Source organism: Rosa rugosa, chromosome 4 (genome assembly GCF_958449725.1).
Source record: "Rosa rugosa chromosome 4, drRosRugo1.1, whole genome shotgun sequence".
NCBI classification, from domain to species: Eukaryota; Viridiplantae; Streptophyta; class Magnoliopsida; order Rosales; family Rosaceae; genus Rosa; species Rosa rugosa.
This window is the reverse complement of record NC_084823.1, coordinates 42,712,926-42,782,872: the sequence shown is the minus strand read 5'-3', so window position 1 is coordinate 42,782,872 and position 69,947 is coordinate 42,712,926. Positions and strand designations below refer to the sequence as shown.

General features: G+C 39.7%; 7 protein-coding genes and 1 long non-coding RNA gene across 21 annotated transcripts; 5 read left to right on the top strand and 3 right to left on the bottom strand.

The window, feature by feature from the left end:
• Positions 1–1,783: 1,783 nt before the first annotated feature.
• On the bottom strand, positions 1,784–4,709 carry LOC133741862 (AT-hook motif nuclear-localized protein 26). 3 transcript variants are annotated; one of them, XR_009862189.1, is made up of 3 exons: positions 3,030–4,709; positions 2,431–2,498; positions 1,784–2,337 (listed from the first exon to the last, which is right to left on the bottom strand). XR_009862189.1 is itself a non-coding variant. In XM_062169577.1 (2 exons), exon 2 carries the CDS (start codon positions 4,128–4,130, stop codon positions 3,204–3,206), a length of 927 nt encoding a protein of 308 aa, XP_062025561.1. In that variant the 5' UTR covers positions 4,131–4,173; positions 4,392–4,709; the 3' UTR covers positions 2,674–3,203. The 3 variants fall into 3 exon arrangements, 2 of the variants coding, with proteins under 2 accessions (XP_062025561.1, XP_062025562.1); XM_062169577.1 differs by lacking the exons at positions 1,784–2,337; positions 2,431–2,498 and having other exon boundaries at positions 2,674–4,173; positions 4,392–4,709; XM_062169578.1 differs by lacking the exons at positions 1,784–2,337; positions 2,431–2,498 and having other exon boundaries at positions 2,674–4,169; positions 4,392–4,709.
• A 16,195-nt stretch (positions 4,710–20,904) lies between these two features.
• LOC133744851 (uncharacterized) lies at positions 20,905–24,118 on the top strand. Its single transcript, XM_062172882.1, has 4 exons — positions 20,905–21,173; positions 21,651–22,348; positions 22,469–23,370; positions 24,029–24,118. The coding sequence occupies exons 1-4, from the start codon at positions 20,905–20,907 to the stop codon at positions 24,116–24,118; spliced, it is 1,959 nt and encodes a 652-aa protein (XP_062028866.1).
• A 196-nt stretch (positions 24,119–24,314) lies between these two features.
• LOC133741955 (uncharacterized) lies at positions 24,315–30,874 on the bottom strand. Of its 12 annotated transcripts, none has more exons than XR_009862261.1 (14): positions 30,458–30,874; positions 30,174–30,267; positions 29,954–30,017; positions 29,566–29,638; positions 28,606–28,738; positions 28,367–28,433; positions 28,030–28,182; positions 27,772–27,937; positions 27,548–27,684; positions 27,317–27,459; positions 26,666–26,900; positions 25,556–25,692; positions 25,082–25,129; positions 24,315–24,833 (listed from the first exon to the last, which is right to left on the bottom strand). It is a non-coding gene; the product is annotated as an uncharacterized LOC133741955 (long non-coding RNA). The 12 variants fall into 12 exon arrangements; XR_009862267.1 differs by lacking the exon at positions 28,030–28,182 and having other exon boundaries at positions 24,315–24,510; positions 24,720–24,833; positions 30,458–30,872; XR_009862268.1 differs by lacking the exon at positions 28,030–28,182 and having other exon boundaries at positions 30,458–30,519; positions 30,615–30,871.
• Positions 30,875–34,903: 4,029 nt separating this feature from the next.
• LOC133745762 (protein DETOXIFICATION 56) lies at positions 34,904–36,811 on the top strand. Its single transcript, XM_062173882.1, has one exon. The coding sequence runs from the start codon at positions 35,158–35,160 to the stop codon at positions 36,682–36,684; it is 1,527 nt and encodes a 508-aa protein (XP_062029866.1). The 5' UTR covers positions 34,904–35,157; the 3' UTR covers positions 36,685–36,811.
• Positions 36,812–36,966: 155 nt separating this feature from the next.
• LOC133745763 (ATP-dependent Clp protease ATP-binding subunit CLPT2, chloroplastic) lies at positions 36,967–39,583 on the bottom strand. Its single transcript, XM_062173883.1, has 5 exons — positions 39,314–39,583; positions 39,164–39,202; positions 38,957–39,066; positions 38,333–38,512; positions 36,967–37,313 (listed from the first exon to the last, which is right to left on the bottom strand). Exons 1-5 carry the CDS (start codon positions 39,529–39,531, stop codon positions 37,156–37,158), a joined length of 705 nt encoding a protein of 234 aa, XP_062029867.1. The 5' UTR covers positions 39,532–39,583; the 3' UTR covers positions 36,967–37,155.
• A 1,609-nt stretch (positions 39,584–41,192) lies between these two features.
• Positions 41,193–41,774, top strand: LOC133744850 (DNAJ protein JJJ1 homolog). The gene has a single exon (XM_062172881.1). It carries the CDS (start codon positions 41,193–41,195, stop codon positions 41,772–41,774), a length of 582 nt encoding a protein of 193 aa, XP_062028865.1.
• Positions 41,775–42,217: 443 nt separating this feature from the next.
• On the top strand, positions 42,218–43,408 carry LOC133707188 (uncharacterized). Its single transcript, XM_062132747.1, has 2 exons — positions 42,218–42,379; positions 42,477–43,408. The coding sequence occupies exons 1-2, from the start codon at positions 42,300–42,302 to the stop codon at positions 42,847–42,849; spliced, it is 453 nt and encodes a 150-aa protein (XP_061988731.1). The 5' UTR covers positions 42,218–42,299; the 3' UTR covers positions 42,850–43,408.
• Positions 43,409–45,553: 2,145 nt separating this feature from the next.
• On the top strand, positions 45,554–50,201 carry LOC133742113 (uncharacterized). The gene is made up of 8 exons (XM_062169797.1): positions 45,554–45,991; positions 46,515–48,203; positions 48,274–48,333; positions 48,406–48,701; positions 48,788–48,853; positions 48,930–49,058; positions 49,136–49,294; positions 49,390–50,201. Exons 2-8 carry the CDS (start codon positions 46,553–46,555, stop codon positions 50,032–50,034), a joined length of 3,006 nt encoding a protein of 1,001 aa, XP_062025781.1. The 5' UTR covers positions 45,554–45,991; positions 46,515–46,552; the 3' UTR covers positions 50,035–50,201.
• The last annotated feature ends 19,746 nt before the right edge of the window (positions 50,202–69,947 follow it).

The following is a 69,947-nucleotide window of genomic DNA, read 5'->3' as shown; positions in this document are numbered from 1 at the left end:
ACGTGTTGGAGCAGACTCAGCCAAGAACACCAACTCCCACCCAGAATCCACCTGGCCAGCAATTGATCGACCAAGCCAACACTCGTCGTTGCTTCGAACCCGATCAAAGGGAGTTCTGGACAGTCAGACCTAGGACTAAAGAAAATCCAACACCGTCATCCCACCACTACTCCAAAGCGCCATCACTTCCAACCCAACTCTTGACAGGAGAAACCTCCTAGAAAGCCAATAATGCTCGTCTATGCCACAGGCAGACTTTGTGCTGACTCTAAACTAGGCAGGAACGACCCTCAGGAAGGCCAAAGTGATGATTGGTTCTGCCACATCTTGCAGTGCCTTATTACCCACAAAACAAAACAAAAATAAAGCTAAGCCCTAAAACACTAATAACCGCGGCCCACCAACAAGGGCCCAAAAACACAACCCCGACCCACGCCCAATCCACCGCCCAGAATTCCGGTGCTTCGTTGACCCCTAACGCCGCCGCCAGTCTCGCCCCACCATTGCGCCTGACCTGCATTCATCCGACAATATGGGCCTAGAGCCAAAGCCCTGACCCAAAAGTCACCCAGCCCAATTCGAAGTGGAAGATGGCCGAGTCCACCACGCATCCAGCCCGCCTGCAACTCCCTACCCGTCCCACCTGCAGCATCACCCGTCGTCTCTGCGCCGGCTGATCGAGGTGCATCCCACAAATCTGCCCTGAATCTCTACATGCCGGCTCACCAATCCCATCCCCATCCTCAGATCGGATCTCAGTAACCCAAACCCGATCGGAGACTTCCGATCAGATCTAAGCACCACCGATCCCAATCTCGTCGCCAAACGTACGTCACCACCAGGCGGCCACCCATCTCGCAGCGACGCCACCAGTCCCCCCCCCCCCCCCCCCGCCTGCAACCGAACCACCGCCGCCTCTCCCCTACAGAGCTTCCAACCGTTCTGGCCAGCGAAAGCACCCCCACACCTCCATTACTTCGATCGGGCTTACTCCATAGCAAACTACCAATGGGCACAAGGCCCCCTCTAGCCCGTCTGACGACGACGCCACGAGGGCGTGCCGTCGGACCGGGCATAAACTTTGACGGAAAGACAACTGCCGCCTAGGGTCTAATTATTAAATTGAGAGGTATGAATAGAACCATTCGCTCTAATTTTTAAGTTAAGTAACTGTTTTATTTATTTTATAGGTGAAAAAGAAAAATGAAAAGTTAATACCCCAATTTCGTAGAAGCAAGATCCCATAACTTTCTTACCAAAAAAAAAGAAAAGGACAGACCCGAGGCCATGATTCAAACTGTGGACATTTATTATAGCACATGATTTTTTCTCAAAATCGTATGTTCTTATTTTCTCAACAAATTTTTCACCTTCAAATAATAATTTATAAAAACTTCTCAAATTTATGGAATTCAAAAATCAAGACACAATTTTTTTTTTTTACTATTTTTCAAAGTCAAAAAACAATAAAAAATTAAAAAAAATTGTTTGTGGTTTTGGTGCTCCGTCAATTGGAACACTTTCTGAAATCATGTTCTAAGAATGGTAAGCTTATGGTATAGAAGAATTTGAAGAAAAATCGGCATGTCATTGCATTTCACGGGTGTCTCCATAACACCTTCCAACTTGCCAAACCCTGAAAAGCCTCATTTCTATTTAAACTGTTTTGAAAGTAAAAAAAGCAAGAAAATTCATTTGAAAAACAAAATTTGTTCTAAAATTCTGAAACCCCAAATTGAAATCCTATTGTCGAATTTGTGGTCTATTGGTTCAGTTGAAGTTATTCCCGTTCGTTAATTTTTCTAATAACCTTTCTCGATTGCATATCTAATTCTTCAAAAATCCTAATTTTCCTAGTTGTGTAACATTAATGAACAATTTTAACTAATTTAGTAACTTGATTCGATTTTAAAAAAATAATATTAATAACATTGAAATTTAAGTTGTTTGAGGCTTCAAAACTATATTAACATATTTTGGATCGACCTTATGGGCAAGATATCATAAACTACAAATCAAAGTTCAGTGTAACTAGGAGTGACCCCAACAAAAAGAATGGATTACTCTAGTAAGCTTTTAAAGCTTGGGGATCGAAAAGCAAAGCAAGGTGTAAGAAGGGTAGGGGTAGGAGATCACAGCTAGGAAGGAAGAAAGCTAGGTGCCCAACTCTCATTCTCTGAACCCGAGAAAGGGAGAGAGAGAGGATCCGGCCAAGTCCTGCTTGCTAGTTGTGGGCGTTTAATGGAAGAGTGTTGTTGTTGATGTTGTTTGCCTCGGAAAGGAGCTTCTTCAGAGCAATGCACGTGTAAACCAGTACCCAAATATATTCATGTCTCCCTATCCCAATATATTTCTGATCAAATCTCTCTCTCTAGAACTAAAACTAAAAGAAGGAAAGAAACACACATGGAAACTCTAATACGCCCATACCTCTTTGCTTCCATCTCTCGCACATACTTAGGTTTCAAACCCTCGATGTCCTTCCAAACCTTGGTCAGCTTATAGACAAAGTAATAATTACTCTATCAGTATTCAGTATATATAGTTATTATTATACCATAATATGCTACATATTTATAATAGGTAACAATTAATATCATATGGGATCTGAGAGAATCACATAAATGTAGGTTAACTAGTAGCTAGTTGTGAGAGCTAGCTAGAAACTCAAAATTAGCAGAAAGGAGAAGAAATTGATCAACTCAATCCTCTTGATACAAAATTAAGCACTAAAATGTATAAGAACAAGGGCTTGATCAGCCTTTTTCTTATTCATGGATAGGGAAGACTGGAATGATAAGAAAGAGTCATGTTCCTTCTTCTTGGCTACTGTCCTTTCACTAAATAACAAACACACAAAATGAAACTCTCACCAAGAAGAATAATCCATGAATATACACAGTAGTCTTCAATCAAAGATGTAAAACATATAAATGGTACGTACCTAAATCATCGATCGAATGCTAGCTAAACCAAACTCAAAAAGAAAAAAAAAAAAAAAAAAAAAAGAGAAGGAAACACATTAAAACCTGAAAATGCTCGACAACCCAAATTCTGCTAGCTACATAGCTACTAGCTAGCTACATAGTCTTGTGACATCTTGGTAAGATGCAGGTGTGATGAGGAGTGAATGATCATCTTGAACTGGAAAAGCTTCTTCTTCTTCTTCTTCTTCTTCTTCTCCTTCAAGGACATCAATATGGTTAGAATGGAGGGCGGCCAGTAGCCCAGTATGCCGCTTCAGCCGGCAATTGCATGGAGTTTAGGAGATTGGGAGGTAACCCATGAAAAAGAGGCGCATTCGTATTAGCAGCTTCGGCCAAAAGCTGTTGTTGCTGCTGTTGCTGCTGGTGCTGCTGTTGACCAACCGCGGTTGGAGACCCCATACTCCCTCCCGGCATTGGCATCGCACCCTCGTCCTCCTCCAGTGGAAGCCGCTCGTAGGCGGCGTTGCTAAACGAGGCAGCCATGATCACCACCGGACCCGAAGCCAAAAGAGTCCCAACAACACTCCCTCCTACCACCTGTCCTTGCCCGCCTGCCAGATAAATGGTCAACCCAGTCGCGGCAGGTGGGGCTGGAGGTGGTAGGAAGGACCCAGCTAGTGACAAGATCTCAAATCGGCCGTGTAAAGTCACGACCGAGCCCGGGGACGCTGGTTGCCTGAGGGTCACGTTGGTAACCGTCCCTGTGCCGCTCATAATGCAGACGCCTCTCTGGCGCCTGCGAGCAAAGGTGGCAACACTCTCCACTATATCGCACCCATCGGCGATTTCCATGACATGGGTGCGGAGAGCATTAGCACTATCTCGAGTAATGATGATGGGCGGCTTCGGCTTGTTTTTGGATCCGGCGGGCCTGCCTCTAGGTCTTCTTGTCATTTCCGATCCATCCCCGGAAACAGTGATGTTCAGCTCTTTGCTGCCTTCACCACCATTTCCACTGTCGTTGTTGCTGTCGATATCTCGCTCTCTTTTGGTTCCCTTGTTCAGGCCGCTGCTTCCGGTTTGCTCGTCTTCGGAGTTCTGCTGCTGGTGATGGAACTGGTGGTGCTGGTGCTGATGCTGCTGCTGGTGATGGAGTTGGAAATCTCTAGTGTGGAAAGGAGGGGGAAGAGAATGGGTGTCCATAATTCTATGCTTTTAATTGATTACTCAAATACAAAGAACCTAGCTGTGAGAGAAGTGATCAGAACCCAAGAAATTGAGAATAGAAAATTGAGGGGGAGGTACTACTGCAAGCTAGATATATAGCTCAAAAGGTTGTACAGATTTCAAAAGGAAACGAAAGTGGAAGCAAAAGGGAATAAAGATTAAAACAAAGAGGATGAGTAACTAGTACTTCTGGGACTCTGTCTCTTTTTTTGGGCTTTGCTTTCCTGCTTTCCTCACCTTGCTTACTGCAACTAGCTTCACCAGAAAGATGGAGAGAATGAGCAGATTTCTGGTGTCACCCACCGGATTGGAGCTGAATTGCCATGTTTCTTCACTCTCAATTTGGTTGGCGAAGCTTTTGTGTGTGTTTGTGGGGGTGTTGTTGAAGATTTTGGGGAGAAGAAGAAGAGATGAGGAGCTAGAAAACAGATATGGGGATCATCTTGGTCAGTTGGGGTGTGTAGAAAAGAGGGGGTCAGAGTTGGGTTAGGGTTAGATCGATGGGAAATAGACAGAAAGAGAGAGAGAGGGAGAGGGAGAGGGAGAGAGGATGGATATGGGTTTGGTTTGGGTGTGAGTGTGTGACTACTACTGCGTGCTTATGGGCGGTGGAGTGGTCCCCACCTCTCTCTCTCTCTCTCTCATTAACACGGGTTTGAATTAAAATGGTCTGATTACGATTTGTTATTACTATAGCCTTTTGTAGTCCTTTTAAGTTTTAATTTTACTCGTTTCTCTTTCAATTTCAACGCATTCCAATCTATTACAAAGCTAGAAAAAGAAAAAAGTTATACTTCTGTTACTTCGACATAGCTAAATAACAATAAAGAAAAAGATAAGTACTTGTATGATAAGTAGCAACTGTATATCTGGTGCAAATTAAAGAAAATTTGATTATCAGTTTACTAAAGTGTACGACGTAGCATGCATTATATGAACTTGTTCTTACTAAATTTTGAATATGTAGCTTAAGCTTAATAATATTTGAATAAACTAGAGAGTTGTTTGAGCACGTTATCAATTAGTACGATATTTGAGAGGATATTATGTGTCGAAATGTGATATGTTTCTTCATTTACTATATCAATATTACTTAACCAACTAACCAAACTGAATTTGGTTTTTGTCAATTTGTGTGTTAGAGTTGCATGGGTAGTTAAACCATCGACTACTCAATTCACTAAACGGCTGCAATCCGTAGTGTAAAATCAGCGATGCGTTTCGACGTTATTGCTCTTGCATTTTTAATTCTTGTATTTCCGATGCAATTTTCGCATCTTTTTCATTTCGTACTGTTTATTTCTTTCTTGATGTCTGACGTCGTTTCGTTGTATTATTTCAATTTCAATAAAGGACTGACCTCATTTTACTAAAAAAAAACCGAACCGAATAAAGCTTCATCATAAAATGAAAAGGGGACGAACATTAATTGAAAAGTCGAATAGAGTTGGCCAACTTCAACTGTAGGTAAAACATATAACTAGTCACTTAGATGAAAATAATAATAATAATAATATGGAGCTGGAACATTAAAATTGGGGCGGGCGTGGCTTCAAATTTCCATGGCCCCACATGCAAATTCTATCTTTATCTCTCAAACGTATAAACCTTAATGTTGGGTCTATTGTCCACTTGCTTTTGTAACCTGCCACGTGTCTGCGCCCCCGCTGTTTTTGCGTCCATTTCCTTCAACTTTATTAATGTTCATTTACCAAAATAAGTATAACCATAATGGTTGCCTTTATCAAAATTATTTACCCAGTGATCCTTTAGCTCAAACCCTAGTTTCATAATAAATGAAGTCCATAAAAGAGAGTCGAATTAGAAAATCTCACTTATAATTTATAATGCTTATGTTTTTAAATCAAATGATTGTGGATTAAATGTAAAAATCTTATTTAATTAAATACCTGAAGAATAAAGAGAGAATTCTACCAAAAAGAAAAAGTATAAAGAGAAAATTAGCTTCCTAGCAATAACTAATTAAAATAAGATCAGCGCACAAAAAAAAAAGTTAGTAATAGATCTTATTTCGACTTGAAATGTTACCCTTTTTAGTATTATTGTATGAAATGTTAATTAACTTGAAATAAATTGATGTCAAATTATAGATGTGATATATTTTGATTTGGTCATAGTCCTCTTCAATATGTATTGTATTAATATTAGTGTGTGTACTTCTAAACACTTGGCTTTTACTTCTAATGATCAATATGTATTCTAATATTATCATCAAAAAAAAAAAATGTCAGAAACACTTTTGATATGATGCCTTTAAGTTATCCTCAATTTGGTACTTGATGAGTACCTTTCGTGGTTACCTTTTGGTAAGATCCTAATGATTTTAATTGGACCGGGTGTGTAGTTCCATTTGGATTAGGGTAATATTAACTATATCAAAAGTTTACTAAACTATAAAACAATCAAATCCAAAGAGTTCTTACTTGGATACGTGTTACTCTATAACTTTGAGGTTTGTTGATGAATCTGTTTTATAAGAAAAGAATAATTGATTGAGATGGTTAGTCGTTATAGTCGAACTTCTCTGTAAATGCAAAGGTAAAGGGCACTAGCAGTAGTCTAACTAATGAGGATCGAAGAAGTTGTAAAAGAGTGATGCATAACTCGCACCCGGCCGCATCTAAGAAAAAAGAAATTGCAGACAGGTTTGATTAACAAGATCGATGGGTCCCCAACTTTCATTTTGTGCATTCACAGATGTTTTCATTGGTGTAGAAGAGGAGTTCAGCAAAACACAATCATAGTCATAAAGAAACAAAGCCTAACACTGTAAAAGCAACTTTACAGGCACTTCATCATAACATTTTATTTGTTGAGAAGTGACAGAAGAAAGCTAACTAGAATGACCATGCCCGGACAAACATATGATTAGTCATCGTTAAAGACCTAAACCATACACATTCATAGTCTAATTAGAATTTTATTACAATTTGATTAAGCTATTTACTATTTAGGTTAAGCTATCCATTCTCCATATATTAACATACATATCCGTATAATATTATGAGTCTTAGTGATTATGCAATAGATGTAAGATTTCCATTTAAAAAGACGTATTTTAACAATAAATACAATATCAACATAAAGATGCTGAGAAATCTTATTCGACGCAGCCAATAAATCTTGATTACGAGCTACTAAGAGAGTGAGCAATGGATTGGGGAGAGTCTTGGGACACACTCAATCAAATCATTTGATTAGTGTTTTATTACATGACATAAAATATACATAATTCACTAACATGTTTTCCTTGTAGTTTGTCTAGAGAAGTACGCAATATGTGTGTATAAACAACGTATTAAAAAAAATTCCTGAAGTACATATCTAAGTCCCGCATGATACACTATCTGTTTTGGGAAAAACAGATCCAGAAGTACCAACAAGCATTTGAGAGCTAGCTAGCTACAGTAGCTATAGCTAGAGATTGAGGGAGCACACAAATGATGATGGTGATCGATGAGAGGCATGTATGCATGTGTAAGTGAATAGTTGCACTAAAAAAGGCCAGCAAAGACAAATTAGAGGGAGAGCGACAGGGTGTGTGTGTATGGTAAGGGTTGGCGAGGAGAAGCTAGCAGGCATGGTTTGACCGCATAATAGATATTCCAGCTAACCCTAGCGTGGGAGTGAGAGATAAAGACGCGTGGGTGGCGCTGACAATCTCTCTCTACAGACAACGAAAGCGCCACTGCACGAGCGCCGGAGAGTTTGCTGCAAACAAAACAAACTAACCAATAACCAAACTCGATCTTCTCAAAATTAACTAGCTCTCTCTCTCTCTCTCTCTCTCTCTCTCTGCAGCATGCAGCAGTCGGCACAAACCTAGCTAGCTAGCTCCCAACATACAAATCGAAAAGACTATGTATCTTTCTGCTTTCAATCTGATTCAATTCAATTCTCAGAGCAAGTGCACCCGTAGTCAAGAAAAGGCAAAGTCGAGAAGTCAAGAATTCGACCAGTCAAGTTACTATTTACTGCCACTGGACATAGGTTTACACCCGTTGTTTTTCTTGCCCGGTCAACACTGTTCATTATTATATAATTTTAGGGGGGTCTCGAAAATCGACTTTTTACACATACATAATTTGGGAAAACTTCCTTCATGAAAGTTATAGAGATCGTCGATACGATCTCGTGCATACATGGAACGCAATATTCGGAGTTTGTATGAATTTATTATGAATTTTTGAAATCTGAAAATTTTCTATAAATAAAAAAAAAAAAATTCTATTTTGTTTCAAAGGACGAAAATTTTTCATTTTTCATTTCCCCCCCTCCCGTTCTCTCTCTCGCAGCTGCACCAGACCCGTTGTTTTTCGTCCGACCCGACCCGAATTTTTCTCCGTCCTCCGGCGTCCTCCGGCCAAGGACCCGGCCACCCCCGAGGTCGCCTCACCTCGTCCTGCCGGTCTGTGGCGTCAAACCGCCCAGAATCTTCCCCCAGGCCAAGATCGAAAAAGCCCAGGAGGAGCAAATCGTCTGGCAGCTCTGTGGCGTCAGTCGAGCTGACTTTGCGGAGCCACGCGACGATGCCCAGTCCTCCACTCCCTCCATTTGGCGCGTCGACCATTGCTGAGCTCCTCCTCACGTCAGCCACGATATGGCCTGGCCTAGCTGGCATCTGGGCTTGGCCGGTCATGGAAATAGTCATGGGGATGACTATTTTCTTGGCTGTAGTCAAGAAAGGGTTGGTTTTGCCCGGGCAAAAAACCACCGGTGGAAGGAGCAAAATCCATATCAAGGTCATGTAGTCAGGTTTTTCTTGACTATGCCCGGTCAAGAGCAAACCGGTGGACTTGCTCTCAGTGCAAGTGCTAGGCTTCTAGCTATTGTGATCTGCTCCTTCCTTCCTTCCTTCTTCGATCTGCTCTTTCGCATGCACCCGTTGGACGCAAACCCATGTACCAAAAGATGCTCTTTGTCGGTCTCTCCTCCCCTCTGTGGTCCCCATCCCTTCCCTTAATTCTCTCTGGCTCACGCTCACTTCTTCAACGCTCAACCTCTACCCCCTTTCAAAGTCCAAAACACCATAGAACACCCGTAAACCCTAGAGAGTACATACCCTAATGAATTGAATGACAATCAAAAACAAGAAAACAAGAAAATTGAAATACCCTTCAACACCCTCTGCTCTCCCTCCTCCCGCACCACACAAACTTTTTTTTTTTTTTTGGGCTAAAAGATCGTGGATAGAAGAGGAAAAAGCCTCCCTATCACATCATTTTATTAATCAAAGAAGAAGAGCGAAGGAGGGGGACCAAAACCAAAACCTCTTAAAAAAACAAACAACAGACTAACTAAAATGAAATTGAGGCAGACCTCTAATGTCACTATTACAATACGACACGATAAAAGGTGGAGGATCATCCCACCACACCAAATTAGAACAAGACGTACCATGATTTGCCAATGCATCAGCTATTTTATTTCCTTCCCGAAAAATATGAGAAGCTCGAAAGTTCATCTGAGAGATTTTGTATAAGCAATTCAACCAACGAACTCGAAGAGACCAAGGGACAAGAGAACTCCCGCACCACACAAACTTAATTAAGGGGCCAAACTTTTTTAAATTAGTCGATTAAATGTCCACTTTAGCTTGTTTGCTACTCACATAATCATGAGTAAAAGTACTGATTACATAGAATTAATACTAAAAGGATACTCTCAATTTATACAAGACAATGACAACATATGCAACTGTTGACGATAGGACTAGACATGGCTTAATATATCAAACAACGATGATTTTGGTTAAGTATTTCGGATTATCTCAAGCATTTCATTGGACTTAATCTCTAATTAGATTCATATGATTTAAAAAACAAAAGGGTAATTTTGGTTAATATCCTATTTGAGTCATGTTTTTCTTTAATTTGAATTATTTCAACAACAAAACAGAAACTTAAGAGACTTTAAACTAACAACAAGGAGAGAAAACCTTCGTCTCTAAGTTTTCTCTCTCACCTTGGGAAAACCCTAAGGCCTACGCCGTTTGAATTCTTATTCTCGTCCGGCGGCGCCCGGATGTTGGGGCTGGCTTCCGGCCTCTCCGCCGTCATGGGGTTTGCTGTCGGACGGGAGATCTAATGCCCGTAGGACTCGGTCGGAGGATTTGCTCGGGTTTTGTCAAAAGCTTCGGCTGGGAGGGTGGCGAAGGAGTCGTTCGTGCGTTATGGTCTAGCGGTGATCCTTGCTGCTGGGTTATGGGATCGGCGATGCCATGGATATTGATTGATGGCGGAGAGGTTTCGAGGCCTGGATCCGGTTCGTGTTTATGTGCTGATATGCGTCGCGGCGGCGTGGTTTGGATCGCCTGGATGATGGTGTGGCGGGGCGGATCGAAGCGATGCTGGTTGGAGCTGTGGGTCGGCCAGAATTTGGCCGGACGGTGATGTACGACGAGTGAGGGGAGGAGATGGTGGACTGGACCGTGCCTGATTGATGGGCCTGGAGCAATTATTCTTGGTGGACTACCCTATTGGGCCACAAACTGTTGGGCTGGGGTTCTGCCCTAGTCCATTGTTATTTTGGGCTAGGGTTTAGGCCCTTGGCCCAACCCTATGTTTTTAGCTTTTGTCTAATTACAATAATGTTTCTTGTATTAGGAACCTAGATCTCTAGCGCCTCCGGCGTAGTACCAATGGAGGATCCCCGCTACCTCTACGTATTTGATTGTGCAATGAGTAGGTCTATTTCTATGTACCACTGTGGGTACTACCACTATCTTTTTGTCTGCTTTTGTCCTTAAATGGCAGCGGAAGGATATGTAACAGCCTATTCTGGCATGTGATGAATGATATTATTGCCCCTTGGGCCAATTAAAAAAAAACAACAAAACAAAAACCTATATTTTTATATTCATGACAAACCTATATTCTGGCCTGTGATGAATGATATTATTGCCCCTTGGGCCAATTAAAAAAAAACAACAAAACAAAAACCTATATTTTTATATTCATGACAAACCTATATGTTTGGGTTTTTATAAAGATTAATGAGGTTGTTATCAGGGGACCAATAAAGGATAATACGACAAGGAGATTGGCCGGTTGCTAACTATTTGGGTTAGTTGGTTAATAGGTAATTCATGTCATATTGTCTATGAATCTTTTGCAAATTTAGCGCGTTACAACGTATTTTCCTTCACGAGTTGGTAAACTATTCAGTATCCTTTTGTAGCCGTTTTAAGGTTGCTTTGCTTAGACACTTAACATAATTTGTGCGTCAATGCCTCAATGGTCATCGCATCACATCACATCACATCAATCTAACTAACACTCTAACAGCTTCAAGCTGCTGCCAAATTATCACATAAAATTTCATACATAATTAAAGACATAAAGGAATCTTCTTCGCCTATTTTATCAAGTTGACCATTCAGATTAATTTCAGTATTGATAAATCAATTGGACAAAGGATAAGGATCGAGCTAGGAGGGCAACTAACGGTCATGTATATAGGACGTCATGTGGAGCACATGTGTGATGACAGAAATGGCATGATCAATGGTATGAACATCGTCCCTTGATTTCGACATTCAGAGTTTAGGCAATTATTGAAACCGAATAAGAGTATAAACACGCTGATTAATATAATTAGGAATTCTAACAAAGTCGTCTTATACGCGTATATTGCTGGTGACTACTAATCATTGGTATTTCTGGATTTTTAGGTCTGGACATAAAAATGAAAGAGTATAATGTACACATAAAAATGTATAGAGATGGTTTTAAAAGAAAACAAAATCTGTGTCATGATGTTATGAGAGTGTTAGTTTAAGGGTTTCGATGAAGCCAAGGAAACCCTAAACAGTGTTGCGGTATTGTATGATAACATGGATGAGGAATTCAAATACAGTAGTCCTCCGTTCTGGTCCATAATCACTTTATCAAGAGCAACGCTGAATCTCCATTAAAGAATAAGAAGAAATTAAAGAAGGTTTTAAATCACTAAAGAAGTTTACACAGAGAATCTTGGAAGATTAAGATGGAAACTAGAGATCGCAGCTTTATGAATCTGAAATAGCTCAAATTAGGTGAAAGGTAACTATTAATTGTTTATGCTTATTTTACTCGGTCCGGCTAGTAGATTTGGATGAAAATAAACACAACAGTAATCTCCTCCTTGGTTAGCTAAGAGGACCATCTTCGTTGATCAGTCTTCTGGATTAATTCTACATGCTCCCACAGTGTTATCAACGTACCTTATTCAAATGAAACTTCTGTCTTAGTTTGGAGACTTTGGACATCAGAAGCTTCCTAGCTATCTACGACCATCACATTTACACTCTAAATCAGGCTTAATTAAATTTTTATTTATTGCTAAAAGGTAATTTTCATGTCTTAATGTCAAGGCTTTCATGCATTGTCATTATGTCTCCTTTCGATGTGATATATTTTAAAAGTTTCGCTTTCATGCAACTATTCATGGTTGTCCTAAATAGAAATGTTAAGTTCACGGGATTTAATTAAATTAAGATAACTGAAAAACCATGACGATGAGATTGTTCCTAATTCTACCCTTCTAATATAAAATGACTTTGATCAAATGATCATTTTTTTCTTTCCTTATTCTCTTTGACGTTTGAATGTGATTTTGCTCAAACCTTTTGTGGTTTCCTAAACTATAGACAACAATATCAATGCTAGTATCTATATTAATTTCGGACTCCAGAAGTAAAAAATAGTAGCCTTATCATGTAACATGATGAATGACAGCGCTAATTAATTATAATTCAGTATCTATGTTTTAAGTTCATTTTGTAAAGCCCATTAATCATTTTTTTTTACAATACTTACTATTTAGAAGTCATAAGAAGATTTGTATATTGATTTTTTTTTAAATAAGTTTAACCGTCAATTGATAATATGATATCAATGACACCACAAAATCATAGCACATGACTACATTTTGACACCGATAAAATCTTTTTACAGCATTCAACATTTCACGACGTGTTGTGGCAACTCTTCCAATTACACCAACACATTAGTACAAACTCTATGATTATAATTCGAGATCCGGGTTTACAGAAGTTGTGTTGTGTCATCATTGAACAGTTAGACTAAACGACCAAAGTAAAGTACGAAATTGTTACAATTATGAAATAATAAAGAGTGCAATGTATATGTTAAGTGTATGGAACATATGGTAGTAAAATTTAACTGATTTAAATGATAAGTTCGGATGAAGGTTGAAGTCTTTAAGGCATTGGAACTGTTTTACCATATTACAGAACCAAATCAACGAATAATAACCTCAAAGGCTTATCAAACAAACAATTAGACTGATCGTTTAAAAAAATAAAAATAAATAAATAAACAAACCTAGCTGTAGAGTGAGCCAAACTTAGAAGCTAGCCCTGCGTACTATACCATCTATGCAAGTCTTGATCGAGATGGAATTAAGTTGTGGTCTTCAAGAAAAGCAGGCTCTTACCTTGAGGGAGAAGTAGTGGATGATGGAGATGTTCAATGAGATAGATGTAAAAAAGTTTAATTAACAACCTAATAATAAATTAAACACTGTCGCAGCCTTGATGCTAGTGACCTGATCATATTTTAAGCTAAATCCCAAGTGTTTTTCAATAGACAAAACCAAAACCCATCACCATCTTCCTGCAAAAAAAAAAAAAAAATCATATCTAAGAACCAAGTCCATGAAATTGGTGAGAAATAAAGTATTGATTAAAAACCCAAGTCCCATGTGAAAGGCATCAATGAATGCCTCGAATCTGGCTATACTTGGTTTCTGCATGTTTCTGCTAGCTTTCTCTCTCAGAAAGCTCAGAAAGCAAACCCTAAATTTCCGGTTCGAGCTCGCGCGAGGCTGGCTGAGACCCATCTTCTTATTCTCCAGGGAAGACCAACAGAGCTTCACATGTGAATGCGGATTTGTTTAAGTGCTAAAAGGCGCAGATAGAGATAGAGTTGTTGAAGATGATGATGAACACAACTAATTAATTAATTATCTAATTTTTAATTAGAGAGACTAATTAAGCTTTGCAAACGACAAATTAAGGCAGCCACGTGATGGACGGAAATTTGCTGTAAGGTATCTTTCTGGTCACGCATCGCGTCAACTGCTTAATTCATTGGTTAATTAACATAGTTAAGCATCTGGTCAACATATACAGTACACACACTCCTAATTTCAGGCTAAAACCCTAATTTTAAGCTTAATTATATTTATTAGGTATAGGTATGTAATCTTGCATTGATAAATGGGTAGTGATTGAAATCCAAATTCAACCAATGGCTTATTCATGTATAAATTACGATATCCTTCGAAATCTACATCGAATTCAAGCTTCATATCTTAGTTACAAAGGTTCAATTGAATATGCAAGTTACTATTCTCTTCAGCTATTGGCAGTTGATCGAAACTAGACTTGTTGATTCTCACAAACATTGTTTAACAGGATAGATGTTGAAATCATAAACTAATTAGTAAATTGAATTCTAAGCTAGAAATAGATTGGACAGTTAATTCTTTTCAGTCAATTATCTACAACATCAGATCGATTCAGCGTGCAACGGATAAGTATTTTGGGTTAAAGATTCATTAATGCATGGATAAATTTTTAGTTTTGAGACTCATGTGAAAAGAAAAGAAATTAATGAAAAGGAAGTATCCAAAACAAGAATATTATTTGACGTTTTAACTTTAAAGAGACCGAATCCTCATCAACTTACATATTTGTTTGATAAAGTTTAAAAGTATGCAGAGTTAATTAATTGAATGTTGCTGAAAATTAACATTACTGAAAGAACGTGGAAATGTAAAAGCAAATGCATGCAATGACCTAAGTCTTATTGCATGCTTGAAATTAGTCAAGATTCGCCAATAAACCTTTCAAATACGTCTAATTCTTTTAGAATCTTATTAGGTATATAAATCCTCCTAGAATTCAGTTCCTAAACAGCTAAACTAGGCTGAAATAGGCTATTGCTTTCTACAGAATTCTGATAAAGCCACATTTCATATAGACAAATAAGGGTGCACGATTTTAGAACAAGAAGTAACTTGGAAATTGAACTATTTATATTTTAGTATTTGGAAGTAAACAGCAATATTTAAAAATTCTAAAGCTAAAGTGTGTTTCATTTAACTTGATTGAATAGAGATAGACAGATTTGTCTTCATCAATGTACGGATTGATGATTACTGATCAAATAATGAAAACAAAACTTATTATAGATAATTTTGAGACAATCCTTGTGTATATGGTTCTTAACTCTTTTTTTTTTTTTTTTTTTTTTAAAGGATGGTTCTTAACTCTTAAATTTATATAGTTTATGTTTTGTAACCTAAAAGTGCTTTCCTTTGTTTATTTTTGACTATATATTATTAGCCAGTTGACAATCCAAAAAGATTTACTAGCTTAGCTCGGACACGTATATCAAATCTAGTGTCTAATATAAATATACCTAATGCTATATCTGTATCTTTTTATGATTTCTTCCGGTGTCATCTATGTTGGGATAGTACTGTATTTTTAGCATGGATCATTAAAATTATGCAATGGTTTTTGAATTGGAGTTTTTAAATGGGAAACACAAATAAGAATGTACAGATTTAAGTGGTAAACAATATTATCCATATGTTTATAAAATCAGAACCAATATGATTTTTCAAGTATGTCTTATTTCTTAAGCAACAATTGTTTACAGATTGCTGTTTTGGGAATTAGAAGGATTTAACATATCTAACTGGTCGAACCCACATAAATGTGTAAATAAAATTATATAATCATCTATATATTTGTACGGATAAGTTAATTTAATTTATTTGATTTTCCAACCATGAACTCCATGCCTGTAACTATTTTAATTTACAGGAACCAGTTCACATTGATTAGTTGTAGATATATAGTGCATGATCAAGATCATGAAACAGATTGAAGAGAAAATCAATATATGTATTTAAATAGATCGAAAAATTTACCTAATACCGTCAATCTAGTAAGTATATTTCTTATGTATATGAAAACGACTATTTCAAGAAACTTTTTATAAAAACCATTTTACAATGTGGACTACTGGCAACTGAGATGACATCTATGTAATGCATAATTGCATATCACTTCGTAATGATAATTGACTGATGTAAAATGCTTACATTATGCTTTTAGGGCAAACACTAAGAATTGTGCTTTCAGTGCCCATGCCCAAAAGTACAAAAGCCGGGCCTATACTCGGTTTAACTGTTCTAAGAAGCCCATGAAACTGTTCACTTGCTGTGTTTAATCTACTGATTTTGCACCTTTATAGGTTTATTTGTTCACTTGTATGCGGTTTGGGATCGGTTTGTTCTTCTGAACAGTGTAACTTCAACCAGTTTTGTAGTTTTGTTAGTTGTTTACTTATTGAGAAGTTCATGTTCGTACAATTTGCTCATTAGGGCGTATACTACTAACTTGACTCTGAATTTATGATGACTCCAGTTTAAGCTGAATGCAATTTTGTTCCATGCATTGCATCAAGTTTTCGGTAGAATTGACTTGTTCGAAAGTTGACTATGCGAGCATATCTTTGCATGTTGCTGGTAGCTCGGAAACCGACCTTAGCCTTAACCTGAAAGAAGATTCATGTACTGTTTCTTTGAAGCCCTCTGATCTCCTTGAAATGAGGAGGAGTCAGTTGGCTGAAGGGTCCCTTCTCCATCTATTAATTGATAAAGAGAGAGAAAATACATAAAAGAATGAGAACATGCATTATCTAACTCAGCTGGAAAGAAGATGGGAGAATCACATATATCCACCCAACTGACCCAAGGTAATTTAGACAAGCATAGTACTAAGAAGTAACACAAAAGTTTGAAGAGCTAAATGAAAGCAAAAGGAAGAAGTTAATTAATAGCTAAATCCGGAAATAATTTACCTAAAGGTGATTCAATAAAGTTATTCAAAGTCCAGCATGACATATTTTATGCAAGAATCATTAATTACACACTAATCCAAGTCTAATCCCACTCAAGAGTACGTATCAGGGAGGAACTTAATTTTTTTTTTCTTATCTAACTCAAGCTTGAATCGGGTTAATTATTACAGTTGTGAGCCATTTTCAATCCCGATCGAGTCTTATTTTTGTGATCGACAAAGCTTGTGTTACAAGCTCGCTCATATTTAAGCTTAGGTACGGTCTAGTCCTAATTAAAGAAAATTGGATAATCAAATTTAGGACCTCTGTCAACACTTTATTTGAGCGAAATGTTTTAACACTAGACTAAAGGCTAGTTGGCAGCTTGACAATACTAGCTTAAATGAAAGAAAAATTTTACAATATTAATTAAATTGAATAGTTGGTGGAGCAAATTAACTAAATACTAATAAAATGTATTATAATTGTGTAACTAATGATGGAAGTAAAACGTTGGCCAAGGCCAAGCTATGTGAGCCGAGGTCAAAAAATCACTTGTGCAGTGTCATAATAAAATCCGAGTCGTGTCAATCAAACCGAAACTCGATCATAATTGACTCGTAGTTTATAAGCTGCTCGAGCTTGGACAAATCAAACTTAATATGAACTCAACAGATATCGAGCCAATTTACAACTCTATCTTTCAATTATATAGATGGGCAGAATGCTGTACTGCAACTAATATATAAGATTATAAGGTCTTGTGATTAGTGTTAATTGATGAATTACTTTAGCTGTCATATCGCAACCATTGAGTGGGTAACAAGACCCTACAGACATACACCATTCGGTTCCTACTCCAGTCTCAACAAGATCTGGTGAATATAATTTCATATCTCCAAGAGAATCGTATGTTTGGCCAAAAAAAAAACAGAATATTCATGGATTTCTCCTTTCCGAATCATTAGATCGAGTTGTGTGGTAGAGGCCAAAGTGCAATATCTTTTGTTATTTCGATAATGTATAGCTTCTCAAATTAGATGGTGTTCTTTTTCCGCCTGTAATATATTTTTCAAAGCTTGCTGCGACAAGTGTAAGAACTTGGAAAGATAAAACGAACTCATTGCCACCAAGTGAGAAGCTTAGATATCGATTCGCAGTATCTTGAAGACCAACTGCAGTCTTTGAGCTCCCTACATTTAGTAGAATGAAGGGGAGAGAGATTAGATTTCTAGCCTCAAAAAGACACTACATAACCGATTGTTACCAACAATCGAAATCTTCAGCTGATTAATTTGCGTAAAGGAGACCAATTTATATGAGGTCCGGTTATATTGTTAATCAGCTAAAAATTTGGGGAGACCGATCCAAACACCACTTGGGGAGTATTATTCGTCCCTTGACGTACTGATCTTTCACGTACCCCAACTTTATCACTGTCAGATGATCAGTGCTACTTTGTCAAAAACAGAGTGATGTAATACAAATCATCTAATAATCGTTTAGTCCAAGTGCCTCTCTACGACTCTACCTAGCTAAACCCTAAACCAAATTATTACCCCAAGTCCCTAACCCCCCTTTTTTATTTTTTTTTATTTGTCAGGCATCAATATTTGATTTTGCAATTATAGAGAGCTTTTATTCATACATCTAAATCTGGTATTTAGGTCTCCTCACTTAATAAACCTCCAACATACTTTTAGAAATAACCAATATGTTATCTACACATTCCAAATTTTCCCACAATGCCCATCCCTAATTTTCTCAGTTGATCTTTGAGATATGCACCCGAATGCTCTTCTTCTCGTGATTTCCCTGAGTTACCATCCATGGCCTTACGCTTGTGCAAATGGTATATGAATTTTATAGGGGCGGGCGCGGTGCGGTTCGGTTCGGTTTGAGGCCCAAACCGTTTTTTTCGGTTGGCTTATATATCAAACTGCAACCACATTACAAAAGGACTGAACCGATTATTTCGGTTACACCATTTTTCGGTGCGGTGCGGGTCGGTTTCGGTTTGGAGCGATTTATTAATTTCAACTAGAAAGAGAGGGCCAAAATCAAGCTTATTTTTACCTAACAATTTCAGTAAGACATAAATAAATTTTGAATGCATTTAGTGTCCACACAAATCGGCAAATATCACCCAAATATCAAGCAACTTGCAGAAAGACCATAGCAACTTATTACACACACACACACACACACACACACACATATATATCAATGATCAAGCAAACATAGCAACTTATTACAAACTGAAAACCTAATAAAAAATAGATTTCTTATATATTGAAAACCAACATTTCCATCAATAAAGAAATAATAAATAAATAAAATGTAATTAAAATAAATTCGGTGTGGGTCGGTTTAAATCGGGCGGTTTATGACCCGAAACCGCAACCGAACTGCTTTTATACGGTTCGGTGCGGTGTGATCATAAAACGAAACTGTTTTAGTTCGGTGCGGTTACCGAACCGTTTTTCGGTGCGGTTCGGGTCGGTAACCGCATTTTCGATACAAAATGTCCACCCCTAGAATTTTAGGGTATATGTTAGGTGTTGGGTTATAACTGTGTGCGTTGCAATTTTGGTGTTGTAAAACTCAATGATACGAGTTTAGAGAGTGTTGTTCAGCTTATTTAGATTGTGGCTTATTTGGAGTTTTGGGGTTAGAATTGTGTCTTGGAATTGAGAGAGGCAATTCATACATATATATATATATATAAAGGTACGGATTTCCGGTTTTTACCCAGTTTTTTTATTACACATTTACATCTTAACCGTTCAGTTTTTAGGTCCTAATGTATAGATCATCTCTACAAATTTTCAGCCAAATTGTTGTTCGTTAAGGCATCCAAAACTGTAATTTACACGAACGAACCGAATTTGTCGAACCGGAACCGTTCGTCTTCATTGTTGTAAACAGGGGCGTAACCAGTCACAAGGCTGGTTGGGCTATAGCCCAAGGGAGAATCAAGGACAAAAAGCCCCAAGTATAGGTATTGCAGCCCACTTAAAAAAATAAAAAATTATATATGTATACACATCATATTAAATTATTAATCCTGACTTCCTTTAGTTCCTTTATTCCTTACCAGAGAGTAGTTGACAGCTCCTCTTCTTGAATCTTGACTTCCTCAGTTCCTCTTCCTCAGACCTCAGTTCCTAATCCTCAGCTCCTCTGACCAAGTTCATCAGTTCGTCAGTTCGTAAGTTCCTCTTCCTCAGTTGCTCCAAGGCTCCAACCCGATTAGCTCCAGATCACCCACATAAAGGTAGTTCTAAGTTCTAATTTCATCTCTCCCAAGCCCCATTGATGAGTTTTGCTTGCAATTGACTGTGAGCTTTGAATTTCATAGGCTTCAATTGAAGTAATCGGAAGACCGGAACTTCGTAAGAGATCATTGAATGGCAAAAGCCTGAAATATTTCCAAATCGTGTCATTCCTGTGAGTTCTCTCTTTCTAATTCTTTGCTTAATTGGTTGGAGGTCATGAGGTGGATCAGTGAATGTTTGAAATATGTGATAGGGATGGCGGGCTATTGATAAATGATAATCGGTAATTTGGTATATTAGTTGCTTTGCGGTGGATTAATTGGTTTGCTGTGGCTATTGGATAATTGGAAGCTTGCAATATTAAATATGGATGTTTGAAATATGCAATATTATATGTGGTTGCTTTCAGTTGCTTTAGTTGCTTTCAGTTGCTTAGTTTTTGTTTTTTGTTGTTTTTGTTTTGGTTATAAGTTATAACCTGGTGCTTGAATCTTGATGTTGGTTTTTGGTTTTTGTATATATATATATATATATATATATATATATAATTTTAATAATGATACATATATATTATTATAGGTATTGAATACAATGACGGATCACCGAAAACCCAAGCGGTATAAAAATCTTCTTTCATGGTTTACAAGTGATACTCCATCTAGTGGTAGTGGGAATGAGATTGGGAGTGGGAGTGGGAGCGAGAGTAGAAATGTGACTGAGAATTCTGTGAATGATGTCCTTTTAAACTCTTGTCCATCTAGCCCGGTAGAAGAGTGTGGTAATGATAGAATTGAGACAGAAGTGTGTTTTGATGTTACTTCTCTTGAATGTGATCCTGGAATACGACGTCCAATATGCAAGTATCCTTTGAATGAGCGTGACAATATTTGAAGAGCTTATGTGGTCTTAGGACCATATCAACCCCAATTAAGTAGTTATCCATCTTCTTGGGATGGAGGTCAAGGTCGAAAATTTTGTCACAAATGGTTCAAAGATTGGCATTGGCTTGAGTATTCCATAGAGTTGGATAAAGCATATTGCTTCCCTTGTTTCTTATTTGATAGTTATCCATCCCATCATCCAGCATTCACTGAATATGGGTTTCAAGGTTGGAAGAATGTTACGTCCAAACAATTTGGCATTTTGGGTCATGTGGGAGGTGTTAATTCCCCACATAATACTTGCATGCATAAGTGGGATACACTAAGAAACCCATCTAAGCATATTGAAAGAGTGATTAGCACACAATCATCACAAGAAGTAGCAAATAACCGACTTCGGCTTAATTCTACTATAGAGAGTGTAAGGTTGTTGGCAAACCAATGATGTGCTTTTAGAGGTCATGATGAATCGGCTAATTCATCCAATGGTGGCAATTTCAATGCGGTTTTGCAAGCTTTTGGAAGAGTTAGTTTAGAAGTCCACAAAGTCTTACATAATGCTCATGGGAATGCCAAGTATATTTCTCCAATTATTCAAAGACAAATCCTAAATATTCTTGGTAACAAAGTTAGAACCAAGATTCGTGAGGAAGTGGGAGATGCTAAATTTTGTATCCTTGTTGATGAAGCGGTTGATGTGTCTAATAGAGAACAAATGGCTATCATTCTTCAATTTGTTGATTGTGATGGGTTTATTAGAGAACGATTTTTCAAAGTTATTAGTGTTGCAGACACTTGTTCTCAAACTCTTAAAAATGAGATATCCAAAGTCCTTGCCCAATATGATCTTCAAGTAGAAAATATGCGTGGCCAAGGTTATGATGGTGCTAGCAACATGCGGGGTGAATTTAATGGTTTACAAGCTTTGTTTCGTGAAGAGTGTCCATATGCATATTATGTGCATTGCTTTGCTCATCGCTTACAATTGACTTTAAATGCCGCAGCTAAAGAAGTGCATGATATTTGGCAATTCTTTTCAACTCTAAATGTGATTGTTAATTTTGTTGATTCTTCTGCAAAACGGCATTCAGCATTAAGAGTCATCAGAGAAGAAGAAATTGCAGATTTAGTGGCTGCAGGTACCCTTGAGACAGGTACAGGGGCCAATCAAACTGACACTTTGCAACGAGAAGGAGCTACTCGTTAGGGCTCACATCTTCGCTCTATTTCAAGTTTGATCAAGTTATTTGGAGCTACTCAAAAAACTCTTGCAGATTTGGTTGCAAATGGACCAAATAAATTACAAGGAGAAGCAATGAGTGTAGGTAAGGCTATGAAGAGTATTGATTTTGTGTTTTGCTTGCTTTTGATGCATGATGTCATGAAGATTTTTGACTTTCTTTGTCAGTCATTGCAAAAAAAAGCCATAGACATCTTGAATGCTCTAAATTTTCTTTCAATAACAAAATCAAAACTTCAAGATATGAGAGAAGATGGTTGGGATGATTTGATTATGAGGGTTGAATCATTTTGTTGTGAGCATGATATTGTTATGCCAGATATGTCTGCTCCTTACAAGAAAGGTACAGAGCGGGCTTGTGAACAAAATATTACAAAGGAGCATTTTTATCGGGTCAATATACTTAATGCTGTAATAGACTTTCAGTTGGCAGAGCTGGATAGTAGATTTACAGATAAGTCATTGGAGCTTCTTGTTCTTAGTGCTACATTTGATCCACGTGATAATTTTCAATCATTCAGATTTGAAGATGTTTGCAATCTTGCTTTGAATTTTTATCCTATGGATTTTTCATCATCTGATATGCTTGCTATAGATATGGAGTGTGGATATTTTCTAACAGATATTCAGAGGGATCCAAGATTTGCCAAGACAACTTCTGTGTCTGATTTGTGTCGGCGGTTAGTTGAATCAAGAAAGTCAGCATTCTTTCCTATGATTTATAGATTGATTTGTCTTGTGTTGACTCTGCCAGTTTCTACAGCAACAACAGAGAGAGCATTTTCGGCTATGAACATCATCAAAAATAAACTTAGAAATAAGATGGAAGATGACTTTCTTGATGATTTGATGGTTCTCAACATTGAAAAAGAATTTGCTGATAGTATTGACAATGATTCTGTGATTGCTGAGTTTGAAATGAGTGGGCCTCGGAGGGTACGATTTAGTTAGTTTTTATTATTTTACAACAAGTTTATGCTTGTAACTTTTAATTTAAGGGGTTTTGGTTTTATGTCCCCCCCTATTTTATGTTTTGAATGATAATATTAAAGGCGTGAGGATGAGCCTCCCACTGGGTTCCAAACCTCAAAAGAAAAAAAATTTACGAGCTTGCAAAATTTGTATGCACTTAAATCCAACCCAACCCCTATTCAGATCCTGGATACGCCACTGCTTGTAAATTACAGTTTTGAATGCCTTAACAATCATCAAATTAGCTGAAATTTTGCAGAGATGATCTATACATTAGGACCTAAAAACTGAACGGTTAAGATGTAAATGTGTGATAAAAAAGTGGGTAAAAACCGAAAATCCGTACCTAAGAAAAAGGTACGGATATCCGCACCTGAGAAGCCCTGTATATGTTTATCACAGTTTATGTATATATAGGGAGCTCGGCCAAAAGTATAAGAAACCCTCTAAGAAGGAGATTCACGTCATGCTTACAACGGTCGATGTGGTCTAGGGTTGACTTTGTCCATCCAATTTGACCAAGATCTCCTGCCACAACAAAAATAATTGGAAATTGAGCTGGGTTCTTAATCTGAAACTCAAAACCTTGTCCTCACAAAGTAATCTGTATCATGGTCAACAGGGTTTTGGGTTTCCACGGGAACTAGAGGACTTTGCGAGGCTAAGGCAGGATATACTCGGCTGCGATGAGTATGAAGGTTATCGAGATTAAGAACAAAAATGGTAAAATGAGTTTGGATTCCATTTTCTTTCCTGAATATTGGAGATTCCCCCTCCCCTCTTTTGTGTTCTATTGATAACTAGAAAAGTTGGCCGCGCTTTGCCGCGGAATTTGCTTTTGTTAAGATATAATTTAATAATTATGACTTCATTCTACTGAAATAGCAATGAAGATTGCTTGCATGTAATGTAGGGTTCATTCAAAAATACACACATATTCAAATTACTTGCATTGTTAGAAATTGAGAATCAGACCTTTACAAAGGAAAAGCTCATTCCTTGAGAGATAACTATAAACCCAAAACCACCCGAAGCACGGTAATTATTCTCTCACAATCCGAAGCAGCAACCAGTGGAGGAGCTTATGCCTCACGGGCACAAAAACTGCAAAAAAATGCAAGAATAGTGAGAGATAGCACATGACCTACAACCATCTTCAAGCAGTTCATTTCCTCTACTACTCTTGCTGTGTTGTAAGGAGAGGGTCAGTTTGGAGGTAGCCTTTTGTTGTTGGTGACTGAAATAGTCACAACAGAGTGACACAACTTTCAACCCTTTAACAGATTCCACTGTACAGTGTTCAGTGATCATACCAATATTTCCCAGAGATTAACAATTAAAACAGAAACACTCGTTTCTTGTTATAAACTTCCATGTTGTTCTATTCAACCTCTCTTCTCTGCCTTGGCCGGGTAGGGAGCTCTCCCCTGTATAATTTTTATCCAAAAAGCGACAATCAAAAAACTATTGGAGAATATTCCAGCAATTAACAAATTATTAACAAAAAGAAAAGCCTAAAAACCCATCACCAGTTTTACCAACCTGGTCAATACCGTAAAAGAAGATACATAACAATTAAAATCATTCAAAATTTGACTAAAATAATCACAGCAAGGAGAAGTCGAGAGAATTGAGCATGTAGATCTGGGAAATGAGATTCACTTATAGTACTGACCGATTTGTTGCTGGGATGTTCCTTCTTGTACTTCTCTCTAAACTCCACCTATTCAAAATCGAAATAAAAGTCAGCCAAATAAATTCACACAAAAAAAAAAACAAAAAAAAATTTCACAGATCCAAAAAATTCATGAACATGCTCAAAGGTCACTTTTTCCTCTACTCAATCAAATGAGTCCCACAACCCCAGCTGACATGTAAATAAATAAAGGGAGACAGGACCTTGAACCCATCAAATCTGACTTGAAAAAATTATTGGGGGACTAACAATCAAAATTTAGTAGCTGTAGTTTACCAAAAATAAATAAAAAGACAAAATAAAACAGTGTGAAAGCTACAAAGAATAAAGAGAACTGCATAGACTAACAAAATACCACGAATGAGCAATACATTGTGAAAATACTATATGAACCAAGGTCCAAAAACAATAAAGAGCCTGCATATCTTCATTGAGAATAAAATAGAATTGTACATGAATATCCAATAACAGATTTCGGAACTGGAGAAGCCAACACCAGAATATCTAAGAGCATCAAAGGAGGGTTTTACATGCAACCATTTTTTATAAATCCTTCAATGTAACCCTCTTTGAGTTTCTCTAGTACATACCTGAATAAAAATAAGAGATTCAGATAGTGCAAAATAACTAACAAAGCAGCAGCAGAAGAACAAAGGCATATATGAATATAGTATGAAGAATCGATGCTCAGAGGCATATATGAATAACTAACAAAGAAGCAGCAGAAAAATATGCTCAATTGTTAAAGAAGTTTTAAGCTTTTGCATATATGAATCCAACCGCACCCGATTAATTTCTCTCCAATAGTTTTCTGATTGTCGCTTTGTGGTTGCTTTGTTTAAAGAGGAAATATGAAAAAGTTTTAACATTGTTTAAAAATTTGTATCACAATGTCAACAGAGGCATATAATCCATCTCATCTCATCCCTAAACCCATCAAAACTTAAACTGACAGCATATAGTGTATTTAGAAAGGGGCAACAAAAACCCTCAATTCGAGAGCATAGTTACTTAATGAGGCCATAACAACTACATATTATTAATTAACCTCCCAGACCCTAACATGCCACTGGGAATGATTCCCAATTATAATCATAAGACATAATTGAATGATCACAGTCCAATACAATTCTACTATAGTTGATATTGATTTCCAAAAATCAACTAACCATATATAGCAAAAAGCTATAACTGTAGAAACCAATTCTCAACAACTCTACTACTTGCGTATAAAATCAAATGAAACTCCAGAGCACTACGTTTTTCTTTTTCTTTGAGAATCCATGAAAATTAAAGCATAACCCATAGTGATGACAGGAAAAAATAAATAGAAAATATGCAAGTGGGAAACAAAATTCAGTTAAATGGGAATGGGAAAGGAAAGAGCAGAAAGCAACGGTTACCAGGAACCAAAAACATTAGTTGTTTGTTCAAGATACCCGCAAAATATGGAGAAAAACCCTATCAAATTGGGGATCATAACTGAAAACAAAAACCCTCTCAAATTGGGGATCATAACTGAAAGCAAAGTAAAAAAAAAAAAAAAAGGAAAACCACATATACCTGAGCATCATTCCGGCATCAGTCTTCGAAAAACAACAAAATCATCCCCAGTCTCACTGAAATCAAGCTTCAAATTGAAGGCCTGCTCTAAAGCCCAGTTGATTTTGGCATCCATATTCTCATACGGGTCATCCTCATTCCTTCTAGTTCTAGCACGTTGAAGCTTCAATAGTTGATATCGTGGTGAGCACTGGGGTCTCTATTATTCCTCTCAACTCTTCGCTCTCCTCTCAAACTATGACCCATTTGTAAACACAGAAAAAAAGGATCTCTAGTTATAAATGTTCTAATGTTGCCAAGAATTTCCTATTTGTGAACATTTTAGTTGTAAAAAGGAATCAAAATCATCAACACAACCGAAAAGGAGGTGATATTTGACTGAAGTGATAATTCACACATATCACACATCAAACTAATCATATTTTAACACAATTAAAGAAGCAAAACTAAAACTTCTAAATGAACTCAATGTTGGCAACTTGATGATCAAAGCAAAGCAATGAACTCAATGCTGGCAACTTGATGATCAAAGCAAAGCAAAATTCCAGAATTGAAGACATTACAAATAGACGAAAATGAAGTCGATTAAAGAGATCAAAATTATTGGAAAATTATTGCAAGATCATCATGTCCACCAGCAAATGTGCAAACCTTAAACGCATACTGAAATGTCCTCCAGAGCATTTTTGAGATTTTAGCGCATCCTTCGAATTGCTTCTTATAATTTTGGGTTCCAGTAGCCTACGCCTCTCCACTGGTCTGTACTTCTCTTATTTCCTGCAACAACATAAGGTCTATTTCAAAGTCAGTTGACCACTTAATGATTCTTAATAAGTTTTCCAAAGTTCAAACACAGTAACTAAATATGTGAAACTTTCTTACTGAACTACTCTTTAGCGCCAGCTCCATGCAACTTCTCTTACCCGGATGAGGATATTGAAGTCGGTGGGTCTTTTGACTGAAATTTCTTAATTTCTTCATCTTTTGTTTGCTCCGGTTTACCTATTTTTCCTTCTGATCTGCATGTTGCTTCATTTTTGTTAGTCAAGGGCAGAGATAATCAAAATACATGAAATGAAATTTTCTGTATAGGAGGTTGAGTTTACCTTGGTGAAATAACGCTCAGTCTTCTTAATGAGCAGACAAAAGAGGAGCCTCTATTTTCCAAATGTGTAGTTCTGTGATCATTGCATTTAATTATGAGTGGAGTGCTGCTGTTGTCCTCATAGTTCTTAACTTCTTTGTAGTGATTCCTTCAAACCTTGATAAAACCTGCACATTGGAAAATGGCATATTACGTAAGTATAATGAAAATGAAGATTAACAAACAGTAACAACAAAAGTGGAAGATGACTTATACTAACCTATGTCTCAACCAATCAAATGTTCAAGAATGGAATCTAATTCTTGTGGAACTCTAACAGCTCATTCATGTCTTTTGTTTGGAAAGAACTCCCTTTTCATGTCCGTTAAAGCCTTTGAATATTTCTGAACATCTTCAATTTGTTGAAAGTATGCTGATATGAGGCACATAAATTGAATGGTTTTAAATTTTTTCTTTCTGTTCTACTTAGATTATTATAATTAAAGGATTTATGAAAGTATGCTGATATAAGGCACACAAATTGAATGGTTTTAAATTTTTTCTTTCTGTTCTACTTAGATTATTATAATTAAAGGGTCTATGGAAAACATAAATACCTTTATGTCATATCTGCTAGAGCAGCAGGCATGACTTTTTGAACTGCTGTGCTGCTCCCAGCTCCACCTACAGCAGCACAAAAATGAGCTTTTTTATTTTTAGGTGAGAACTGAAAAGGCCAAGCAAAACAACGATGAAATTCACACATCATAAAGCTAGCTACGGATAGGCGTTCACTAATCAAAAACCCATATATGAAAGCTGTTGGGCAAAAAATCTAATGAACCATGAAACTTACCCCTCCATATACATTAATATCAAGGCCAATCTTGAGAAGATGAGCAACATTATTCTTCAGATACTTCAGCACAGCGTTCCTCTTCTTCTTAATCGTCCCTAGCCTCACCTTTATTCTCTTTATATCAGACTTGCTGCATCAAAAAGACCCAAAATCAGAATCCAGAACAAAACTTAAAAGAAACAGGAAACCATACTCCACATAAACTTGGGCAGAAAGACAAACTGGGTTTAAATTCATCATTAAAAGCCACAGTCACAATATATGCTGATGAATAACAAAAAGAGAAGGGAGTCTTGCATATTGTGTCAATAACATCTATAGCTCAAAAAGGAAAACATAGTTTCTGGCATTTAGAGGTGTTATTAACTTGGTACAATTATAAATAAAGCCACAGTTTTTCAACCAACAACAGATGGTCTTCAATTTTTTTTTTCCTTTCATGTAATGTATACTGTGGTATGCTTAACATGATCAAACAAAAGTCTGAAAGAAAATGCAATGCTTCTTTCATAAGAAGAGAACAGCTTAGGACAACTTGAAGATTCATTCAAAGAGTATTACAATGTTTCCCACCTAATGAGCCACAAAATTTTCTGTAAAAAAATGTAACTGAGAACCAAAAGACACAAAATATTTATAATTTGTGATGATAAAACCACAAAGAATCATGAAAATCAAACCAGGAATGTTAGGGAAAGGGAAACATCTCCTCACGACCAGTCAATGTCCAGCTTAAATAACATTCAAAAAGCAGGAACCAAACTTATACATTTATGTGATGAACCTAGAACTGATTTTTATCCTAGAACACAAAACTTAGCTGTTAAGAAGAAGTCCAAATGTATATTTAAAATGAATTTGAAGTATGTAGTTAGATAATTGAAACATAGATCTCTACCACTGAACATTTAGGGATGTGTATTTAACAACTCACTATGACCACACATAGCAACTCACCCAAATCCTACTTCCCTCAAACACCAAAAAAAGCTCCTTCCTTTAAGCACAGACGTACTGATCCAGTATCGTCCTGCTCCTTGCAAAATCACAATTCAAAACATCAATACGAATGCGACTACAAATTTCTTGGCAACTGATATTCAAAACACTTGCATCCAATTTTCTGTAAATTTAATTACTCTTACACAAAAAGTAATAAAACAAATAACACACTAAATGAACCATGAAAATAATAAAACAAAACGTGTGCCAAAGAAAATAATATATAAAGAAAACAAAGTTAAAAAAAATAAAAATAAAATAGAAACATGTAAGAAGAATTCAAATATATGGTTTGACATGAAGCAAAGTGATAAAAAAAAAGGAAGGAAGCAACAAACTTTACCTTCTGAAGCTGAAGAAGAGCTCATTTTCCCATTCATCTTCTTCAATTAGCAAAGCTAAGCACACTGCAAAAATATCACTACATATCGTTTAGGAAAATTTAGAGAAAGAAAAAGCCAAAGAACCAAATATCTATTCACCAAAACATAAACCCAAATCCAATCCTTCACCGAAAAATTTTAATGAGCAAAGCTGAGAAGGGTCCAAATCTACATAAATACCAGAAATCCATAGCAAAAGACCTTTCTTGGCCATAGAACACCTTGGTATCCACGATTAAGCCTCCGATGGCAAACTCCACACTACTGATGGACACTGAAAACCCAATTCCCAATCAATCAATCCATCCCAAAAAAAAAAAAGAAGAAGAAGAAGATGAATTCTTCGCAGAGAAATTAAGGAAACGAATTCCCAATCAATCAATCAATCCAGAAAAAAAAAAGAAAAAAAAAAGATGAGTGTTTTGCAATGAAATTAAGCTTTAGGGAGTGAGGGTTTCGCTTACTTTTGAAGGGAGGGCCTCTTCTTCTCCCCCTTCTTCCCCTGTTTACTTCGCTCTATCTTTCTCTGTGTCCAGAAAATAAACCAAAACCCAAAAGCTGAAGCGATGGGTTTTCTTGTTGTTAATTTGACCTTCATGAATTTCGATCTGTTTGTCTTACCGGTTTATGTATGATTCCTTCGGGCTTGCGTTGCAGAGCAAATAACCTCTCTCTCTGTCTCTTTTTGTCTGTGTCTATCGCTCTCTATGACACCCACCCGATCTCTCGATCGATTTCCTCTGAATCTATGACACCCACCCGATCTCTCTATCGCTCTCTATGAGACCCAATAATTGAGCTCTCTCTGAAGTTCTCAATCCTTATCCATCCAGGGTCAAAAAGGACCTGAATGGCAGTTTCGTATTTCCCTAGACACCGGAGGGTAAAACCGACTGTCCACTGTACTTAGAACAGTGTAACAGTGCATCGACGCTTTATATATGTATAATTTGACAAGGGTTGACAAAGTCAACTATTACTTGGAAAAAAGAAGAGGTCCAAATACTATTTTTTTTTTTATGAGAAGAGGTCAGCCAATTATATATATTCAGTAAGCAGTACAAAAACGAAACACCCCTATGGGGTCGATAGAAATAATCGTTCCTTAGGGAACCCTAAAACCTATTCTGAAACAAGAATAAGACCCAGGAAACCCCTAGTACACCCACCTTTTAGAAAGTCCACGCACCATTATTTCAAACAAAAACCTAGAAACTCCGAAGCAAGTAAATTAAAATGATCCTCAGAGCAACTGGTTTTTGCGACCTATGAAAATTTAAGCAATAATGGAAGTAAAGGGTGAATCTTCACCATCCACCTTCAATTCTAGAATAGCCCAGGCCTCAAAAAATAGAGCCCAGCCCACAATCCAAAAGTAAGCCCAGATGGCCCAAAAGCTGAGATCTGCTCCCCCTCTACAGGATTCCAGGCCACCACCGCCACCAGTCCACGTCGCTATCATTCGTCTACTCAGGTCACCGACAAGGAAGCCACTGCGACCATCCTTGTCTACCATCACCACCGTGCAAGGCGCTGCTGTATCACCCGCCGGACCAAAGCGCTCCCAGATCTGTTCCCATTGCAGGCCGCCACGACCAACACTACCCCTGTTGCCAAGGTGGCCATCACCCGCCGAACAAACCAGGTCACCGGCGCCCTTTCCAGTACCCCGGTCCAGTGACAAAACCATAGGTCGTCGCCCCAATCTCAATCCCACCAGAAACCGGACGCCAGCAACAACCTAAGCTCGATAGTCTTCGTCGATTTCAAGAGCAAAACCGACCTCGAAGCCATCATCCAGCCCAATCAACGTCAGATTTCTTCGCTGCCCAGTAGCAATATCGATCACAGAGAAGGGGAAGAAGAAAATCCCCACCCCCGTAGTCAAAGATTCACCGTCGCCGGTCATTTTGTCGAAAGCTACCGCTTTCGAGTAAACCCTAGAGAGAGTGTTCTAGGTCATCCTCAAAAATTAATAAAAAAAAGATATTCAACAGGTCCAAATACTAATTTTGCAGGTATAAATAGAAACTCCCATTACAGATATCTCATTCTAGCTACCTTCAATATTAATTAAATTCCTGTGCTAGGTTTTACAGAAATTAATATTTACGTAGCATCTACTTTGATTTTAAATATTTATGGTTCTGTTAAAGTTGCATTTTGTCGGATATATTCCTTATCTATTTATTTTTCGATCCTTTGATCCACCAGTACATTCCATTAATTATTCGAAAGAATGTTCGTCAAATACGGTTATAATATCTATCATCGATCTAGATTTGTTCTAAATTCTTGGTTTCCTCAAAGATTGCATGCACGTAATTCCTCCTGGTAAGATTATACATTTCCTTTTCATATTCCTATGAACTTTACATCATGATCATGGAATATTTCTGCGTAAAGTTGCATGTATTACAGAATATCATCGAACTCGATCTCGTACAAGTAACTAATTTGATCCGAATCAATGAAAATAGGTGCGCACTCGATATTTATTCTTCAACTCTAAAATCTCATGGCACAAACCAAGCTATGTGCTATGTAAGTGGGTTACATGCTAGCTATGTGCCATGTACTTTTGAATTACTTTGTGTAAACATTTTTCTTTTTATATTGTTAAACTGTTAATGAGATATGCGTCACAACCCAATCTACTCCCAAAATAGTATCTTTGTGTATAAGTATTCTCATTAAATATGTGATGTCTATGCATGTTATGCAATTGTTTATCTTTCTTACATTATTCAAATAATTGAAAAATATGATTAATAGTTCTAAATCGACATAATACGACTCAATAGCATGTCCAAATGGTTGGATAAGATACATACTTTCAGTCTGGATCACTTTGACGTTCCCAAAAACAAGAAATTAGAATCTTCACCAATTTTAGCTATTATACGATGAAATTCAATAATCAGAACCGTTTATTTTCTACTATTCTTCTTCAAAAATTTCCCCACCCAAAAATATAAAAAATTAGAGAAAAAAATCACAGTCCACGTTAATTAATTCATCTAACTTTGCAAACACTACATTAATGCCTAAACAATTTCCAATATGCCTAATTGTATTAATGGATAAATTTAACACCTAATAATATATATGGTGGAGAATGGAGGCCTGCCAATTGAAACTTATGTCTACACTAATTAAAACTAGCTCCATACATATATAGCTCAATCATATATAGATGATCATATCGATTTAGAAAGGCTTCCACCAATAAATAAAATAGACCACATCACTACTTAGTTGGATTTATGAGGTTGATATATATCCATGCTTTTATCAATGGGGAACAAGTGGAAAGCAACGTAGTGCTCTCAATAAAGAAAGAAAACCAGAATGATGATAGATCAATGAGTGCCTCTCTGACGTACGTACGTTATCCTTCTAACAATGTTCTTGTACTCGAATTCCAGCATTATATTGCTTAATTTTATGAGCATGCTCCGCCAGAACCAGAACCTAAATTTGAGGTGCGTTTTTATCTAAATGAGAAATTTGTCTCAGAAAAAATGATCAGGATGATGGAGCCATCAATTTCACATTTTCTGGAAGGGAAATTTTTAACAACAATACCCGACAAATAGGTGATTTTAAAGTTTGGTACATTTTCTTTCAAACAAAACAATTGAACTTCGGAGTCACCAATTTGTCGGGAACAAACAAGATGAATTATTAGTAAAATCATAATGTGGTGTCTATATTTTCTAGTTATGAATAATTAGTCAGATTCCAAATAACATACAAAGTGATGTTGATGAAAAGTAAATTGTCCAAAAGCATGCAATCACATTTTGAAAGGCACAGTTGCTTTGTATTTTATTTCTATTCTACAAAGGTGTTTTGTCCAATTACTTTAAAAATTAATAAAATACTAACATCTAGGCAAAGATGAAATGGAAGTGATTCAATAATCAGGTGGCTTTGGAATATAAATGAAAGGAAAAATAAGCTTAGATTGGGTGGCCATGGTTGTCACAATGGATTCTTATAGTTCAGAATCTCCCTAATAGTAGGCCTCAGCATTCACAGTCTGAGTCTTTTCAAATCTAATCTTCCTCTTATTTCCTTTGTTACATCAAAAATTCCTCCTCTGAATTTCAGGCGTAAACCACCAGAGCTAGGAGGCTGACTGCGCTCACATTCATTTTCATCCTTTCGGAAGTTCATACTCGATCATTTATAAGCACTTTCTGACCTCGTTCCATGTAACTTATCTGATAGATATTTTGCTAGTAGAGTGGTTTGTTTCACAATTACACGTACTGAAGTTCTTCTTTCAAATTAGAATGAAATCTTGACTGAAGTATTTGTATTTGCTAGTTTAGTGGAAAAAATGTACAAAAGAAGATTTCTTTGGTTTCCGATTAAAACATTTTTTTTTTGTTTTGTTTAATGTTTTCAAATCCATCGATTCTTAATAGTTTATGACAAGCGAGTTCCCTTCTTGATGCATGAATGTTATCACCTTTTTTTTACATTCTCATTTCATTTTTTATTTTTTCTTTATCATATTATTCATTTATTCTGACATTTTAAAATTAATTAAAAAAAAAACTGTACCGGAAATTATTTAATTATCTAAAGGTTTGTCAAATAACCGATGTTTCTGTCAATAGTTGGATTGTCATGCGAATCAACCCAACAGTATGCACCCGTGTTACTCTTTCACTAAATGTGTGAGGGCTAGATTTTTACCATAATATTAATTTACCACAACTGGATTTTCTTAGCTTTTCATCAAATTCTCATGGTTTTTTTTTTTCTTTCTAACAGTCCACCTTCGGCAGTCAATTTGGATTTTCTTCTTATCATATTTATCAAACATGCACCAAATCTCATTAGATTACTCGGAGGATTTGTAAGCATTTATGCATGATTTGGCCCCTTGCTTTCTCATGTCGCACTATAAAATCCACTACCAACTCTCTCTCTTTCGCAATTAATTTAGGCAGTTACAAAAGAAGCCTATCAATTTGCATCTTTTAGGAGAAGAACACCTTCACGAAATCTATGCACTCATCAATAAACAACCTTATCTCAAGAAGGAAACCATAAAAAGAAAACAGAATCCAAAATCTCACATCTCATTTATGTTTGTAACACACCCACCAAATCCTAGCCTTCAACCCATTTTGCTCAAACACACATTATGTCTGTAACAACATCACAAACACAAAACAGTCCAAGAGAGAGTGCCTCTCAACCATGTTCATCCCAACCTCTCAACCAAAAATGGCCGTCCAACTTCCTCAAGATCATGCTTTCAGAGCTCAAAATACAAAGAGGAATAGCTCTGCCTCTGGTGGTTATGAACTTGACATGGTTTGCCAAAATAGCCATCACAACAGCTTTTCTAGGAAGACTCGGAGAGCTTCAACTGGCTGGTGGCACACTTGGTTTCACTTTCGCTAATGTCACCGGCTTCTCTGTCTTGAGTGGTCTCTGTGGTGCCATGGAGCCCGTATGTGGTCAAGCATATGGAGCCAAAAACATTAGGCTTCTCCACAAGACCCTTCTTATGACAACTTTCTTGTTACTTCTTGCAACTCTTCCTATTTCATTTTTGTGGCTCAGTGTTGACAAAATCCTCATCCATTTTGGCCAACAAGAAGATATTTCAACAGTTGCAAAGACCTACCTTTTCTATCTCCTACCAGACTTGGTTATTACCGCATTGCTTTGTCCCCTCAAAGCCTACTTGAACTCGCAAAGCATCACGGTTCCTTCCATGTTCTGCTCAGGTCTTGCTCTTGCCTTTCACATACCAATCAACATAGTGCTTGCAAACGCTAAAGGTATTGAGGGAGTTGCAATGTCTGTCTGGATCACTGACCTTATGGTTGTGATTCTACTTGCAATTTATGTGTGTGTGATTGAAGTTAAGGCAAAAGAAGGAAGGTGGAAAGAAGGCGGGTGGCTGGACCAAGGTGTTCGGGATTGGATTAGACTGCTCAAGCTTTGTGGACCTTGCTGCCTCACTACCTGCCTAGAATGGTGGTGTTATGAGATTCTGGTCCTGTTAACTGGCCGGCTTGCCAATGCCAAGCAGGCAGTCGGAGTTTTAGCCATCGTACTAAACTTCGACTACTTGCTATACTCGGTGATGCTGTCTCTGGCAACATGTGCGTCGACTCGAGTCTCAAATGAGCTCGGAGCAAACAGGGCAGGACCTGCGTACCAATCTGCATTTGTGTCTCTGGCAGTGAGTTTGGTCTCTGGTTGTTTAGGTGGATTGGTGATGGTAGCAGCCAGGGGAAGTTGGGGGTCATTGTTTAGCCACGATAAGGGGATTGTAAGAGGTGTGAAGAAGATGATGCTGCTTATGGCTTTGGTGGAGGTTGTGAATTTCCCATTAGCTGTTTGCGGAGGGATTGTTCGAGGAACAGCGAGGCCATGGTTGGCTATGTATGCAAATCTTGGTGGATTCTACCTTCTGGCTTTGCCCTTGGGAGTTGTTTTAGCTTTCAAGGTTAAACTCGGGCTGAGTGGACTATTGATAGGATTCTTGATTGGGATGGTTGCTTGCTTGATTTTGTTGCTGATCTTTGTTTTAAGAATCAACTGGGATGAAGAAGCGTGCAAAGCACAAAGACTTGCCTCACTTTCCTGTCAAGCACCAGAACTTAACAAACACGAAAACCACAAAAGCGTGGGGAGAGTCGATGCCGAAGTCTAAAAGTAACCTTAGAATATCTGCTGCAATGTCCTCCAACTCCAACCCACATCTTCTAGCAAAGTTTTTTCTCAAACAAAAGTTACTGTAAGAAAGCAATTTCCGGTCATCCAAGAGGTTTGTTTCTTCCTGATGGGTCCATGTAAGTTAAACAGCGCCTAATTGTTGACATGACAGATAACAAAAAAGTAGATTGTTGCTCTCAACAGAGTAGTGTCTCCAATTTGTTGATAGTAGATGAGTAGAGGCACAATCTCCATAACGAAGAGAGCAATAGCCCCAAAATTGAATTAAACACGAGAAAACATTTCTTGTATTGAATGAACCTAGGACCAGTTCAGAATCAGATTCAAACTAACATTCAGGAACGACAAATGCCATTAAAAAACTCCGACCAACATCATTGATCCATGCATTGGTTAAGAAATTTGCATCATAGGTCAGTGAACAAAAAAAAAAAAAAAGGGGAAAATATCATCCATCAATGAATCCAGGTTCAGAAATTAAAGACTCCAGCTCTTTCACTTTCTCTTCATTGAAGCCAAGGGAGGCCATTATCTTGTGACCCGGTGAATCCACTTCATACCAAATGCCAAGAAGCAGATGAGATGTTGTAATTTCGCCACCACCACCTGCAATTCAGATATCAATAAATCAAAAGGTAAGAACTAAAGTAGAGCAAAAAGAGTTGATAATTAAAAAATTTGTTAAAGAAAAGATAATCATGTGCATCTGAGGAGCACAATCCCACAATTTGACAAGTATGGTACACTGCACAATAGCAACATGAATCTCCTTTCAAATAGTTCTATTGTCTTGCAGTCAAGAACCATACTTGAGTTAAGATTTTAAGTATTTTTTATCATTTATGCAATAATTATATCAGATTTCCTTCAGAAGAAAAATATGGAATTTGGAGCTCCACCGAGATTTGTCTTTGCATTTGGATTTAGGACAGAAGATACAAATTCAACATTGTCGTAGAAAAGGAGATTATCTCTCAAATAACAAGGGAAAAGGAACTATGTCAGTTCAAGATCGAACTCTAAAACTGTTCTTGCATCTGAGGCAGCTCAGATTATTACAATGACCCATTCTCTAGATGATGGATTTTGTAAGTGCAAACTCAAACATAATGGCAATCAAATGCCACACTATGCAAATACCAGTTCCGCACTTCCCATGGTTATACACAAATACCAGTTTTGACTGATCTACAAAACCATAAAAAACAACCTTTTACTACAACACCAAACCCAAAGCTCTGAATTCTTAGAAAACTCACAAATACAAAATTTTCAAATAACAAATCAGAAATGAATTCACATGACCCAGGAAATATTTATACGAAGTGAAGGAAAACAAGGATTCAGAAAATCTTTTCTGATATTCTAAAAGAAGATTTACTAGCCTACATCTGTGTTGAGACCATTGTAGCCCTTATACACTATTCACTATAATTAATTCGGTATCTGGTTTGCATATCGAAGATGCTACTTGATTGAGCACTGATGCAATCCCAAGAGCTACTTATATACATAAGTTCTGGGGACATGTCAGGAACTACTTAAAATACAAAAAAGTGAAGAGGCGAATAAAAAAATTTCTGTACGAGAAATTTGTATATAAATGAAACAGCAAAGAAATTTACCAGATTTTATTTTCTTATCAACAGCCCAGTCGAGCACTCTTTGAGCTTCGTCAGTCAATGCAGGATGCTCAGGACTGAAAAAGTACATATCAGCTTTCCCAAGTAACTTGATGGTTTCTTCACGCACCTTGAACAGTGTAACTCCATTTGCCCGCAAAAATTTTGAAGCCAAAGTGGTTCCTGCAGCCCAGTGCAAAGATGGCTAAGTAAACCACAAAATGTGTTTATCACAGAGACCAGATATAATCATAAGATTTTCTTATCATTATTTCTATTTATATTTCTGTGAGCGGTGGTGTTAAAGATGGGAAACATGTCACACTCAATTATGATTCTGAGGATTCAAGTTGGTATCATATAAGATTTGCATTCCGAGTTTAGCCCTCAGTTACCATTTGTTTTGGATCATAACTTGGAAGTCTTGGACTAAATTTACAACCTAAGCCTTTATGCATAAGGTAGAAGCCAGGAAACAACTGCACAAGCAGCCTTCCAACCAAGCATTCGGGGTGAGAGAACTAATCAACAAGACTATTTGTAATAGAAGGATTACTAACTTTTAACAATAACCATTGCTGTTTTATTAATGAACAATAAGAGCTTAAAAGGCTGGAAAAAACTTACCCTCAATGAGGATACCCATGAGAATTGCTTCAGTCCCAGTGGTTGGGTACTTGAGCTTCCTGGCTTCCAATTCGCCCATGGCAAATGACTTTATAGCCCTGCTAGACCATCTGCATCCACCCAACCAATACCAAAACCTCAATCCCACCAAAATCAACCACCGAAAACATTAAATCCTACGAACAAAGTTCAACAAAAGACACTCACTTGGGCACTTCCTCATTGGACGAAACTCTCTCCTTGATTCTGTAATGATAAAATCAGAAGCATCTGAAACAACAGCTCGTCATCTAAAACGTGAAACGAAACGAATCAAGAAACAGGGGTTCTGGCAATGCGACAGAATTGGGTACTTACGCGGTCGGGAGGCTGAGGCAGATTGTGGAAGAGAAAGGTCGGAGCTTTGGCAGTTGGGCTCTGACTCCGAGACTGTTGGTTCCGAGCCATAGATTCTGTAGACTTGTGGGCTTCAAAGTCGTGGTCAGAGGTAGAGAACACGATTCGGGTTTGGTTGTTTGATTGGGATTGAAGGCAGAGACGAAAGCTGGAAGCTTGGAGAGGGAGTGAGCGGCCATGTTTGGGCTCTTTCGTGCTGGCTCAAGTGTTTGGAATGTGGATATGTTGGGAAGGAAAGGTCAAGGATTTGGAACCAAAAGTCTGACGGTGAAAGCCGAGAGTAAAACGATAATGAGCCCATTTTTTACGGAGGTGGTAAAAAAAATTACCCTGATGTTTTTTCTGTTTTGTAGGTTTGAAGTCCTAGAACCTCATGGTAAGGAATAGGAATCGTATTTCCTTATCATTAGGGAGTAATTACCCTAATGCTTACTATGTTTATTAGTCTAGCTAGACTCTAAGGTGTTAACTTTCGAAAAAGACTAGTAAACATCTGGACGTCTAATTTTATCGAAATAATCTTAATTTTTTTAAAAAAAATTGACTTGTTCTTATGTTAATTGTTTGATCATTCGGAAAACTAGACTTACTCTCATCACTCTTTAGCTCTAAACCATTCCCTCAAAACATGGAAACTTCCTCAAATGCTAGAGATTCATCGATCCTGAGATTTTAATCTAAATTCTGAGACTGCTCCTTTCCTGATCGACTCATGCTTTGTTGCAATTATATGACCTTTAATTTCGTTCATTTTGTATTGATGGGGTTTATTAGGGTTCTTAATGATCGAGTACATTCAATGCAACGTTTATTCGATCACCCAAATTAACTAGGTCTTTGTAGGGCAGTACAGCACACAGCTCAAGTACTCTAACTAAAGTTTTTAGGAGAGTTTAAATCATAAGCTTCCCTTATGTTGTTTTCCTATTTGTTGTAGGTTTTCTTCTTCTTCTTCTTCTTCTTTTAATTTTTTTTTAATCTAAGTTGAAATCACGTTTGCTATTCCAATTGGGATTAAGGCTAGGTTTTGATTGCACTAATATAAAGCCCCAGCTACTACGTACTGAATACCGATGTATTAGACTCAAGTGGCGTGACTCGCTTTACCCTACTCCATCTCCGGTTCGAAGTTCCTTGCTATCAAATTAACTCGACAACAATGGTGAAGAGCACCGAGCGCGTCTGCTACTACAAGACCTTAGGCCTCGAACCCAACTGCTCAATGGATGATGTCAGCCATGCTTACCATGAACTTTCCATAATATACCACCCGGACAAATACAAGTCCAGTTGCGGCATGACGGAAGACGAAGCCGCCGCCAAATTCCTAGAGATCAAACGCCTACAACATTCTCAAAGAACCCGATGAGCGAGCCTTCTACGACTCCTACCGCCAGACCTACGCTGTCCCAGAGGCTTTCAACCCCGACCTCGAAGCCGCCTTCGACAACATCAACTTCAATGGCTACTCCGATTCCAACCGCGGTTTCTACAAGGCTATTCTGACTTTTCAACAAGATTTACGCCAGCGAGCATGCTTTTCAGGAAAGGAATGACCTACCGTGGGATTCGGTTCACAAGCCTCCGGACATGGGGAATCTCGAGAGCCCGTATCCCGAGGTTGTTAAGTTTTACAACTACTGGCTTAACTTTAGTTCCATAATGGATTTCTGCTGGGAGGACCCGTATGATCTCAGTAGGGTCATCCGCAAGGGGTATAAGCGGTGGTCGAAAAAGAATATGAAGGCGAGGAAGAAAGCTAATTAAGAAGGAGTATAACAACAAGGTCCGGGATTTGGCACATAATGCGAAGAGGCTGGACAAGAGGGTCTTGCAGATGATGGCGAAGAGGGAGGAGGAAAGGAAGAGGGAGATGGAGAAGGAAAGGGAGAGGAGGAAGCGGTTGAAGAAGGAGAAGCTGGCGAAGGCTACTATGGAGTATGAGGAGCCGGAGTGGACCAAAGTGGTTGAGAGGAAGAGAAAATATGGTGATCCTGGGGACGAGAAGGAGAAGGAGAGAGAGGAATGGGAGTGTGTGGTTTGTAGAAAGGGATTTAGGAGTGAAAAGCAGTGTCGGAATCACGAGCAGTCGAAGAAGCACCTCCTCATGGTTATGGAGTTGATGAAGTTGAAACATTATGATATGGTTGCGGAGTTGATTGAGGTAGAGAGAAATTATGAAGATCTTAATGAAGAAGAGGATTTAATGGAAGAAAAAAGGAATGAGGTGGTGGATGATGGGGTTGGAGGGAGTGATAGTAACGAAAATGAATTTTCTGATTGTGATAACGAAAATCAGAAGGAAAGAGTCAGTGAAGTAGTTGAAGTCGATGAGTTGGAGGTGGAAGAGGAGGAGGATGAGATGAATGTTCTTGAAGCAATGGTGGCGATCGAGGCGAAAGGCTATGGAAAAGGTTTGTGAAGATGTTCTTGAACCAATGTTTGAGGTCATGGCGACCAATATGCATGTGGAGAATGATGTTAATGAGGTGGCTATAGAGCATCATGATAAGCTAAAGAGCACGAATAATAAAATTGGAGGAGAGAAGATACCGAGGAGGAGGTAGAGTGTGGAGAGTACTAGAATTAACGAACACGATAGTTCTCCTAATTCAAATATGAAGGAAATCAAATCTGATTCTAGTGCAGAAGAAAGGAAAGCAAGGAAGAAAGAGAAGAGGTGCAAAGAAAGTATTAGACCTAATGGTGAGAGCGAGGAGTTTGATACAAAGGTTTAGGGTTAGTCTGATCACGCGTGATAGATATGTTTGTTGTTTAGTTAATTTCTTCTTCGATTTTTTTTTTCCTAATATTTAGTTATTACCATTTGATTTAAACATATGTCAAGTGGCATAAGTTTTCCTTCATAAGCTCTTAGTTTTTTGATAGCCACCATGAGCGAGAGCCCTCCTCGCTTTCCCAACGCCGCCATCGACATATCTCAACCATGGAAGCACTCGAGGCTTCCCCACCACCGAGTGCTGAGGCGCTTGATTCCAGCGAAGTCCACCGTGACCTCGACAAAAGGTAGCACGCTGCCCTCATACCATCAATTCAAAAAACGATCAAATGTATCTGTTTCCTTTCTCCGAGATCAAGCGAGCAATGATTGTTGTTTGGGCAGGGTTGTCTGCTCAGGGGATCAAATATGGCTTTGGGATCCGGGCCCTAGATGGAGGCTTCGCTGTTTCTTTGCTTCATTGACGGTGATGGGAGTGGGGTATGGTTGTGCACGCCAAATGTCGACGACGGAGGAGATACCATGTTTCGGCATGGCTGCGGAGAAGCTTTTGCTCTGCGTCGTGATGGGGCTTGGTGGCCTGCTAGGGTCGTGGTTGAAGGCGTCGACATTGATTGGCGCTGCCAAGGCTGTGATGGAAGTGGTGATGTTGGAGATGCAAACGCGGTCAAGGCTGGTGGTCGCGCGGAGATGCTGTAATTGGGTGCCGCACAGGGGTTGGGTGTCCACATCAATTTTGGTTACGGCTTTGGGCTGATGTTGGGCCCAAATCAGGATGCGTTTGTTGGGCTCAACTTCTCCAGGGGGCTGGATTTGGGACCCGGGAGATACTTTGATTGAGTTTTTGTTCAATTTTTCTATTATCTCTTCTTTGGGGGTGCTGTTTTTCTGTACAGGTAGATTGTTCACTTCTACATTCTATAAAGAGTCTCAGTACAATCACGCTGTGAGTACCACAATTGCGTGCCTTGGCGAGCAGTGTGATTTAGGCTGGGACGAGTCTAGATTTGATTGGTTTGCCAACTTCTTGCATTCCCGGATAGCAGATTCTGATGGTTTGATCTACAAATCTCAAGGTCGTGACAATGCTTCTATTGTTGGTAATTATCTTGAGGAGGCTGAGGATTTACCTTCAGTTTTTGCTAGTTGTTCTATAAGTGTTTCAGAGCAGTATTTTATTGTATATGGACAATTTGTTGGTGTAGTACACCTTCTGATTTGTTCTATCTTAGCTCTAAGATCAAGCCTTTTTGGCTATTGTATGCTCCTTTTTGGGATGCCCTCTTGAGCGATTTCTATCGCTAATTCAATGAACTTTTCTTTTCAAAAAAAAAAAAAAAAAGTTTTCCTTCATAAGTGGGAGATTCAAAATACAAATTTCGTAGTTATAATTGTTACAAAATTTTGATCACACCATAAGTAATATTACAATACACTTAGTATATACGTTCTTTTTTTTTTACTTTTTTTTTTTCTTAAACTGTTATTGTTTGCCTCAAAATCGTCTCGGCCGAAATGAGGGCCGAGGGACTTGCGGTTGAATCGTCCTTCTGAAATTGCGCGGGCGTGCCAACTCGCGGCCGAATGGCTGAGCGAGGTTCAGATCTGATTTGCACTTATATCTGACTTCTTATCAAATGATTGTTGGCCGAGGAAGGAACCCTCTCGGCCGTTAGGTTCTATTGCCTCTGTTGCAAGGACTTCGGTTAGGCGTCAATCCTGACCGGGATCTTCTATCACGTTCACTTCTTGGGTAAACTCAAAGGTTCGGGTGACAAGCGAGAAATCTATTGGGTGAAGGTACTCGCAAATCACGGTGAAGACGAAGGTGAAGTGAACTCGGTTATCAAAACGTTGTGAGATGATATATGTGTGAACAACAAATCGCATCGATCCAATCCGGACTGGCCGAAAGAGATCAATGGATGATAATTCTACGTTACGAACTACTCCTAAGTGCGAAAACCAAAGTGCATATAAAATAAATGAACAAGAAAGTAAGGTGCTTGAATGTAAAGTACTGAATTGAAATAAGAAACTAGAAATGAAAAACAAGTTATAAAAGTTGAATCGAAGGCAAAGTACCTATGAGATAGTAAGAGAGAGGTTTGTGTAAAAGTTGTATATTGATTTGTTTGTGTGGTGCAGGACCGTTTACAATGAGTTACAATGTGCTATATATACAAGTCAAAAACCCTAGCTAACTTGTCCTCCAAGACGTGGAATTGAAGTAGGATTCTCCTTCCTTCTAGGATTGATTCGTCTCATAAAATCCTGACTTGGCTGATATCTGAAATCTTCACAATCAAAATCTATAATTGATTCGAACTCCTTCCTTGCGAGGATTCCTCAGTCGATATTGTTGCATAAACTTGGCCGAACACTTTTAATTCTCATTTCGGCCCACATGCGTAACCACCCTTTTGAACCTGGACTAAACCAATCATATGGCCGCATGGTCCAACTTCCTGATTTTGGGTCGTCCGTTCCTAAAACCCCGGATCAAGCTGGGTAACCGACCGACACTTTTTCCTCGGTCGTATGACTTTGCAAACTATTTGTCTTGATTGGGTGCCAACTCAGTCTCATTTCTTCTAAATATGATCGTACGCGAGAGTAGCTAAATTCAGGTCCAAACATTGCCCCCCCAGTCTCATAAGCTTTGGCTGTCAAACCAAGTGGTTATGAGACTTGAAAAAATGGAGTAAAAATTTTTCGATTCGGTTGGGCAACTTGAACCCTCAAACTCGGCCTTGACATGCAAAACTTGAAAGACTCGGCCGACACACCCCAAGTTTGAAAGCTCGGTCATATTATCTTGGAGCAGAAAAACAACTCGACCAAGACTTACTACTCGGTTGAGGCTACCACTCGACCAAGACGTATTACTCGGTCAAGACGTGCTACTCAGTCAAGAATTCTTACTCGGCCATTCCTTATGATATTCCAAAATTTGGCCGAAACGTCATGAGTCTAACAATGTTAGATTCAGTCATGCACGTGTCTCAACAACGTTGTGAGCTTGGTCGAGAAAAAACAACGTTGAAACTTTCGGCCGACGCATTCAAAGAGGAAAACTGGGCCGAGATGTCTAATTTCAAGACTTGGTCATGGTCGGCCAGTAATAAAGGCTAGAACTTAGTCATAGTTGTCAAAGCAATTATATATAATTATATATAGGTGCAACCAGGAGCAAATGCTTGGTCGTGCAAAATAATTATATATAATTGTATATATGTATGTATAACCATGAGCAGGTGTTTGGCCATGCAAAACAATCATATATAATTATATATATGTATGTATAACCAGGAGCAGGTGTTTGGCCATGCAAAACAATCATATATAATTATATATATGCATAACCACGTGAACTCTGGTCATGAACACATATAATTATATAATAAGAGTATTGCGTGTGTCAGTAGATAAATTGAATTGTGTGGTCATCCTCTGTGCGAAACCTTCTTGAAAAATGGAGCGCTGACACCACGATTCTATTCCATAAAATCCACCCATATTTTCTAGATCTAGCCTCTGCGAACCGTCTTTGAAAATTTAACACTCCTTCAAATCTGGGTACCCAATTCTGGGTCTATGCCCGACGCCGAAAAACTGTGGAGAAATCAATAATCTAGGACAACAACTAACCAATTTAACAACGGCGAGTTTCAAGGTGGGTTGCTGGTTTGGATTTGGCGTTGGTGAGCTGCAAAGCGGGCTGCCGTGATCTGGGCACGACGGCGGCGAGCTGCGAGGTGGGTAGACGTGGTCTAGATATGACGGCAGTGTAGCTGCAAGGTGGTTGAGGCTTGAGTTTCGACTTCTCCAGCTATCTCAAGAGCGTGAGCAGCTAACTGGGTTAATTCGACAAGGGAGAGCTGGAAGTACTTGGGGATGTAAGTTGTCTAAATTTTTCCACTCTTAACCATGTGAGAGTAAGCTGAGAATTAGCCTAATTTCGGCTTTACGAGATTTGAAATGCATTCATGTCTCCCCTGTTTCTCGTCTGACAAAAATCTGGGTGAACCATAACTCTTGCTTAATTTGTCTTGATGAAATCTTGGAGATTGTCATAAGATGCTTGCATTTGATGAATAATTTGCCCCCTGAAAGTTACGCACTTTGAATCTGGCATTTAATCCCCAGATTAATGGTTCATCGAGAGTTTGAAAAATCAACCTCTTTTAATTATGGTGAGCACTTGCTGGTGATTTTCGGAGCTTTGAACATTGTTATTTGAAAAGTTGATTGCTGTGTTGATATATCACTAAAGGCATGGCCCTTAATTGAACTCACCAAATACCACTTGCATTGTTGCATTGCTTCTGCTTTCCTGTTGACAATCAAAATAGATTCTTGGTTTCTGTGTGAAACATAGATCGAAATCTGTCATGCAGTGATTCTGTGATTTATTTGCAGGTTTGAATGAACTCCACTGTTGCTAAACAAAACTTTCCATGGCTGATGATACATCAGAAACTGAAACGGGGCTAGAGGACTGCGAAGCAACAAAAGCACAGTTGGCTGTAATGAAAGCAAAATTAGCCGAATTCTCAACCAAGTTTGAGGCTGCTTTTAGTGCTTCTGTGGACAAACTCCAAAGCTCTGTGGTATGTCGGTTGGCGAAGAACAAGGAACCGCGAAGAGAGTGCATATTAGGACCACATTACAGCTTCGGTATGCCGCCGGTCATCGACGAGGTTCTAGAAAATTCATTGGTGGACACATCTTGCCTGACCGGCGGAGCTAGCTGGTCTAGTTGGAACACAAATTCCAAACAGCCAGGGAGTTGGCCGAAAACGACACCCGAGTGGAAGAAATGGGTACCACGGATGGAGCATTTTTTCGGCCGCTCATGGAAAAAGTTTGGTATTTATGATAGCATTAAAATGTCCGAGCAGGAAATCTACATGGACCGGCCTCTCCTTGCTGCTGCCTTGTGTTTTTGGTCATCTGCTACTAACACCATGAACCTGCCACTTGGGCCAATGAGTCCAACCTTGCTAGATATGGCTGCAATATTTGGTTTTCGGCCGAATGGAGAGGAGATATGTGCTTTAGCTGACCTTCCTTCCTCTTTTCATGCTAGCCTGAAACCCAAAGTGAACAAGGATGACAAGAAAGCAAAACAAAAAGCTGATGTTAAAGCAAGGAAGTTGCTTAATTATAGCACTTTCTATGCCGAACATGCAATTGCCGAGGATGTGTCTACGGTTGAGAGGCATAACCCAAAACAACATGAACACGCCGCTTTCCTCCTCTATTGGCTATGCAAATATGTATTTTGCACCAAGTCGAACAAGTGTTTGTTTGAGTTTGCTGGTATTGCGGAGGCCCTTAGCTTGGGTAAACCTTTAGCCCTTGGTCCGTTTGTCCTTGCCTATCTTTACCGTACTTTGCGTAATGTAGTGACCAACAATATGACGCTGGATGTTGGAGGGCCATTATGGATGTTCCAGGTATGGGTGCAAACTTACTTTCGTCAGCTTCGACCAAGTCATCCTTTTGATTCCACTGTGATTCTCGGCCGCCAAATCATCTCTCTTGGTCCTCATGCACATTCAGTAGCCGAGTGCTTTGCTTTCTTCCTTTCGAGAAAGAGCATGACCAAGGAAGAGTTTGCCAAATGCTATAGCCGAGATTATCCTTCTTGTCTTACATTAAACATAACGAAGCCATGGGAGAGGTCTTTGGACTTGTCAGTACTTCTACCTTGGGGGAGCATTCTGATTTCTCGAGACATAAACTATGGTCTCAAGGGTACACTGGGTCGGCCAGGGGTTGAGGTTTATCTTCCAAACTTTGTTGCGCGTCAGCTTGGCTTCATACAAAGTTGTCCAGCCTTCTTTCTAATGTCCCGGAATCGTTTTTCTTCATGGAGAGGTGGGTTTACAGACGCTGCGCATTGTTCGGCCGTCACTCTTTATTATCAGACTCAGTTTGGCAAGTTTGAGAGATCTGGCCTGAGCGCCCGCGAACCTGATCATAGAGCAACTCCGACTTTCCAATCTTGGTGGACAACATTTATCAAGAAGAAACTTGGAGAGGACTTGCGGATAACCGAGCGTATTGCCTTGTATGGATTCCCGGGCTTGTTCACCAACAAAGGTGAGTAATCTCAACCAGACAACTTCCTTTGATCTCAAATACATTTCTAACGTTATGCTTTGTGTTCTAGGCAATGGCAAGAAGAAAGCACCGGTTGCTAAGTCGAAATCCAAAGAATTGTCTAAGGAAGGTAAATCCCAACTCACTGTCCGACCAATCGCTAATTTCTTTAGTTGCTAAATTTTTTTTTGCTATCTTGCAGAGCAAACTTCAAAGAAACGAGGATCAAAGTCGGGAAAAACTCTGCCTACCAAGAAGGTAAAGAAGTCACCTGACGTGGTGGAGAGTTCGGTCACGAATCCGGCCGACATTATGGTTAGTGAAGACATAATTTTCGAGGGTGATATGGATAATAGCCAAAATGCTCTAGCTGAAAATCACATCATGTCTGGAGCTGAGGATGCGGCCGAAACTAGTGATGCCTCAACCGACAATACGGGTTCGGCCGACAGTGAAGGTTCGCGTGATGAAGCACAGTCAGAAAACTTTGAGCATGAGGTAGGTTCTTGATTTAAAGTTGTGTGTTTCTCTCGTCTTGGTTATATGAATTGTGCCTGGCTAAATGACTTTCTTAATCTTGACAGGGAGATGGCCGTATTGATCACTCTTTGCCTCCTCCTGAGAGTTCCATGGTTGAGATTGACATGGATGTAAGCCTCTTGTATTCCCCTTTTGGACGATTTTATTTCTTGCTTGTCTGTGATTACTGATTCTTCTCTTTTGCAGGACTTGGGTGAGAACCAGCTTCCTAATATCGACCAACAACTCGCAAACTCAGCCAACCTTGCTAAGGATGCGGAAGACGTCGGTATACTTGGCCGAGAGGCATTGCTTAACCACCAAATACCTGTCCAGGTAAAATATTTCAATCCAGCTTGGTGTTTATCGCCCTCGTACTCTAGAAACAACTTGAACCTTTATTGTTTGTGCAGGTACGAGAATCTCGAAGCGGTTCAACCCTGGAGTTGGCTCTTTTCAACCCAACTGAATCAACTCCTTCTATGTTCGGAATGCTTACCTCTCCTCCTACTGAAGGGATACCTCGAAGTGATCAAGCTATCGTTTGCGCCTCATCGTCGGCTGAGCCTGTGGTGAGTGACTCAAAAACTTCAGGTTTTGTTCGCCCTAGCTGAATTAAATCAATCTCGTTTTTTTTTTTTTTTTTTTTTTTTTTTTTTTTTTCTAGGAACAAACAACAGGTGATCCTGGTTTGGAGTTACTTCAGTTTCTCGATACGCTAGATAACAATGCGAGCCCGGTAGAGGAAAAGCTTGAGACAAATGAAACCAAGAAGGCACTTGAATCGGTCAGACAGTTTTTGGGTTGTGATACGAGAGCAGTAACCGAGACTAGTTTCCTCGCCTTCAAGGAGGCGGTTGAAGTACTTATTTCAGCCAACCACTTATCTCAAGTAGAAGCTTATGAAGTTCATGCCCTTTTGTCCCGTGCAAATTTTAGTCTTTCTCCTTGCTTAGAAGCCCAAAAAGAGTTTGAAACCGGCGAGAAGTTGATAAGTGAGTATAAAGACATTCGCCAGTCTACCGATCTTGGCCAACTTCATAAGTTGAAGACTTCTTTGGACGAGGGAAGGCAAAAAGTGCGTGATTTGAAAAAGCAATTGGTCGAAGCTGAAGAGCAAGTCAAAGTCACTTCGGCTGCCATCCGAACCATTGTTCCTCAACAAGATCTACCTAGGTATAGCTTGATTTTGTCCTCGGTCAAGTCATACAACAAGAAGAGAGGCATCTTGAAGAGAAAGGTCGACCAAGGTATGGAGGACTTGGAAAAGGTTAGGGAAATTCTTCGGTCTCTTCTACCCTCTGACATGTAGTTATAGGGGAATATGGTATTCATCTCGGCTTATATTTTGTACATGGTCCTAGGACCATAACTCAGCCGGTTGCCTTAATTTTGTAGAGTCTAACCGACCTTATTTGTAGGACTCACATTCTAATTTGCGTATATGACCGGTTGATCATTCGGCCGCTATTTTGTCAATGGATTCAGCTTCTTTTGACTTCATATGTTTCCTTGAAGGTTGAGTCTAACCGACCTTATTTGCAGGACTCATATATTTCGTCCAACTAGGTCCTAATACTTGTCTTGCACTTTATTTTGAGCTTGGTTAAACCAACATCTTCAGCTTGGCTGACCCTCCTATTTACCTTGGCAGAAATTACCTCAGTTGATTCGGCCGACTTATTTAACTCGGCCAAATGAATTACTTGACTCTGGACAATACAATTTTGGTTGATTCGGCCAACACTTCATGTTTAACTTTGGCCGATAAAATAAAAGTAAATTCCAACAATGTAAATAAAGGGATGTCAAGAGACACTTAAACGTTGTTTATGCACAAACATACAACATAACATAGTCAGCCGAGTTTACAAGCCCAATACTCGGCCGGTATTTCCCTAGATGGTACACTACAATTCTTGATCCATCATTTCCCAAGTAGTGGGGTAATATTTCTTAAGGAATTGCCCATTGATAGGCATTGCATGCAACTCTCCATCTTGGTCCCTTAATTGATACGCACCTTTTCCTAGCACTTGATCGATGATAAACGGACCTTCCCACCTTGGCGACCATTTTCCGAAACGTCTATCTTTAGTTCCGATAGGCAAAACGGCTTTCCAAACCAAATCTTCCTCAGCAAATGACTTGGACTTAACTCTCTTGTTGTATGCACGAGCCACAGCCTTTTTTTGTGCTTCCATTCGGTTGTAAGCGTCCATTCGTTCTTGGTCAAGTTCTTCAAGTTCCTGAATCATTGCCTGAGTGTAGTCGTCAGCCACCATTTCATTTTGAGCAGCAAATCTAAGTGATTTCAATTTCACCTCAACAGGTAACATAGCATCGTGCCCATAAGTTAGCGCAAAAGGCGTTGTCCCTGTGGCCGTACGTTTGGACGTCCGAAAGGCCCACAATGTTTCGGAGAGTAGATTGTGCCAATCCCTGGGATTATCTTGAACCATCTTCTTGAGTATATTTATAATGCCTTTATTGCTGGCTTCGGCCTGACCATTTGCTTGGGCATAGTAAGGTGTCGAGTGAGTTAACTTGATGCCCAGACTATCTGTGAGTTCATGCATTGCTTCGGCTATGAAAACAGAACCCCTGTCGGCCGTTATGGTTTCAGGTATCCCAAACCTGTGTACAATGTTTTCCTCCACAAACTTGATCACTGTCTGACTTGAGATAGTAACGTATGGTTTGGCCTCTACCCATTTAGTGAAATAATCAGTGGCAACCAAAATCCATACATGTTGTTTTGATGATGGTGGTCTAATACTCCCTATAATGTCCATGGCCCAACCTCGAAACGGCCATGGCTTAACAATTGGATGGAGGACGTCGGCCGGAACTCTTTGCACAGGTGCATGAATTTGACACTTCTTGCAGCTCTTTGCGAATTCAATGCAATCCTTTAGAATTGTTGGCCAGTAGAAACCGTGTCTTCGAATTAACCACCTCATTTTGATTCCAGCCTGGTGCGCACCACATATCCCCTCATGGACATCTCTCATGACTTCCAAAGTCTCTTGCCCCCCTATACAAAGAAGGAGTAGATCATCAGAGCTTTTGCGGTACACTGCTTCTTTGTATATAACGAAATGTCCAGCCAAGTACCGAGTCTTCCGGTCATGATTACCTTGAGGATTTTTGTGGAACTTGATAATGGGGAGTCTCCAATCATCGGGTTCGATGCCGATAACAAAAACATCCTCTGAGACTCCTCTATCTTCTAAAGCCGGGAGGGTACGTTTGGCAATCTTAATGACTCGGGAGTCATCTCCTTCGGGGATCCGTAACCCTGAGGCTAATTGGGCCATCTCATTGGCCTCCATGTTCTGTCCCCTTGGGAGGTGGGCGAAAGAGATTCGGTCGAACGTATTGGCGAGCTGGTCAGCTAAAGCGTGATAGGATAAAAGTCCCCAGCTTGTGCATTTGAATTCCTTATTCATTTGGTTAATGACCAGTTGAGAATCCCCGAACACCAGAACTCGCCGTGCTCCCATCTCCTGGAGAATCTCCAAACCAACAATAAGAGCCTCATATTCTGCCTGATTGTTTGTGCATGTAAAGTCTAATTGGAAGGCGAACTGGAACTTTAGTCCTTCAGGCGTTTCAATGACAACACCAGCTCCGGCGGAAAATTCAGTACTAGACCCATCAAAATACATGGTCCAGTGGTTATTGGTCATGGAAGCCACATATATGATCCCAATATCAACCTCCTCGGCTCCCTCAAACTCGGTCGAAGGGTGATGAGCAAGAAAATCAGCCAATGCTTGACCCTTGACTGACTTTTGAGACACGTATTGAAACGTGAACTCAGACAACGCCATGGTCCATTTTCCAATTCGGCCTCTTATGATGGGCCGAGTCAACATGTACTTTACTAAATCGGTCTTGGATATGACTTGGACGACCGAGGGTAACATGTAGTGCCGAAGCCTGATGGCTGAAAAGAACAATGCAAGACAAAGCCTCTCAATAGGCGTATACCGAGTTTCCACATCAGTGAGGATCCGGCTCAAGTAATGCACAGCACATTCCTTGCCATTGTCGTTGTCTTGTGCCAATAGGCTTCCTATTGAATTATTCGATGCCGATATGTATAACTTTAAAGGCCTGCCGCGTACTGGGGGTACTAAGACTGGTGGGTTTGATAAGTATTGTTTGAGTTGGTCGAATGCCGCTTGGTGCTCTGTTCTCCAAACAAACTCACCCTCGGCCCTGATTTTCAAAAGTGAAGAAAAAGGCTGAATCTTGCCGGCCGAGTTAGAGATGAAACGCCTTAGAAAATTTACCTTCCCCAGGAATGATTGAAGTTCCTTCTTTGTGTTCGGAGCAGGTGCCTCCATAATCGCCTTAGCTTTGTTTTTGTCGATTTCAATTCCTTTTTTATGAACTACAAAACCAAGGAACATACCGGTTGATACTCCAAAAAGGCATTTGTCGGGGTTCATTTTTAGTTTGTGAGCTCGCATTCGTACGAATGTCGGTCGAAGGTCGGCCAAATGATTTTGTTTCTTGGCCGACTTTACCACAATGTCATCAATGTATACTTCGACCGTGTGGCCAATAAGGTCATGAAAGATCATATTCATGGCCCTTTGATAGGTTGCTCCGGCGTTTTTAAGCCCAAATGGCATAACGAGCCACTCAAATGTTCCTATTGCGCCTGGGCATCTGAACGCCGTTTTGTGAACATCTTCTTCGGCTATAAAGATTTGGTTGTATCCAGCATGCCCGTCCATGAAAGAAAGGATTTCATGTTTGGCCGCACCATCCACAAGCAAGTCGGCCACGGGCATTGGGTATTCATCCTTGGGTGTGGCCAAGTTTAGATTTCGAAAATCAACACATATGCGCATTTTGCCATTCTTTTTCCTTACTGGCACAATATTAGATAACCATTCAACATACCTGGCCGTTCGAATAAAACCGGCCTTTAATAAACGTTCCATTTCTTCTTTAATTTCGGGCAAAACCTCGGCGGCACATCGCCGAGGAGGTTGCTTGTAAGGTTTACAATTGGGATTTATAGGCAACCTATGTTCTACTATGCTTCTATCTAAACCTGGCATTTCATGATAACTCCAGGCAAAACAATCTTGAAACTCAGTCAGCAAAGCCTTCAAATCTTCCTTCATCTTGGGTGGCAGGAGCTTGCTGATCCGGACTATCCGAGGCTCCTCGGTGGTCCCTAAATTTAGTTCTTCTAGTGGGTCTTGAGTTTCAGTAAGGTCGTCTTCCAACTCGGCCGGTGCAGGGCCGATGTCTTCTAGCTTCAACTCATCCTCTGGTGCTCCTTCTGAGATAAATTCTATCAAATTCATGGCCGAATCACTCTGAAGGGAGTTTTCGGCCCAATGGGCCAGCAGTTTCCTCATTGTTGATTCAACCGCGGCCAATGGTGTCTCCTTCTCTAGGCCACTATCCATGGATTATGGGATCAAACAGGTCCGCCAATACTGGCCGCTCCGAGTCCTCGTGGACTTTCTCGGCGCCTAGGGCCAGTGCTCTTCTCATGGTTATCCTTGTAATTCGGCCAGTACCATCTTCCCTCTGAATTTCTGAGCACCCAATTTCCTCCTCGTAGTATTGGGCATCAATTGCATTGGCCGAAGCTTTCAGTGGTTGAGAGTCAGCTTCCACTACTTCCACGGTGTCCCCATTCCAGAAAACCAGAAGCTGATGCATGGACGATGGGATGCACATACTCTGATGTATCCAGTCTCTCCCAAGGATAGCATTATAGCAAGGCCTGGAATCTATGACGAAGAAACCGGTCATCATGCTCTTGTTACCTACCGTGACTTCTAAAGGTAGAATTCCCTTGGTCTGCTTCTTACCCCCGGAGAAATCTCGGATGGCGATCTCGGAGGATACAATATCTTTGTCAGTCTTTTTTAACTTCTCGGCAACCGAAATAGGAATAACATTTACGGCTGCTCCACCATCTACCAATACTCTTGATATTGGATATCCCTCAAAATGAGCCGTGATGTACAACGGCTTGATATGCTTGGACATTGCTGGTGTTGGCTTAGGAAAGTAGGCTTTGGCCAAGTCTTGGACTGGAGCTGGGCATTCACTTTCTTCTCGGACATCTCCCTCCATCCCGTCCGACTGTCCTGGCTGAGCCTGAAACTCAAGCGGAAGAACATACACCATATCAATGGCGGTATCTTCTTTATTTTCGGCTTGAGCCGACCGTACGACCTCGACCTCATTCCCATTCCACAAAACAAGAAGTTGATGTACTGAAGACGGGATACAAGCATTTTGGTGGATCCAATCACGACCCAGTATGGCAATGCATGAGTTGTCAGTGGGGATGACAAAGAAACAAGTTGTCGAACTTTTCTTTCCTACAGTTACTGTCAATGGCAATGCTCCTCTGACTTCAGCCTCTTCCCCTGTATAGTCGTAAATAGAAATATCAGTTGGAACAAAGCCATACCTGGCAGGGTGGAGTTGACGTATAATGGAACAAGGAAGGATGTTGACAGCTGATCCCCCATCCACTAAAACCCTCGAAAATCGGTATCCACCTATATAAGCATCAATGAGGATGGGATCTTTGACTTGGGTCATGGAATCACTCGGCCGAGAAAAATATATTCCGGCCGAATCTCTTCCTCTCTGCACCTGGTCGGAAGCATTTTTGGTTGATGACCGAACGCTAATCATATTCACGTCCTGAGATGTTGGGATAATAACTTCCTCGGCCTCCCTGGCCGAAGGTTGGATACTTGTCTCGGTCAAAGGGTTCATGGTGGTATCAGCCTGTGGATTGGAGGTTGGGACGTCAGGAACCTGATTGATATCATCGTAGTCAACATGTTCCTCATAATCCCCCATATCTTCATCCAATAGGTCCTCATTGTCCTCCAATAGGCCCTCATCGCCCTCTACTATGCCCCTATCACCCTGGCCATCGACTTCAAGATCTAAGTCATCTAAATGCTGGTCTTGTGTATCAGTTGCGTCAGTGTCCTCTAACCATTTGGCCAGGTCTTGGTTTGCTTGAGCTTGCTGACGATTTTCTTCTTCTCGGACATGGTGGTCGAAGCGTTTCATCAGCTCACTTTCCTGAGTAGTCATCCCATACATCTCGACCGCAGATTGGATCTTATGGAACTTCTTCAAATACTTCAAATCTCTGTCCGAGATCGGGATTTCCTCATCACCGACTTTAAGCTCTATGCCTTCTTGGACAGCCTGGTAAGCAATTTTTAAACCAAGGCTAGAATCCAAGTCCAACAAAAGGGTTGCTGACTTTGGGCATTCAGCAATCATATGTAACGTATCCATCTCCTTGTTTGTTGGTCCGTACAATGCAAGGGCAGAATTCTTTCGGTGATACTCTTTCATTCTCCTAAGCCCCTTAGCTGAAAAGGGCGGGTTCAGGTCCTTGTAAAGCTTTACGACAAGCTCTTCATTGCCATTCGATTCAGAAATTTCTTCTTCCTCTTCACCCGATGCCGGTGTACCTGATGAAGACGTGGGTGAACGCGGGGCGTGAAGAATTTCCCATCTTTCTCGATCCATCTTCTCCATGCGTTCCTCAAATATGAACGCCAGTCTTTGTTCCTCAATTGTTAGGCCGAACAAATCTTCGGCCGAGTGCACACTAAAGTATTCTCTCAAATATTGTAGGTCGTCTTTCGAAATAGGAAGAGAATTATAATCAGCCTTTATTTCCTGATCTTCCAAATAAGCTTGATACTTGGCTCTCACGCCTCTTCTCACATCAGGCGCCCAGAGTTCTTCGAATCTGTTGCAATCCCTACGCACTATATTTAAAAGCTTGTTTTCCTCCTTAGTCAAACCATACCAATCAATGGCCGAATGCAAAAGATGATAGTTTCGCATAGTTACGAGTCCTTCCGCCGTAAAGGGTGGATCTCGACTCCTATCCACTACAACCAACGGTTTTGGGCGAGGGGCCTCTTTGAAGTGAACTTTCAATACCCCCTTCTTGCTTGAGTCGATTTCCATATCTTCAGTATCCCGAGTTGATTTATCCACATGAGGATTGTTGCTCTTTCTCTCGTATGTCCTAATCCTTCTCGGTGCCGTTTCGTATCCGGACCTTTTAACGGGTCGTGGAGGTGAAGTTCTGGTTGTCCCGCTCAGTCGAGCTTTCTTAGCCTCAGCTAATTGCCTTTGCTGTCTTCTCAATTGTGTTTTCGTCATGGGGGCAATCGGCTGGTCCCTTGAAACACGGCCGTACCAACGATTGTCAGAAACCAAAGGAGGCTTAAAAGTCCTTACTGGCCGGGAGCTTCCATAACGGTCATAGCTATCACGGCTACAACCCTCATCTCTATGATATTTCCTTTTGTCCCTCTCGTTTCGGCCGTAGTATTCTTCATCATAAAATGGCCGATCAAAATTTAGGCGCCTCCTTACCGGCTCCCTTCTATCCGGTTTATCAAGACGATGGAACACGCCCTTCGGACTTCCCCTTGGACTGTGCGGACCATACTTATCCGATGTATCTGGGGTCAATGGTCGCTTTGTGGTAACCTGAGACCTGAATCTCTGTTTGTCCGCCTCGGCCTTACCTACTTCGGCCGAGATAATTCCTTTGCCCCGAGGTTCTACTCTAGAATGCGCCTTTTCGGGTATATTCCCTATTTTGGTTCCTGTTGGTGCACTCTCGGCTTTTTGAGCCGAATTAGAAGTTTTATCAACCGGCTCTGGCTTCTGGAATTTCAAAACCCCTTCAAGCAGGACTTCTTCTTGACACCGAGTGCATAAAACAGCTACTTTTGGTGGCTCAAGCTTGATACTCCCAATAGTGAGTCCTCCGGCCGTTGGCTGGGCCGATGATTGGAGCCTACCAGTAGTCTTGCTAGCATCTTCCGTTTTGCTTGGAGCATCCCCATCCTTGGGGACTCTGATATATACCATGTTCACTTGAGCTTCGGGAAATGGGTTGGTGTCAACCTTCATTGCTGGCTTATTTTCAGGGAACTTGAGAGTTCCTGCGTCAATGAGATCCTGTATCATATCACGAAAAATAACACAGTTGTTAGTTGCATGCTTCCATGAATTATGATACTTGCAAAAAGTCTTCCCCTTGATCTCTTCGGCCTTGGGGAGTATATGGCCGAAAGAAAGTTGAATCATTTTCTCGGCCAAGAGTTGATCAAAGATCAAATCGGCCTTAGCTATATTGAAAGTGTAAGTACGTGCATTAGTTTTTGTAGTGTTTGTGCTTTGGGTTAGTGGTGGTTTGGTTTGCTTTGGGTCAACCCGTTCCAAAGCTTTGCACACACGGGGCTGCTTAATCACCATTTCGGCCGAATCCACATCAACCGAGTCTTCGTTTAAGTCCGCTCCAAACTGGTCGACCGCATTAACGGCCTGATTCTTGTAATACGTACCCTTTGATGCTGCCCGCTTTTGAGCTTCCTCCCTTAAGATGGCATCATACCGGTCGATTCTTGTCTCGAGCTCGAATAGATCATTAAAGGTAACACCTTCAAAATGCTCTCTGAATTTGAAGCTCAAACCAGCTACCGCCATATCTACGAACTCTGATTCAGGCAGTCTTACTCGGCATCGTGCTCTAGCTAATTTGAAGCGGCTTAAGTATTCTTGTGCAGTCTCATGACTCATCTGCGACGTCTTGGCTAAGTCAGCCAACCTAATCTCTTGTTGCGCTCGATAATATTGGTCATGGAAAGCTCGTTCCATTTCCCTCCAATTATTGACTGAGTTGGGGGGGAGATTGATGAACCAAGTGAAGGCTGGTCCCGTGAGGGAGTGGACGAATAGCCTTAGCTTGTTGTCGTCAGAGCTAGCCTCTCCGCACTGGGCCGTGAATCGGCCAATGTGTTCTACAGTGGATTGATATGCATCTCCGGAGAACAATGTGAATGAGGGAATGCGATATCCTGCTGGGTACGGGATGGTATCGATATATGCAGGATACGGTTTAGCATAACTTGGTCTCTCCACCCGTCTTGGTAAGACTCCCATAAGATCTTCAACTAAATTTTGAAACTCATTGAGCCGAACCGGTCGGTCTTGACCTCCTCCTTGATGATTGTTCTGCTGATGGTTTTGAGCCACATTGTTGTTTACCTGGTTCGGCTGAGGGATAAATCCTTGGCCGAATCCCATTTCGGGTGGCATGCCATAAGGCGGATATGGCATCCTTGGCTGCTGTTGCATATTTGGCATCCTTGGCTGCTGTTGCATATTCATCTGGTTTGTAGCAGCCATGTTGACTTGGTTGGGTTGGATTTGAGCCTGCATGTTATGCTGGTGTCCCATGATTTCGTGCGCTCCATTATTCCCGTTAGCCATCAATTGTTGGTAGATAAGGAGCAGGGTGTTATTGAGATTTCCCATTTGGGTACTAGTGTTATTGTTGATGCTTGCTGCCAAGTCTCGACCCAAACCATCTACCGAGAGCCTCAACTCATGGACAGTCCTCCTAGACTCGTCGGCCATCATTCGAGCTATCTCCTCGGCCGAAGGGTTGAAATTTGGATAAATCCCCCATTGGTTTTGTCCAGACTGTGATAAGTTTTGATGTGAAAGAACCATTTGTCCGGAAGGCATTCCAAATGGTGTCACCGACGTAGATTCGGTCTGAATGCTTGGTACGATCATGGCCATACTTGACATTCCTATGGTTGAGGTGTTGGTAGCCCCTAGGACGGCCGGGGTTGCGGCCGTAGTTCCATGACCAGTCGTGACCGTAGACGTGACCGGGGTTGAGGTACGTGATGGTGTCACACTACCTGACGTCCCTGGTCCACTACTCATGGCTGAAGTTGTTCTTGTATACTTTCGCTTCGGACACTCGGCCGAGGTATGGCCGACTTCGTTACACTTAAGACAAGTATTTCCCCGATATTTTGAGTATGGATTGGGGTGCATCCAAAAATGACGCCTTAGTGTTTTGGGTCCCACCGGGTGTGCCAAAAGATGTTTGCCTCAAAATCGTCTCGGCCGAAATGAGGGCCGAGGGACTTGCGGTTGAATCGTCCTTCTGAAATTGCGCGGGCGTGCCAACTCGCGGCCGAATGGCTGAGCGAGGTTCAGATCTGATTTGCACTTATATCTGACTTCTTATCAAATGATTGTTGGCCGAGGAAGGAACCCTCTCGGCCGTTAGGTTCTATTGCCTCTGTTGCAAGGACTTCGGTTAGGCGTCAATCCTGACCGGGATCTTCTATCACGTTCACTTCTTGGGTAAACTCAAAGGTTCGGGTGACAAGCGAGAAATCTATTGGGTGAAGGTACTCGCAAATCACGGTGAAGACGAAGGTGAAGTGAACTCGGTTATCAAAACGTTGTGAGATGATATGTGTGTGAACAACAAATCGCATCGATCCAATCCGGACTGGCCGAAAGAGATCAATGGATGATAATTCTACGTTACGAACTACTCCTAAGTGCGAAAACCAAAGTGCATATAAAATAAATGAACAAGAAAGTAAGGTGCTTGAATGTAAAGTACTGAATTGAAATAAGAAACTAGAAATGAAAAACAAGTTATAAAAGTTGAATCGAAGGCAAAGTACCTATGAGATAGTAAGAGAGAGGTTTGTGTAAAAGTTGTATATTGATTTGTTTGTGTGGTGCAGGACCGTTTACAATGAGTTACAATGTGCTATATATACAAGTCAAAAACCCTAGCTAACTTGTCCTCCAAGACGTGGAATTGAAGTAGGATTCTCCTTCCTTCTAGGATTGATTCGTCTCATAAAATCCTGACTTGGCTGATATCTGAAATCTTCACAATCAAAATCTATAATTGATTCGAACTCCTTCCTTGCGAGGATTCCTCAGTCGATATTGTTGCATAAACTTGGCCGAACACTTTTAATTCTCATTTCGGCCCACATGCGTAACCACCCTTTTGAACCTGGACTAAACCAATCATATGGCCGCATGGTCCAACTTCCTGATTTTGGGTCGTCCGTTCCTAAAACCCCGGATCAAGCTGGGTAACCGACCGACACTTTTTCCTCGGTCGTATGACTTTGCAAACTATTTGTCTTGATTGGGTGCCAACTCAGTCTCATTTCTTCTAAATATGATCGTACGCGAGAGTAGCTAAATTCAGGTCCAAACAGTTATAGAGTATGTCAATATTTTGGTGACTAAATAGTTGGATATCAGCGAAAGCGTAAACATGAAAAATAATTTTGATAGGCCATACATATGAAACACACAATATGGGAGATGTACAACCTAAAGGCATGTACATGACTTCTAGACAGAGATATCTCAACATACCTTATATTCTAATAATACTAGCTTCTACAATTTCTACAATCAATTCCTCACTTTTTTTCCCCCTTCCCCCTCTCATTACTATTCTCCTTATTTCTTTTTCTTTTTTCTCCTCTCAGATCTTCATAGATTTCTTCCACCACCATGCAACAATAACTGCAGCAACCATTGTGTTATGCACTAAATGATTGAGTTTTCTTAAAATTGACAATATATTATCCTTACAATGGAAGTGAGAGCTCTGTCGCCGGTAAACCCTAGCCGCCCTGGCTTGGGTATTCAAAGATGCTTTGAAGCGTTGATTTCATCACTAGTCGGAACCTGCTTCGCCGGAATTCAATGTCGAGATCTCTTGACGACTTTCTTTTGGGTTCTCTGTCTCCGATTTCCTTCTGCGTTCAGGGATGCTAATCTTGCAACTGTGAATCATACTCGAGATCGATCGCGGCTGGATTGGGGGATTCGACCAAGGGTTCGGAATAAGACGACTCGCGATCACCTGCGATTGGGTCGTCTTCTGGAGACGACAACGGTGGAGCGCGGCGGTGCCGGTTTGATTGGGTTCATTTGGAATCCCATTTGGAGTGTGGCGGAGCCGGTTTGGCTTCTGATGAAGGCGGTGCTGGGTTATGCTGACCTCACTGTGTTCTTGTTTCCCATTGCAGTGAGTATCGTCTACTGGCTATGGTGGAACATATGGGCGGTGATTCGAGGCGGTGACACCAAGGACCTGATTCGGCTCTGGGTGCCCCGATTATTTTGGGTAGCTGTGCAGGTGGGTTGTCTTTGGACCCTAGTTCAAACCCGGATCTGGGTGACGTCGATGGTAGGAGTTCTCTCCTTGTGGTGGATGTTTGATCGGCCAAAGTTATTGGCGGCGCCGTCGTCAGGGTGGTCTCCAGCAGAGAAGCTACTTTTGGGCCTTAAGCTTGGGCCTCCATCTGGGTTGGGTGCCCTAGTCAGTTTTGGACTTTTGTTGAGGTCCAGAATGTCTAGTGGGGCTTTTAGCCTTGATGGGCTGCTGGTTCAGCCTAGAGCATGGACGATAGATTCTGGGCCTGGCCTGTTTGGGTTCGGAGTGACTGGTGGGTTTTTATACCCACCCTCTAGTTAGTTTTTTCTTTTAAACTTGCCTATTACTATGCGTACTGTGTCGTAGTTGATAGACTCACTTTGAATAAGTGAGCATGAAATGTTGAATGAATAGTCCTATCGTATGTATCACCGTGGTGTCTACTGCATCACAACTTATTGTCTATCTGTACATGGTAGCGGAAGGATATGTAATGGTCATTCTGGCCTTACCCTACATTAATGAAATCTCTATAATGTTCTTTGTCAAAAAAAAAAAAATCTAAATTTCGGAGTTAATTAGTTTCTTGATTTTGCGGTTAATAAAGAAAAGTTGGTGTGTTAGGGGTATGCAAAGTAGTATATTCGTATGAGGAGTGTGTTAGGGTTGTGTACTCTATGTAATGGCTTCTACTGACGACCCTCTGAGCAACTCATTATTGTACTGCTTGCTGAAATAAATAATAGATTGACCTTTTCAACTCAATAAAAAAAAATTCACTTTGGTTTTTATATTTTGATTTCTACATGAGGTCGACCCTTTGAATTCCATGATTATAGGGAAATAATTTAGTGATTGAAATTTATCAGACACCTTTGTTTCAAGAGTAGACTGCTGAATGTTAGGAATAAGCTTAATAGCAAATTTGCTACCCTAGATTTCACTTAATTTGGTGCCAGTTTGGTGCTCTAGGATTTATTTAAGCTAATTTGCTACCTTAGGTTTTCACAATTAACCAATTTGACACCCCAATGACCCTAACAGCCACCGTAACTATTTGTTACCAGAACAACCTTCTTTCACCATTTTAACCGCCTCACGTGCATTAGACCCCTTCATTTCCAACCTACATGTGCTAATTTCACTGAGATGTGACTGAGTTTGCATACAAACAATAGAGAATTGATCCTGAAGCTGACAATGCATTTTGTTGACTTTACGTTGACCTTCACAAGTTTTAGCCTCAGTTCCATTTGCTTCAACCTCAGTTCCATATTTTGACACACTCCTCAACATCTATAGACTCTACATCCTAAAGGTTTGATTCCCAGTGGAACCACTCCAACCTACTAATTAAGGCTATGTTTGGTATGAGTGTTCTTTGAGGAAAAGCTGGCTTCTGCTTATTTCTGAGAATAAGTGGCTGAAAAGCAAAGCAGCTGAGTGTTTGGTAAACTGGCTTTTTATAAGTGCTGTCAGTGGCAAAAGCAGTGGCAAAGTGTTTGGTAAGCTTAAAATTGGCTTGTGCTTTTTGTTTATGGAATGACCAATTTGGACATGAAATCATTTTTTGCCCTAATTATTTAGTAATATAAAATAGTTAAAGTTCTATTTTTATGGTTCGTTTAATATTTTTATGTACATATAGATTATTCTTAACCATCAATTTTTATTTATAAATTATGGTGACCATATAATTAATATTAGACAATTTTAAAAATTATTAAAGTAATTAGACTATGCTCTTTTGGTTACGAGGGAGCATGTTCCATCCTAAAAAGCATGTATTAAACTCAATAGCATTTTGCAAAAACCTTTCCAAAGCCAACAAGATATTATGTCCTGTTGATCAAAAAATAGAATCCAATCATCATGTTCCATCTCAACATTTCATGAATTTCTACATAAACATTAGAATGAAACTAACGAAATTCCTTGTATTCATAAGAAATCCTAGGGGCAGCTTGACATACATTACTGCACAATAGTCTTCCCGCCCATACATTACTGCACAATAGTCTTCCCTCTTACCATCCCTATAAATTAGAGGGTTAATTACATATAAGTGCATATTTGAATGTTCTTTTAGCCATAAGGCCACTAACTATTTTTTTCACTCATAAGGCCACTAGAATAAAAAATGTGTTAAATTTTGGATATGAAAATTAATATATTTACATAAATGCCACTAGAGTAAAAAGTTAACAATCATCCTCTCTCCTCTCCGGTGAGGTCTCCGGCCAACTCCGGCAGGTCTCCGGTTGACCTCCGGCCAACTCCGGTGAGTCTCCGGCAGACTTCCGGCGAACTCCGGCCAACTTCCGGTGACCACAAAAGCTACTGTCACTAACACCAAAAGCTACTGTCGCAAGTAACAAAAACTACTCTAGTGAGATTTCCGGCAATCTCCGGCGAGGTCACAAAAACTACTGTCGCCAGCAACAAAAGCTACTATTACCAACAAAATCTACTGTCACTAGCAACAAAAGCTACTCCGGTGAGATTTCTAGCGATGTCACAAAAGCTACTGTCACCAACAAAAGCTACACTCTCCAAAACCAAAAGCTACTGTCACCAACACCAAAAGCTACGCTCACCACTAATAAACGTTACTATCACCAACACCAGAAAGCTACACTCAGCAGTAAGAAAATCTACTCTCGCATCACCAAAACTTACTCTCATCAACGCCAAAAGCAATAATCAAGTAGAACAAAAGCTACTTTCGGAGACTGAGAAAGCTATTCTCAGAGACTAAGAAAACTATGACAATATAAAGGATACAACAAAAATAAAATGCTATTGGAATTGAGAAAAGAAAACATATTCAATGTTACAACATATTCAATGTTACAAAACGTATGCTGGGTTCAACATTAATGTAACTATATAAAAAGCTACTTCCATACTTGTAAAAAGCCACTACCATAGTTGTGAAAATCTATTACAATAGTTGTATAAAGCTATTGTCAATGTTGTAATGCTACTATCATTTTTCAATGGTGATGCTCTAAACCCATAGGCATCATTTGCCACCTTTAGCACGAAACTTCATTTCAACATTTCTTGGTTGGCCGAATGATCTCTTGGTCAATGGAGGCTTCAATATCCAAATTCACATGATTTTCTAAATCTACTACTACAAATGCAAAGGAGAAGAACTCTGCAAGAACAAAGATACAACAAAATATTAGTATTTGAAATGAAAGCTAAAACAACAATGTACCCCTGCGCTACAAACGTGACACTCTTTATCAACTAGATAAAAAATAAGCAATCTAAAAAGCTACTATCATAAATACAGAATGCTACTATAACACACGTACAAAGCTACCAAATCAGTAACAAAAAAGCTACTGACATAGGTACAAAAAACTACTATAAAACTTGTACAAAGCTACTGGACCATTAATAAAAAGCTACTAATTTTGATAAATAAAGCTACTATAACACATGTACAAAGCTACTAGACTAGTAATAAAAAAGCTACTGACATAAATATTGATTACACAAACCAGCTAATTATACATGTTGATAGTGTAAACAAATTTCAAATAAGAAATGCTTGAAATATGAAATCACAACAATAAGAAAATTGAATTTCATTCAGGATCATGCTTTTTCATTTTGATAAGCTATTGACAAAAAACTACTTAAAATCAATCAAAATGAAAACAAAGAAGCTACTGACATTAGATTGAAAAGATACTAACATAGAGATAGAAAGCTACTATCACTGTGTTGAAAAATCACTGTAACAGTTATAGCAAGCTACTGACTTGAAATCAATTAAAACAAAAACAGAAAACCTACTGACATCAGCTTGAAAATATATTAACATAGGCATAAAAAACTACTATTACTGTATTGAAATCACATGTAGTCCATATTTACCAACGGCTGAATCCAAAATTCCACTGGTTGATAAAAGAGATTTTAACAAATATGTTTGAGCATGGCAGTTACATGATTCACCACAATTGGAGGCAATTGGTATAGAAAACATAATGGTTAGTCTTGGTTGGTCCCTGCGAAGGGCTGGAATACTCGGGGTCATGACCTTCCAGCTATGCGACTAATAAGACCACCACGAAATGTACGTAGGAGCCTTCTATCAATTATCAATTATCATCTAGCACAAGCTACATTATATGCTGGTAACCATTTATTGATTTTTTCTCTAGGGGTCTGGAAGACAACAGAACTACCTATGAAATCCAACACAATGTATACCACATCAAACTAATAAATAAGGTGTAATTAATGAATTTACCTTTCTAGAGCAATAGCAAATAGCATATCAAGCTCAATAGGTCGTACATCTCCATCCTAGTGTTTGTCACTAACCAATACAAATTCTTTTGTCACTAATCAATACAAATTCTTAATAACACAACTCATTAATAATCTTTCAAATGAAAGATAAAACCCTGAAAATCTAACAAGAATTCATCTTGATGATTCAAATATCACAAAGTCCTACAATTTAACAAGAAGCAGAAGCAGGAGAATCAAAGTAACAACATATGGATGGATCTGTTCGTAACAAAAAAAGTGATCAATTTCCAAGAAGAAAATCTGAACATGAATCAAACACAAGAATCAATGTAAAGCATCCACTCGCTTTAGTTCTTCGATGCTCTTAATACTAGTCTCCATGCTAACAATTCACACATCCACAAAATGAAAATCAAACGGAGCTCCGTTTCCAGTTGCATAGGGATTTACATCAGAAATCGATAAGTACAACTAACCTGGATGATGTGTCGATGACGGTGACGGGAATAATATCGGAGGAGGTGATCAGATTTTTGAAGACGAAGCACAGGCCTATCTGATCTCTGAGCGACTCAATTTGCACTAAGTCGGCGACGGCGAAATCCTGCAGATCGAGTATAAAGCACAGCCCAACCATTCCGGCTCTTCTTCATCATCACTACCGGAGAATCGGTCGCTGGCGACGTAAGAGCGACATCGAGATGCTTCAATTCAACAAGCGCCTTCGTTGTGCTTGGAACGCTGAGACCTCTCGCCTTTCAGGTCGTGCCTTAGGTTGATAAAGGTCGTTGGTTCTGCTTTGATGAAGGCTGTAGTCGTCTTGGCCGCCGTTGCCGGAAGCCAGAAAAACAAAAGCGACGAGTTTTGTCGGAGGACGAAGAGGAAGAGAGAGGGCTTCCTCGGGAGAGTCGCAGAGAGAGAGGGAGAGTGGTTAATCTGATACCAGGCGGTTAGTTTTCTTAGGTAGAAGGGTAAAATGGAAGAGAAAAAATAATTTAAAGAGGCAAGTGGCCTTATATGCACAAAACAATTTAGGTGGCCTTATGACTAATATAAGTCTCAAAGTGACACTTGTTTGTAATTTTCTATAAATTGGAGTGCTTGTTTTGAACAAAAAAGGAAGGCAACATTCACAAGACATAACTTTCACACTGGTAAAATATATGCCAATCTTTATCTTGGAACAGAAACTGGTCGACCATGATCACCATTGTCTTCTTCCTCAGCTTCATGATAAACAAAAGCTTTGACAGGACCACAAATTAGGTATAAAAACATAACAAAAAAAGGCTCTCTTCCTTGTGAGTTTCGTCTTTTTTTTCTTTTTTTTTAGGCGTACGCGTCCAAGTAACTCTAATAAATTTGGGAGCACAAGGCCGCCGCGGCGAAAAATGTAAAAACCCAAAGATGGGGGCTCCAGAATGGGAAGTGGAAGATACAAAAGCCAACCCAGCTGACTCCTTCAAAGATGAGACTAGGAAACGCATGAAGTTGCTCAACACAAACACACCTCCATCATGCCGTAGACGGTTTCTTTCATACCATAAACACCACAAAACATTGCACACAGTAATGCGCCAAAGAAGTTTTGAAGAAGTAGAAAACCGTGAGAGTAAATCCCGTGCAAGTAAGCCATGCAAAGAGAGTACTTGAGGGAATGGAATACTGAACATGTGAAAGCACCACTTCCAAACATCCAAAACCACCATGCACTCCAAAAACATGTGCCGCCAATTTTCGGTTCCAACACCATAGAAGCTACACCGCGAACAAAGTGAAATCCCCATCCTTTGAAGCCGCTCATCCGTAAGAATTTTCGCATGAAAAATCTTCCAAGAACAAATACTCTTTCGCGGCTGAATTGTAGAATGCCATAATAGGGATCCCCATGCAACCATTGGAGATGGCAAAGCTAGAGTCAAATATGCCTCCTTCGATGTCAAGGTTCCAGAAGAAGAGTCAGACCAAACTAATTGGTCTTTTGTTGGCTCTAAAGGAAGCGTAGTGGAGGTAAGTGCCGCTGCAATCCCAGGAAACACCTGACCAAAGATGTCAGGCAGTGCCCATTTACCGTGAACAATGAACTCACTAACTGTATTGTCAAGATTAGCCAACGCATGGGAACTCAAGCCGAAGGCCTCCCCCAAAATCTCTCCCATCCAATTATCTTTCCATAGCCTAACCGAGGCACCATCACCAATTATCCAACGCAGCTTGGTAAGCAAAAACCTCCAAACCTGCCTCAATCCAAGCCAAACTGATGATTTTTTATAATAAGCACAAGGTTGAAACCTAGTTGTCAGAAAACGATCATGCAAAAAACAAGCTGCAGGGGAGGCTTTAGAGAGAACTTCCCACCCCTTTTTAAGAAGAAGAGCCTCATTCAAGACAACAATGTTTTTTTTTTCGTCTGCATTCATGAACAACATCATCATTTGACATGTAAGTATCACATCATTACCATGATCATGTCGAGCTCACCTCCCACTCCAACTTCGCTGAGTCCACCGAGGCTGTACTCCATTCAGCTGGGTCTGAGCTAGAGACAAGGTTGACATGGCAGTACTCCGTTCAGCTGGGTCTGAGCTAGACTCTGCAATAAAGAATCCCTTCTTTGGTGTTCCGTAAGTAAAAGATATGCATTTTGGATATGTTGAGGAGAGGTTGAGTGCTTTGTGTTGTTTCCATATAGATAGTTCATAGGGATAGGTACACATAACACACAAAACACAATATACAATGACAACAAAACTAACCTGCAAAAGGAACACAAGCAAAGATAGATGAAGAGGTAACAAAGAGATGTATACTTCTTCACATTATATTTAAAGCCAGCCTTAATCATAAGATAACAAATAAGTGAAACTTTTAGAAGCAAGAAATAATGGCACACAGCCAAGTCAAATAATGGCAAATGACGCCCTTTTCTTGCATTTATAACTTACAATTACGTACAGCAACCGTTTTTACAATTTGATAATAAATGGCAATATATGCAATTTTCAGAACAAGTATAAACCGGTAAAACCGCATACTTTAATCCAATATTCCAAATTAAACTAACTAGATGAACAAGAATATGGGTGACAAACAAATAATGAACAAGTCAAAAATAGGTAGAACTAAACACTGAAGCAACAGATCATGATACCCAAGTACAACTAAAATGCTCATAACTCTGTTTATGTTAGCATCCCAATAGAAAAAAGATGTAGCAGTCATTACCAATATATCAAAAACTGCATTAAAAACTTCACTGAAAAAAGGACTGATCAGAAGCATAAAAGTTGAAGGTGGCCATGACCCACATCAATGCTGAACATATGGAACCACAACCACTACAACCTACTAACTAAGTTAGCATTGGTACTATCAAACAATTCCAAGTTATCGACTACTAACCCTCCTCTTTCGATGTTTCTAAAATACAGACTTCGACACATGTATTTATGAATGGAATAAGGTTTTATAACTCTAACCTCCAAAACAAAAGCTTAAATTCCAATTCATAAGTGAGACGGAAATATTTAAAATAAAACACTAAAAACATGTCATATGTGAAACATAAAATTCGTGAAATGCATAACTATACATTATTATATAATTATTCAGTGTATCAAAAAAAAGTACTAATTAACTAGATGTGGATGTAAAATTATGGGATAATGACATTTTGTTAGTCAACAAAAAAAAAGGCAGCTGATCGAACAACTAGACAAAAAGTTATGGAAGTGCCCATTCAATTCTCATCGAGTGATTTTCTTCTAGTTTGAAAGAGTGATAAACATCCTTTTGGTTTCCCCACACCCTCCATCTCCATTTCACTTCCTTTTCTAGTTACCAGACACACAATGCAAAAACTGTAGACCTAGAGAATAGAAGAGTTGGGG

Bases quoted from the DNA above. Each gene is read 5' to 3' on its own strand.
- LOC133742113 (XM_062169797.1), top strand. From the start codon at position 46,553: ATGGCTGATGATACATCAGAAACTGAAACGGGGCTAGAGGACTGCGAA. The intron at 48,702-48,787 runs GTAGGTTCTTGA...TAATCTTGACAG, and splicing joins CAGAAAACTTTGAGCATGAG to GGAGATGGCCGTATTGATCA. The intron at 48,854-48,929 runs GTAAGCCTCTTG...TCTCTTTTGCAG, and splicing joins TGGTTGAGATTGACATGGAT to GACTTGGGTGAGAACCAGCT.
- LOC133744850 (XM_062172881.1), top strand. From the start codon at position 41,193: ATGGCGAAGAGGGAGGAGGAAAGGAAGAGGGAGATGGAGAAGGAAAGG.
- LOC133741862 (XM_062169577.1), bottom strand. From the start codon at position 4,130: ATGGACACCCATTCTCTTCCCCCTCCTTTCCACACTAGAGATTTCCAA.
- LOC133745762 (XM_062173882.1), top strand. From the start codon at position 35,158: ATGTCTGTAACAACATCACAAACACAAAACAGTCCAAGAGAGAGTGCC.
- LOC133745763 (XM_062173883.1), bottom strand. From the start codon at position 39,531: ATGGCCGCTCACTCCCTCTCCAAGCTTCCAGCTTTCGTCTCTGCCTTC. The intron at 39,067-39,163 runs GTGAGTGTCTTT...GGGTGGATGCAG, and splicing joins TCCAATGAGGAAGTGCCCAA to ATGGTCTAGCAGGGCTATAA. The intron at 38,513-38,956 runs GTAAGTTTTTTC...ACTGGGCTGCAG, and splicing joins CATGGGTATCCTCATTGAGG to GAACCACTTTGGCTTCAAAA.
- LOC133744851 (XM_062172882.1), top strand. From the start codon at position 20,905: ATGACGGATCACCGAAAACCCAAGCGGTATAAAAATCTTCTTTCATGG. The intron at 21,174-21,650 runs GTATCCTTTGAA...ATGTGCTTTTAG, and splicing joins ATACGACGTCCAATATGCAA to AGGTCATGATGAATCGGCTA. The intron at 22,349-22,468 runs GTACAGGGGCCA...AAACTCTTGCAG, and splicing joins TGCAGGTACCCTTGAGACAG to ATTTGGTTGCAAATGGACCA.
- LOC133707188 (XM_062132747.1), top strand. From the start codon at position 42,300: ATGGAAGCACTCGAGGCTTCCCCACCACCGAGTGCTGAGGCGCTTGAT. The intron at 42,380-42,476 runs GTAGCACGCTGC...TTGTTTGGGCAG, and splicing joins CACCGTGACCTCGACAAAAG to GGTTGTCTGCTCAGGGGATC.